The sequence below is a fragment of the Corvus kubaryi genome, unplaced genomic scaffold (genome assembly GCF_017639235.1).
Source record: "Corvus kubaryi isolate FWS band 111438036 unplaced genomic scaffold, C.kubaryi_AGA036_p1.0 136, whole genome shotgun sequence".
Lineage (NCBI taxonomy): Eukaryota > Metazoa > Chordata > Aves > Passeriformes > Corvidae > Corvus > Corvus kubaryi.
In genome coordinates, this window is record NW_024580670.1 from 10,255,798 (window position 1) to 10,327,886 (window position 72,089).

Below are 72,089 nucleotides of genomic sequence, written 5' to 3' on the forward strand. Positions count from 1 at the left end.
TAATCTTGTATTTTGTTATACATAAAAAGCACTAAAAAATAAAATATTAGTGATGATGTGTGCTGAAACCAATCTTTTTTTTTCCTTTAGAAAGAAGAAAACAACCATGTAGGGAAAAGCGTGCCCAAACTCTACTCATGAACTCATCTTATCTTTAGAACTTTCTGAATTTTGAAACGTATTACTTGCTCAATGTCTGACAAATACATCTGGCTTTCCTACCATGCTGGAAGAAAGTAACTCAAGGCTCAACAATCTTCTGCAATATTTAGGAGCAATCTATGCTTGCTATCAGATGCCACTAGGATGGATTGCAAAGATAGTTTAATCCTTGATTACAAGTACAGACTCTTGGAATACTGGAGCAATGCACAGATGGTGTGATACTAAACACGACAGCTCTGCCCTACTCATGGTATTTCGTGAGCAGCAGAAGGACCTCAGGAAAAGTGCCAAGCCATAAAATCCCATCCCAAAAGCATTAACTACTTATTTGTGCTTGATATTATAAAAGGGATTGAAGGCAGCAATGTAAACCTGTGTCTGTGGGAAAGACACAAGGGGAAGTTTGTGGGCTGTTTTTCCTGGGAAGGACCCCAAACTGGAGCAGGGGCACGGTGTGGGGAAGAGCACTGGAGATGAAGTGTTACAGGCTGACCACAACCCTCCATTCCCCATCTCCCTGTGCCCCTGGGGAGGAGGTGGAAGAGTTGGGAGTGAAGCTGAGCCAGGGAAGAAGGTTGGTCCAGTTTTTATTCCTCACTGTCTTACTCCACTATTGATTTGCAATAAGCTAAATTATTTTTTCCCACATTGAATCTGTTTTTCCCATGACAGTAACTGGTGAGTGGTGTCTCTGTCCTCATCTCCACCCAAAAGCTTTGGCTTTGTGTTCTCTTTCCCTGTCCGGAGGAGGTAGAATGAGAGAGCAGCTTGGTGGGCAGCTGATGCCATCCAAGGTTAACCCACCTCACCTTGCTTAAAGAATTTGCACAGGGAAGTCCAGGAATTCAGCTTCTCACAGGCCGCCAACAAGATGTGACACAAGTGCAGGCCCTCAGCCAGAAACAGCTCCGTGTCAAACAGATCCTCTTGGTGACATTGCCCTTAACACATCTCACTTCAGAACTCTCAAATGCTGTGCAAACACCAGCTAATCCTCTCACTCACGCAATATAAGCTTCTCCTCAGAGATGTTAAGTAACCAACTCGGTCACACCACAGATGCAAAACAAAGCAAAGCTTTAACCTCTGCTGTCACAGCCCACATTAGCAAACCCGAGTACAAGGCACAAACACATTTACAGAGTCTGCATTTCCTGCTGATTGAGGTCAGGATCAGCAAGATGAACTTCAGCCCCTGTAGACTGCAAGATAAATTAAATGTGAACATCTCAACAGCAGAATCTCAGGCTTCCTAATTTAGAAACTCAGCTCCTTTAATAAGAGGGAGAGACAAACCAGAGCCTGAAGGGAAGGGGCTGTTTAATGATGCTTCATCCAACGTGGGAGGCAGCTGGACTGGTTCCCAAGCTTTTTTCCTCCACCTCCCTGGCCCAGCAGAGACCTTGAATGTTATGGAGATGCCAAGCTGGCAATCAAGGAGCACTTTTCATCACCTTCGAGAGGAATAATCCTTTTCAAGTTTGTCCCTCAGCTGGGAGGAGGAAGGGATTGGCAAAGGTCAATAAAATTAACATTCAAGAGCAATAGAAATGCAATTGGGCTGTAATTGAAAGCCTGGAAAGTGCCAGAGGAAAGGGAAGAGAATTAAGGCAGTTTTGTAAGGGGGTGTTTGCTCCAGGGAAAGTGTGGGGCCTCTTATTTTGGGGAAAGAGAGTAGGCAGATCTCATATCCCACAAGGGAGGCAATAATCATGTCAAGGGGGACAGATGAGTAGAGAAACAGAATGAATCAAGCTGAGGGAAGTTCTTCCTGCAAAGGGATGGAACTGTGCATAGTAAAGTCCACTTCCCAGTCTGCTCACTGGACTCACTACCTACACCCAGAAAAGATGGCACGGAAGATGCAGACGCGCCTGGCAACAAACCTGCCTGATACAGCCCCAGCAAAGCACTTTTACCACAGGCTGGCATAGGCTCTACCACAATTTTTCATGCTGCTTGAGGCAAGAGAAGAAAAGGTGAGTGAAAAATCCCAGATGAAACCAATCCTTCCCCTTCCATCAGTTTTTTCCTCTTGTGCCCAACCTGTGCCAGTGTGGGCCCCCTGCCCCCCCAATACACATTTCCAGCCCCTTCACTTCCACTCCATCACAGCTGCCACAGCCCAGACCCCATCCCTGCTCCAAATTGCCTTCGCCCACACACCATGCAAGCCCCAAGTCAGAGCACGTCCAAGGGAAGGTTACATAAAGAAGTCAGTGCCAGGTTTCCAAGAGTCACATTTTTACAAGGCAAAGTGGTGGTGAGCCCTGCCAGCATCTACCCACAAGCATCAGCCTCTGTGAAAAGCAAACAGTAACAGCGGAGCAAGTGCTACTTCAAGGGAGTTTCTGGTCCAGGCTCCCGGGTTCACTGGGGTCTCAGTCCACTCCTTACAGCTTAGGTGCACCTGCAGCTGGCAGACACCACCAGGGCAAATCCATCCCAGCAGGAAACTGGGCAGGGTGTAGTGGGAAAGGGAGACAAACCAAATTCCTCACAGGCCGTGGTACACACAGAAGCCCCCAACTCTTGTATTTCAGAAAAGAGTGCAGTAGTAATTTTTAACCAAGTTAACTAAAGAAATAACACTTCTGCTCTCTCAGTGGTCAAAACCACAAAGCTGCTAAATGGTGGCAAATCTTACAAATTAAATCTTCCAGAAAGTCTTTTTTTAAAGACAACTTTTACCATGTAGGAACTAGAAGTTTTTAGATTTTCACCACTATAACGTTTGGATTACACATTGCAATTAACGTACACATTGCAAGAGCAAAAATTATTTCAAGAAAAGCTAGTAAAAAATACTATAGGTCAAAAAACCTTCAAACTTGGCTATCTCTACCTGAACCTCTAGGTAAGAGTCACTTTTTTCTTCCCGATCCAGATCCATCTGCTGCAGATGATTTTACAGCTTCCCCTTGCAGAGCAAGCACCACAAAGCACATGACATTCAATAGATCCATTACTATTTTTAGTTAAAATGCTTGATCCTTCCTTCCTCTGTTGTTCCCAACTCTTCTAAGGCACATCCAGGAATTTTTCCCTTGCCAATATTCAGGGAAGGCTTGACAAGCACAGGATTTAAACATGTACTTTTAACTCCTGTTTAGAGCTAAGGAAAAAAACCAACCCTATTTTTTCAATTTTCTTCCAGTATGAGATGTGCTGAGAAAAGGTAAACACTTTGAGTCTTTGTCAAAAGCAGCTCCAAGGGGAATTGTGAGAATCAGCTTTAAACAGTTCAGTTACCCAGGAAAAATCTTTTGTGTGTTATTCTCACATTTCAAGGCTTATTCCAGATTATTCAGATCCCCTTTTGTTTCTGACTTGCCCCCACAGCTCTTGCACAGGCCAACTTCAGCTGCTTGCATTACTCAAGACAAATTACAGTGCACAAGATATAATTAAAACTTATGCTATGTGGAAAGCCATCTACTAATTTGATGATTAAGTGTCTTCCATGTTTACAATAACTATAATCATAACCACTTCTGGACCTGAAATGGATACATTTCACCAATAAGTTAAAACACTACACAGCTTTGCTGTTCATTCAGTGTTTCAAGAGCTCCAGTCCAGATACAGAGTGCCATAATTATCAGTGATCTAGACAAGTAGCTAAGCACAGATTCAGTCACATTTGAGCATTTTCAACTACAGCTTATAAAAGGTTCCTGGTATTAGAGCATGAATAAAATACCAGAGTGTTTTAAGAACACAGAACAGCTCTTCAGAATTTATTGAACATTTATGACAACAGAAATGTAAACACCAATTTGCCTTTAATGCCACTGCTGGAGTGTCCTTACTACCCAAACTCAGGGTATTTATCTGGTTGTTACAGGTTCCACTTCTCAGGTTTTACCACCTTCTCTAACACCTACTGTCCAGCTCAAAATTTTGGCTTTGATCTATGTCTTGCAGTCACAGCACATTTTATTTTACATGTAAGCCTACTAAAACACAAGTGACATGTTCACTTCCTCCAGCTATTAGCTACCTACTGTGTATTTTAACTGGAGACTTTTAACTGTGTAAAAGTTCTTGGTGCCACCAGCTCTATGTATCACCTAGAGCTGACAGCTGGGGCAAGCTTGACTTAAGGAACATCTGCAATTAGGACACTGTTACAGATATGCAAGTGGTAATTATTGATCAATTAACATGAACCTGCACATCAAATCTCAACTTGAAATAAAACTCAATTAGTGCTTACTAATAGCAAATTCAGGAATTAGCACTCATTGACTCAGCTTCCTCCTTCACTTCCTCTCCAACCAGGTTAACTTTGCTGTTCCCAGACAGTTTGTTGTTATTTCTATGGGACCAGAACTAGTAACTCCTCAGAGCTCTGCAGCAAAGCAGCACCTGCAGCTCAGGAAGCATCTCCACTGCCAAGTGAAAGTATTTTGCAGTGCTACTGGCCACCGAACAAAACCCCAAAGTCACCAAGTTATCAAACTTGAACACCAGCAAGATTTGCTGCTAACACTAACTAGAGTCTACTGAGCATCTTTGCACAGTGTTGCAGTTAAACAATGCAACTTTAAGGTATTCCAGATCTTCTGGAATATACAGAAATGGTGTAAAACTGTTCTTTCAGTTTGAACTCACCTAAGTTCAATTCTGCATACCCAAACAGAAGCATGTTTAACTTCTTGAGCAAGCCCCCAGGCATGACAAGACAACTTGTTTCTCCATTTAAAAGATTACAACATGCACAAGTCCATAGAGGTTTTAGTACTGCATGGGATAAACAACGTAATTGAAGCCCAATAAAATCTCAGGCAACATAAACCACGAGGTCAGACACCAGAGAGTGTTGTATGCATTGTTTATTGAACTTCAAATTGCATGGTAAGTCACAGATTAAATAGTTAAAAACTGGTTACTATCGTACAATGTTCAGAACAGTCTTTCAAAACAGCTCTTTGGACAAAACTAAGAGCCAGATTCAAGCACAATTCCCCCAGGACAGAATGCCAGGGGTGGAGGAGAGCTTCAAACTACTGACAGTACACAACACTACACAAAGCACAGCAGGTCATTGCTCTGGGCTGCCACATGATTCAGAGCAGCTCTGTATAACACTTTCCACCTCCATGGGCAGGCACCTACTGTGTTAGTGGGACAGAGTCTGCTTCTCCAAGACTTCAGCATTCCACATAACAGCACAGACATAATTCTGGGTTCTGTGAGGTTTTAAACTACAGAGCTGAAACCAGATTTAAGCAAACTGACATGGTCTTGCACTTACGCTCTTCAGCCTTGACACACAAGACACCTACAACTCAAATTTTTATTTTAAAGATATGATGTCACCTGACGTCAAACAACTGTGAATGTGAACAACAGTGGTGTCTTAGGCTACGCTGAAGTTTTAGACTGCTTGGGATGGGAGACTAGTGCTTGAACTGCACCGCTCAACACTGCATCCTATTTATGCCATCTTGCCTCAATTGAGCATACAATTAAGTATAACAAAATGCATCAAAAAGATAAATCAGTCAAATGTAAACTGTTGGCAAGAATCACTCAATTATAATATTTGTCTTCTATTTCACGCATTTGTACAAGACACTGGAACTAGAAGCATTAGCTTTAATTTGTGCAATTTAAGAATTTCCTTCAGGAGGAGTTCAGTCATCTGACTAGACAAGAAGCTCCCAGCCTTGCCTGGCAGCCATCAGTCGTAGCTCACCTCACGAGAAGGTTCCGAGCTGCAACGTCAAAAAAGCACCGCAGTGCTGATTCCAAGCAAAGTCAGGATTTACAGTCCGAGATTTCCCTGCTGCATTACTGTTCCCATGTGCAACACAACTCACACTGAGGAAGCCTCTTGAAGGCACCACTCCCAGCTGCAGCACATACAGTGGTACTGATGCAAACGTTTTACTTTGCTGCAAAGCAGTTGGATGGATTAGAGCTTCCACAGGACCAAGAGTGCGCAACATGGAAACATGTAAAACAGCAGGTTTAACCTCAGCAGCCCTTCTGAGTGATGTCCTGTCCAGAAGATTTGGTAATATCCATTGTAGTGAACACCTGTAAGAGACCAAAAGAAGAGCTTATTTACCATTGCCTGCATCATCATCTGGCTGCTGATCTCCTCTTGGTAAAACCACCTTCAAGAGCAGGTTTTCAATCAGGCTGTGCCTTCCCCACTTCTTACCTCTGCACAAGTAGGATGGATACCAATTGTTTCATCAAGTAATTCTTTGGTGAGACCACATTTGATTGCAGCAGCAAAACCTTGGGTAACTTCACCAGCATTAGGCCCAAGAATATGCAGTCCTATCACACGATTCTGCAGAACAGATGAGAGAAAAACACAAGTCAGTACCAGGAAAGGTTTGACAAAAGCTCTAGTGTGTAACTCCCACTACACTAAAAATGTTATGCAAGCAGGTCAACAGCAGAGTCTTTAAGAAAAAATTAACTACTCCAAATAAAGTAGGTCTGCAGTTCTTTCCATTTCAAGAATACTCTCAGCATATCCATTCCAGCTTGCTACTTACATTGTCCTGTTTATTGCAGATAATCTTTGCATAACAGGTATTGTTATCTCTGCCTGGCACTGTCCATTCAAGTGGCCAAAATAAGCTGTGATAAACCTGTGAGAAAACAAGAAAAAGAGCATTAGAGTTTCATTAATTAATTCAGCCAGGCATAATTCTACTTTTTAGTATCTTTACAAATAGGTGGTTCGACATTTAACCCACTATATTCTTGTCTATAAGAAACTAGACAAGAGTAATTTTTGTTCCACTTAGCCCAGAGAGTCCATCCTCCAAAAGTCAGCAGAGGAAGACTTGACTCAAACCATGTAGCTCTGATTTAAATACTTGATAAAAACAGCAACAGCTACAATATACAGTGGTTGCAAATCGAACTTTGAGAAAGAGAAGTGCAAAATTAATATCCAGTTACTGTAAGTTTAAACCTATTATGCAAAACAGTTAACAGCAGATGCTCAATAATGTCAAGTGATTTTAAAAGATGTAAGGAATTAAGCACAAGGCATGCAAACAGCTTTAATGTAACTCCTCAGAGATGTGCAGGAGCCAGAAACTACCATAAAATGGGCAAGTTATGCCCAATATTCCTATAGACATATGGTAAGATCAGCAAAAAATCAATTCACTATTCAAGTACAGTGAACCAGCAGGAAACAGTTCATCCCAGGAGTTTGGTACACTTCAGCAAGAAGCCTTTAAATCATCACAACAAAAACCACCCCTACAGTTCTGCAACCCAAGTCTGGCCTCCTGAAGTCAAATGCTTCCTTCTCAGCCACCTGCAAATAGTTATGCATAATTGTCATGGCATTAAGTCCAGTCCTGGGTTTCTGTGAGTGCAGTACCTTGCTGGCCAGATGAAAACACAGCCACAACAGCTCTACCCATCTAAATTCTAATCTTGTTAACACTATGCCTTGAATATAAAGCAGCAAGGCCCAAGAAAAACACCCTCAAGCTACAAATTAATTGACTCTTGGGTGTTCTTACCTCCAAGTTTTGCTTTCCATATTCCTCTATGGCTCTTTCTTCAGGAAACCCACAGCTGCCATACTCTAAAGGGGTAAACACTGTTGTTGGTACATTGATATAGTCACACTAAAAATAACAAAAAAAATAATATTTAGACTATGCAAGTTCTATATAGTACATAACAGAAAAAGTTATATTAGCACTTTTTTCTTTTTTACTAAACACTTGCAGAGCTCACAGACAAGTGGATAAATTAATTCATGTTACTGCAATTTTGAGGCAAAAAGCTTAGAAATAAGTTGAAGTTGCATGCTTATAGCTTTACCTTTCTGGAACTACCCCCATAGAGCCTTTGGGCCAGCAGTCTCCCTGCCTGAATGGCAACTGGAGTAAGTTCAAGCTTTCCATCCAAGATATCCCCAATAGCATAAACGTAAGGCACATTGGTTTGTTCTTCATCATTTACAGGGACTTTCCCATTCCTTTAAAACAAACAGAAGACCACAGAATTCAGCATCACAACTTCCCTCAGATCTCTGCAAAAAGCAGAGGGGAGAAGCTCTATTCTAACTACTGAGCTCATTTCATTAAATATACTTATGCCTTTTTTACTTTAACTGCAAACTCTTCAGAGCATCAATCAGCTCCAACTCTTACAAAGGGCTGAAGTCTGTACTCAGTGGGCCAGTTCTGACATGAACAACAGTGCCTGGCTGATGACAGTCAAGCTATCCAACATCTTTGGACTCACAATCTTTCACCTGATTATTATACAGCTCTGTGCTTTAAGCACAATGACCAACTAGTAGGTATTAACTCAGAATAGTTATTTTACAAAGTACATACTAAAGAAATTAAATTAATGGACAACTGCACTCAAATCCAGCACAAAAAGAAGGTTTCAAAGGTTCACATAATTGCCATATATAAGAAGGAGAATTAAAAAAAAAATTAGAAAAACATCAGTATCATGAGGTATTTTTAAAGAGGTTAAAAAAAAATCCTTGCATTCAGTGGTTTAAGGGAGTTCAGCAATACTCACTTCTCATTGATTTTGACACCGATTGTCTGTAAACCAATATTCCTGGTACATGCATCACGACCAATGGCTAACAATACCTAAAAAACCCCAAAAATTAAATGCAGTAACTTTATGCAAGAGAAGTATATCACAAGATTTCCCTTGGTCTTTCAGTGAAAACACTAAAGCACATGAATAAAATGACTTCCAAATTTTTTTCCAAAAATTTGAAAGAGCCACCAACAGCTCAGTCTCCTCCATGTGCAATTTGTTTTAGAGATGCAACAAACAGAAAAACAAAGCAAAAATAGAAGCAACAACACTGTTTATATAAACTAAATTCCAGGCACATAAAGTTTCACCCATATTGCTGACAGGGTTCAACTAAAGACAAATACTGAATTTTCACTTTTTTTTTTCTGCCAGTAGTTTGCGTGAACAACTTTTTAAGCAGGATTTCCCTTCAAGTTGTTCAAGTATTTTAATACTTTTCATGTGCATCTATAGTCAGTTATTTCAAATCCAAAAATGCTTACAGTGTTATATTCTTCTTCAAGGATCTCTGGTCCCTCAGTAGACTTTGCTGTCACTTTCAGTCTTCCTGGCATTCCTTGCTCCAGCTGCTCAACCTGTGCAAATTTTTGTAAGCTTAGAATGACCTGAAGCAGCAGAGCTCACCTCCATTGTCATTCAAGCCTTGACCTGCTAATCTATCATTCAACAGTAAAAAAAGCTCAGTCTCATAAAACATTTATTTCTGCACAGAGCCAAAGCCTTCCCAGACAACAGCTGCATTTTACAAGTGCTGTGTAAAGTAACGTGTTAAGAGAAGAAAGCTGAAGGAAGCACTTGCCTGAACAGGTACAAACTTCCTGATGAACTTCACACCGTGTGTTTCCATGTGGGCACCGACTTTTTCTGCCATTTCTTGGTCAAAGCCCCGCAGAAGAATGGAACGCACCATCACTGTGACATCCAGACCCAGGCCAGCCAGGAACCCTGCACACTCCAGAGCCACGTAGGAAGCACCCACAACCAGAGTCTTGCCAGGGCAGTAAGGCAGGGAGAAGAGGTCATCACTGAAAAGAGAAGAAGTGTTAAGTTACAAGGTTCTTCCAACACAAGCTTGTTTGTCTTGGCAAACACTAGAGCAGACAAGTTCAGTCTATTGCGCCTTTTCATCCCACCTTGTAATGCAGAATTCTTTATCTCCAGGGATACCCAGATATCTTGGCCTTTCTCCTGTTGCCAGGACAAAAGTCTCTGCTGTGTGATAGGTTACTTGTCCTTTTCTGTTAGTTGCCTGTTGATGAAGACACAGTTAAGAGAGACATTTTCATATGCTGTAAGAAAAATTATGTAATTCTCCTTAATTATTGTAGAGACGCTTAAAAATCAAGAATATGCATTTTTAAACAAGAATTAATGCATTCAGAGATGCCACACAGGTCACTGAAGAACAACAGGTTTAAACAACAGACTATCAGGCTTTTCTCACGTTAGAGCATTTAAAATCACTTACTCTTTGGATCCTGCCCATTTTAACTACTAATTTGGATCGGATTATTTTTAACAACTTGACTTCCAAGTTCTAAAAAGCCACAACAAATTAAGACAACCCCCTTATTCCCCCAATAAAAGGCCAACACAATGCTAGGGACAGAATAACATCAATTACTCCTCAGGCTAATGTAAAAATTTAAAAAAAAAAAAAAAAGGTAACAAGTTACATAATTTCAGAGACATGAGACGGCCTAAGACCCAACCTTAAGTGAATTCTAACTAATTTGACCTCTAGAGACCCTTCGTCTTTGGAAATTTCATCTTGCCAATGGATCTCTCCCAAAATCTGACCTTCATTCTTGCTTTTTATTAATTTTTCAACAAAAATGAAGGGAAACTTTCTCCCAATCAAGTCAACAGGTAATTCAGGTTGGAAGGGACCTCAGGAGGTCACCTAGTCCAGCCTCCTGCTGTAAGTCCCTCTGTTCTACTTCATTTATTGACTAAGGACACTTAAGTGGATGCCCCGCATGCCTGAACACTTGAACAGGTGTGTACCACCTGAGGTAAATTGAATTTACTACTATCTTTCAGTGCTGGTCTCTTGGTTTAAAACACAAGTAGTTCAGCCTTGATGTTGAAAACAGACAATTACACTCACTGAATGCAATAGCTGCCTTCAACATGCACTTCTAGGTTAACCTTGCTACAGTATGATCACTTACAGCAAGATTGCCAGAACAAGCTTTGTCTTGCAAAACTGACACTTTAATTTGTATGCTGATACAGCACGAGGTTCTAGCCATGCTCTTATGCAAGTGCTTAGTCTAAATTTAATTTCAATTGTTTTTATGCTTCAGTATGAAGATTTTCCAAGTTGCAAAATCATACAGCTAGAGTTTCCTTTCTTTGCCCCCTCCTCACTCAGGTTGCTGAAGTCAGTCATGAAGGTAGAAACCGAGACCACCTTCCTCTATTCTCGCAAGACACAGGTTTACACATATCCACATCACTCTTACATAACTAGGTTTGCAAACATCGTGGCAGGTACTAAAGTAAAATAATTCTTTAAATCAATAACTTCACAAATGAGTTTTTAACTTCAGTTGACCTAACTTTGCAATGTTAAGATGAAGCCTTTTTGGTGTTGAATTTTATAAGGCAGTTCTAAAACATGAGTTTTCCCTCCCAACTAAGTATTTTAAATGCAGAGCATACCTTAATTTTGTGTGGTTCCACGAATTCTCCGTAAGAGTTGAGGTATGTCACAGACTTCTCTCTCAAGGACACTCGATAGCCCCAGTTTAATGAACCAATGTAGTTCTGAATTGCTTCTACCATGATCTCCCAGTTGTGTTTAACTGAAACAAGACAATTTCATATTTAAGGAAATAAAAGTGCAATGTACCTCTCAAGAAAAACTTAACTTATTCATTGTACATCATGCTAAGAAAACATTATCAGTAATGAAGATACATATTAAGGTCTTGTTCTACTATGTTAATACTTATGTGACTTGTTGCTATCTGAAATAAGCCCATTCTAGAAGTTCTGTCATTTATTTCATATAATATAGGGAACAAAACACAATTAACTTTCAATCCCAAAGGTGTCTGTGACTCAAGAAGGAGGACACCTTCTGATTCATCTATGAAAAGTACTGAACTCTGCATCTAATTTATTAAGTCCAAAGTACAAGAACAGTCTTGAGCTCAGCGTCTCATCTGTACAGTCTTGGTCTGTTCTCTGTTCTTACCGACCTTGTTCTTCATACTGCCACCCATACTTCCTTGAATCTTGGAGTGCCTGACCCAGAAGTGCTGCTTGATGCATCAGCTTCTTAGGGATGCAACCTACATTTACACACGTGCCACCAAGTCCTAAGATGGAAAGAACCACATTACTGCTCCCATGAACAGAATTTATGCTTTTCCTATCATGTACTTTGTATAATCATATATACTCATATCACTCCGTGAGGTTTGCTACAGTCACACAAGTGACATGAAATTTCTGTTGCAAATGACATTTAAAAGTACAATGAACACACTAAGCTTGTATTCGGTCTAAGAGGTTATTAGACTCACTGACCCAAGACAGGTACAGCATGTCAAACATAGACCCAGGTTACTTACTTCACAAGGCTTCAGATTTTAGTCAGGTTGTCAAGTAAGCAAGGCAAAAAGCCCAGAGTTCCTACAATTTAGTACCACCTATTATGTGGAATTTGAAATATGCCTGTTTTTGAAAGACTATCTAAAAGAGCACATTCATTCCTCGACTCAATAGAAATTTCACTCAAGCTCCTTACTCATTCTCAGCTGCCAACATCACTAATGAGGTCAGCCAGCAGCTGTCCCTAATTAGGGAAAGGTGAGACATACACAGCCATGTGGTCACTGTTCTAACAGGAGCCTACCAGTTGTCTACAAAATAGAACTAAAAGGCAAAATAACCCCACAAACATAAGAATGTGAACATGCACACACACACACTACCCAGACATGATTTGAAAGTGATCAAAGCTAGAAAAACATTTGACAAAGAACAACGCCCCAAACAGAAATAACCATCTAGAAAAACAGCAGGCAAGCCAGGAACACAACTTTGCTGTTATCTGTGTACCAGAATTAAAGGAATTTGGCCTCAATTCCTAAGAACACAAATCCATAATATGTAACATCTCAGTATGTATCACTGGTACTCACTCAAACATCATCAAATCCAAGACAACAAAAGCTTACCCCATGAGGTTCCAAGAGGCGTTGGAACAACATAATCTAATACCATTACTTTCTTTCCCAAGGCAGCAGCTTCCTATAAAAGATGGAGAAGACCAGTCAGCATTACTGAACCAAGCAAGCCTGTCCACTCATTTATGGTCATGATACACTTAGCACTAATAGAAGGCTTCTTTACTACCTTCATTAGTTAGTCATTATCATACACGGCTCTTCTATCTCCTTCACTAGACAAAAACTGAAATCCCTCAAGAATCCCTGGCTTTCTTTCAAACTTTGAATGGCTGCTTTCATGTTCAATGCTTCATCCAGATCATCCTATGCTGTCAAAAGCCATGATCTGAAAAAGGTATGAGATAGGCTCAGCAGCCTATGATTCTCTTCTACTTCAGCTAAAGAAATACTTATGCTGTTAGCTCTCCTTTTCTTTCAGAAGGACAGAACTCACTTGGCATGTTCATGGATGGAAAGAAAGGTGACAAACTGGAGACAGTTCAATGTGGCACCAGCATGATGTTCAGGGGGCTGGAGCACACACCCTATGACAAGGCCAAGGGAATTTGACATGTTCAGCCTGGAGAAAAACTGAATTTGAAGGGGTCCCAAGAGCAACTTTCCAATACCTATGAGAAGTACATTAAGATGACTGTGCCAGGCTCTTCGCACTGGCCAAGTAGCAAAGGGACAAAAGACAGTGGCTGTAGGTTGAAACAACAGACTCAGTCTGCATATAAAGAACTTTCACACCATGAGGACAATCCAACAGGTTTCCCAGAAAGGCTGTGGCATCTCCACCCCCCGCTCATTTCAAGAGCCAAATGAATGAGTTCCTGCATAATCTTGTGTGACCTCACAGCTGACCTTGCTTGGAGCAGGAGCTTACATTAGATATTCTTCTAATGTCCATTCCAACCCAAATAAGCCTATTCCTCTATCCAAGGAATTACCAGGTACACATTGTTTGAACTTTCAAGCACTTCAATTAAATCTCTTTAAGAACTCCTGCACAGCAACTGGCTCAAACAAGGTTTAGCTGGTTGTCTTGTGTTTTGCAAATACCACTGAACAATTTGGCAATTAGCACCAAGTTTACAACTGATGTCCCAGAAGGTACTGTGAGAAAAGATCTGAACATGCTGAAAATACACAATTGGTCAACTGAAGAATTCCACTGTCAGCTTCTCCTGCCTGCTTTATACTTTCTAATGAAGGTTGCATGCTTGGCTGTATCGTTCAGCAATTGTCAAGGCTGTCAAGAACAACTTCACCCTGCCCAAAATATAAACTGACAGTTTAGGATATCTGTCTGGTATCCTGACATCCCATCTGAGAGAGGGGAAACATGTGTCCAAATCCCTTGGATAGCAGAGAAAACTGAATTCAGACCTTAGGTCCTGAGGCACTCTGAACAACAGCTAATTGTGTAAGGGCCACACAACTTCAGTTTCCCTTTCTGAGAAAGCAGCTAAAAAGGGAACTAAAGAGTGAACCAGCTCCTTGAAGGGAGCTGCTGCAAGCACTTAATTTTAGATGACTGGTGATCCTGAATCCTCAACTGTCAAAAGGCTTCAAGAGTAGCCCTTTTCTAGATTACTGTTTGGAAGTGCCTGTGTATTACATATGCAGAAGAGATAGTTAAAAAACATTTGGTTCCACCTTCAGCAAGAAAACTAAAACCTATTATTAGGATCAAGATCTGAATAGACATTGTCTTGAAACTGGTCCTTTAAACCATTATCTCCTGAGTGAGAACATTACTAGACCACTACTGGTTCATTAACTAACAAGTTGAACAGTAATACTCATCAAAATATAGACTGTTTTATACCAACATAATTAACAGACAGATTAAGTTTTGAAGAACTTTTATGTACAACTTGTCCTTTAATGCCATTTTCACATCATACCTTAGAACAGGCAAGTCCACCTGAGCCACCACCAATAATAATGAGATCATATTCATAGGGTTCTGTAATTTGGTTGTCCCCAAGGAGTTTCTGCAGTGATCCATCCTGATAAGCCTAGGAGAGAAAAAGAAAAAAATAATCAAATCAGCACACATGTTTCTGAGCAAACAACTGGTAACACTGCCTCCTCTGACCTACATCACCCAGTCTACTGTGTTACACAAAATTTAACTATGATCAAACAGCAAATTCACTCAGTCTTGTCTACTTCCAGCTGATTTTAAAAGTCAAGTTACCTGATATGTTGCATCACAGCCCCCAACGTGAGTTCCATTCACAAATACATTAGGTACTGTCCTCTGATTAGTCAGCTCTGCCAACACTTGCTGAATACTGGCTCCGTCATCTAAGAACAAAAGAAATGTGTACATTATAAACAGATTTCAGGAAGAGAGCTTTTAGAACAACCTGAAGTATTAAAGGTTTGCACTGTGATACAATGCAGGCCTGCCAAGACAACAATTCTATTATAAACATTCCATTTGCAGTTTCCTGGACATAAGCAAGTCTTCAGAAACTACTTCTCAAAGGAGCAGGCTGAAACACAGGACTTAAATTGGTGTTTCAAGCCACAATTCTACAGAATGGAATAAAACTGAAGTAGTAAGAGTTTAATTCTTGTATTTCATGGATTTTTATGTGTCTCTGACAGTGTCACACTTGGTACTAAACAAAAATTCTTTTCCAACTATCACAGAAGATCATACAGACACCTTTTCTTTCATAAGAACTATCTTATTTTGGAGTATGTTCTGTGCACAGGCACATAATTTTGTCCAGCAGCTTTGTATTATGAGACTATGGGTAAGGGAAGTATGAACATGCTTTTCTACTTACCCTAAAGCTACCTTCCTACTTTTTCTACCTACCACACTGTCAGAAACTTCCTAGTTTTAAAATTATCATTGCTTGACCTGACCTGTAATCTGAATCATCAGCACCTACACACAAGCTCAGTTTGGATCTCTCAGCAGTAAATGTGGGAATGGGATTCTACAATAATCACTTTGATTAAGATCTTTTTATTCCAAGGTTGTATCTATTTAGCATCAGTAATCGGAGCAACTGCAAGGGAAATACATTATTAATTAGAAGTAACTCCAGAAAAAATAAGGCTACGTGTTGTACTTTACATATCTTGGGCTATAATTAATTCACAGTATGACAACTGGAATAAAAAGTAAAAATAACTAAGAAGAGACAAATAAATATCTGTATTTCTCCCAAACATTGCTTAGGCAAAAAAAAAAAACTTCAAAAAGGCATTAGACCTTTAAAAAAAGCATTGGAAACTTATGTTTTATACAGAAAAAAAATTAATAACAGACACTCAACAGCTTAACAAAAGTGCATTTAACAGTTTACTAAGAACCATGTAAGAAACTATTCGTTCCTAAAACTACATTAAAAGCAACATGCATTACATCCATAGACAGATAAGGCACTGCACATGTCCTAAAACTAAGGCAGCTTGAACTTTAAGAAAAAAAACAACTTGAAACTAGCAGCAGCCAAGTTACTGGAATTTACCCTTCCTTCCAGTGACTCAGCACCTTTCCCAAAGAAGGTCACCCATATACCAAGTCAAACATTAACGATTCATCTGAAGCCACAAGAGAACCAGGAGTAGGAAAAAATATCACAGGCTTTTCCCCCAGAAGTCATAGCTCCTCGGAGAGAAATCAGGTCTCACATTCTCTATCAGCTGATGATGTTTACAGAGAGTCAAAGACTTCAGTTACACTAAAAATACATCCTGTATTAAAATCCACATTGAAGCCTAATTGCTTTTATCTCTGCATATATAAAAATGTATTTTACTTCTTTCACATATCCCCCCAATTAGTTTAAGACAGCTTAAGGAATCATGCAGAGTCACTAATTTTTAGTTACATGAAGCAGCAGCACGTGACACATTTTTTTTCTCCTACTCACCAGTTACATCCAGTTCCAGAGCATAGTATTCCACACGCATGGAGTGGAAGAGTTCCTTCACCTGCAAAGGAACAGACACCATGGCAGTGCAAAAGTTTCTCAGCTCAGGGTAAAACTTCACTGATGGACACACACAGGTAACCTCTACGCTCAGCTACTGTGCTCTGAGGCACAGGCTCTACATATTTAGTAGTTTGGCACTTTTATGTTTTGCATGTTCCTCACTTAAAGCCAGGGCATTTAACTTTCCAATACAAGTTCCACCACCTTAAGAGAAAGTTTCTAGATACAATTTGCTCAGCTGCTGACTTCTCCACGCCTGACATACCAAAAGCCATGGAAGTGACTGCCGTATAAAAAAGCGAAGAGATATAAAGCAGCAGCAAGACTCTTTGGTGATATTAAAAAAAAAAAACAAACTAAAAGAAAAAGGGAGTAGAGGATAACATGCAAACCAAAACACTGTCAAGGAAATGAAAAAAAAAGGAGACTGTAAAAAGCTGCAGAAGGAAGTAACACTTTCCAAATGTATTCAGCACTCAGCTGGGTGTTTTCCTAACCTCAGTTCTGGATGGACAGAGTGTACCATTACCTGATTCAAATCAGGCAGCCTTTTAGTAACAAGATTTTTACAGTAACATTTTTTGTTAAACTGGCATGTGAAAACAGCTCTAGCAATAACCACTGAATGCCTGTGGAATGGACCCACTTGCCATCATGGAGTCTGAACATTTTTCAACCAGCTTTCTGATGAACGCCAAGTTTATTGCCAGAGCTTCACTAAGAGTATGTTGAGTCACATCTAGTAAGTCTTAAGATGTCTAACACACAAGGAATAAAATGTTTTTAATATTGCTGTGATTCACACTGTTACTATGCTGAAGACTGAGTATTCCAGTGTTTTCTGATAAAGTTTCAGCTTCATGCAGATAAACAGGAAGATTTTGTATTCTGTACCAACTACAAATTAAGTTTCTTACCACATCATAAATCAACCGCAATGCACAAAAAAAGCTCTGCTTCTGTAACTGATTATATTGGTTCTATAGTTATAGGATAATGGAAGTTCTAAGGGACCTTTTCAGGCCATCTGCATGAACCTCCCGCTCAAAGCAGAGCCAAATGTGAAGGCTGACCACATTGCTCAAGCACTGTCCTCTCATTCTGAACACAAGGACAGAGATGCCTCCCTGGGCTGGCTCAACATTTGACCACCCTCACAGTAAAGAACTTCCATTTTATCCCACTGCAGTGCCTGTCATTGCACCTTATGTTTGTTGATACTTGTCCTTTCACTCTGCAACTCAAAGAACAGTCTGGTTGTCTTCCCGCTTGTCAGCTGAAGGTAGCAACTAAAACCCCTGCTTAGCCTTATCAAGGCTCAACAAACAGAGCTCCTCCTTCAAACATCCAGTGTGTGTGACACTCCAGTCCTTTAACCATCTAGATGACCCTTGAAAATTTTTGTCCTAAGCTCACCACTACCTTCAGGCTTGCTTCCTGGAATGATTATGGCTACAGGCAGAATGAAAGGGAAACAGCAGTGGAACCCCTCCAGACCTCCTGCTCTGCATCTGCATCCCAAGCTAAATGCCATGCAAGATCTAAAAAGCAAAGCTGAAAGTGATTGCTGCCAGTAAGTGTTAAGAATGCGGAGGCAAGTCACAAAATTAGCTGCTTGGCTGCTGGTTTAGTTTGCAGCAAAGCAGCAGAGTAACAGGCAAGTGTTCATTAGTTTGTTTTCTTTTTTAAAAAACTTTGCCAGACCATTGCAACAGCAGCTGGCAGGAGGGAGAACAGGACAGAACATTACTAAATCAAGAAAGATTACACTCAAGAAAGGACAAATTTAAGGCATTTAGGCCACCTTTATTCTCTACTGAAGATACTGAGTAGAGAGAAAATATATCAGACAAATGTCAGCATCGTAATTAGAACTAACTATTGCAGTTTATACTTATGAACAAATCAGACTTGTGTTGTGCTAATGAAACTGAAAAAAGGAACATAGCAAGCACATGAGCAGTTACAAAATCTCCAATACAGGCATGAGATAACAGATTACTTCGGTTTGGAAAAGGAAATGATTAGGAGGAGTAGAAAGATAATACACTAATCATGAGTAACATCTAGATAAGGTGAACAGGAAATGATTTCTCAGAAATACTCACTGGAGCACTCAGCAATAACTGCACTTACCAGAAAACAATTTTGAAATGAAAAGGAAGTAGACCTCCCTAGGGAACACAACCAGAGAACTTACTGCTACTTGGCATCGTAAAAGCCAAAATTAAAATGAGATCAAAGGAGTTATTAGAGCAACTAACGAAAAAGAAGATCCACTGAAAACTTTTCACTCAATATAGCTAATACAAACTCAGGTAAAGGAATTCCTGTGTCACACACACAGCACTGGAAACTTCAGCAGCCCACTGGGAAATTTTCTTCCCTGTAAGAAGTTTTGGCTCAAAGCCAAAACTGTTATTTCTCCGAATGTCTGGGATGGGATACAAGGTTGCAGGGTTACTGATATAACCATTTACTTCCCTTCTCACCAATGCAATGGCCTCAGTTACCTACTAAACTCTTTCAGTTTTAACAAAAAGTGATAGACTAGAAACACTTCCAAATATTATTAAACAACAGATAATTCCTCTGAAACCAAGAAATTGGTCTAACTTTAGAAAACTCTTCCCAGAGATGCTGTCTGTTACTAGGGTAGCTAAGCAGGTTTGAAATAAGCTTCATACCATAAAATTATAATGGTACCTCCTAGGTCTGCTTTTCCAAGTATCAGCTAACATTCTATAACAACTACAGCTGAATTGGCCAGAATCCCCTGAGGACAGAGAATGTAATCTGTAATAGCATAAAATATAACCAAAGTAACCAGTAAATTCTATGCAATCACAGCTGTTATTCTTGAAATTTCAACACATCACAGTCTTCAGCCTTGCCATTTTTTCATGCTAAAAAATCTATGTTTTCTTTAAGCATTTCTACCTTACTTATTATTTTTTCTGGGTGCTAAGAAATTGAAGGAACAGCCAAGTTAAGTTATGACACGGAAGTAATTCTACCACCACCCCCTCTCCACCACTGCCCTGTTAAAGCAGTTGAACAACAAATTGCATTTGCAGAAGAACAACAGCACAATTGCCAAGTCATGCTATTAGCTAACCTAAATACAATCACCTACTCAATTCACTTAGGGAATTTATTTGCAGTTCTGTTTCTGAAGAAAAGTGCAATTTTAATTTTCTTCTAGCATGGCTACCTCCACTTGAAATAGAGAATTCTTTCCACCCCCAAATTAGGTCCTTTCAGAGCACGAGCACATCTTTAGTTTTTCAATTAATCCTACCAAAAGCACATTGCTAACAACCATCCACAGTAAAAGACAACACAATGCACACTATTCATATCTGTCTGAGAGCTCAGAACTATGTGATTACAGGCTAAGCACCCAAGCTGTAACTACACTTTCAAATTATATGCACTTCATTAATTCTATAGACTAGATCAGCTAGCAAGAATACTGCATTACTCATTGTTTTCCCAGTCCTTTCACTAATTTCTAAGTCTTTGGTAGGAGGGGTTGTTAATACCCTTAGTGTTATAGATATTTCTCTGTTTTATCACTTGATGTCTCATGTGATGCTTCCTTCTTCCATAAACTTTCTTCTTCTAATTCTCTGTCTGCAATCTATACCCTTTTCTTCACATTTACTTTGTTATATTATCTTTCTGTTCTGTTCCAAGAGGGAAAATAAGCCAAGGAAACCTGCCTACCAGGGCAGTCAGCTCTTCTTCCCCCAGCCCTGTTTATCACCTGTTCCTTCATAAAAATTCATGCAGGGTTTTTCAACTCCCCCTCCTAGAAGGGGCCATGAGAGAGGGCACTCCTCCTCCCTGTATTCATTCTTCCCCTTTGCAGGACAATAAAGATAATATTTCTCATATCTGATTGCTTCCCTGAAGCAAGCAATACTGCCTAATGGAGAAGCTATGAACAAATGCAGGAAAGAACAATCTGGAATTTAATTACTGGACTACAACCAAGTCTTTTTCCCCCCCTCAAGCTTCTTGTCTTAGTCTAGAGCCTCTGCAACACCACAAACAGATGAAGGAAAAAGGAACAAGGTTTAAAAAGTTACCGTGCCATTGGGTGATCCCAAACCCACTGAACTGAGTGCCATGAGCATCAACACTTGCAATCACGATCACTAAAAGCACACAGGGCAATACTGACAGGCACAACTAAGTATTTCTCAGTGGGCAACACTGAAGTCCTCAAGAAATGATTTCTCCTCAGCACACTGATAATACTTTTGTCAACTAGACTAGACTGGAGCAAGACTCCAACTCTTCATTTACTGAAGCTTCCAGTAAGTTGTTAAGTAAGTTTTAGAAGGATTTGAGCTACCTACTATGCTCTACTGTCTGCCAAAAGCTTCTTAGACATATGGCATTGGTTTGGTCTATCCCCCCAATCACAGAAGCTTCCTTTCTCAAAACCTCAGTTAAGCTGCAAGTGAGGATATACTAAGTTTTCTACAAGGGAGTCATAATATCTCTTCCCTCCACAGAGTTCCCAGAACTAAACCTAACGTAGAAGTGGGAGTGAGGCTTCTGAGTATTTTCCTGGTTATCAGTTCTAGTGAGGAACACCAGGACTTGATCCAGCAGTTCCAATTACGTTCTTCCACCACGGCCATGTCTAATATGGTAGTGTGAGATTTAAATAAAATGTCATAACATAATTTTTGTAAACATCGAAGAAACCCAAGGCCTACAAAGCCCCAGACTCTGTGTGGACTATGACCAGTGTGTTGGTATCATAAAACTCTAATGAAGGTCCTAAGTTTTTTTAATGACTTTGGCTAACTAGTTATAGCCACCCTATGACCCTGATGCACAATCAAGGCTAAAAGATATTTTTCTCTAAACATCACAACTAACCAAAAGTGCTTTTCTCTTCTTTTAAACACACACTGCAACCAGGATTTAGAACTTACGCAGCTGCTATAGAGTCAACCTTCCTCAAACTTATAAAGAGCAGAAAACTTAACCTATTCCCCCCCGCGGAGATCAGCTTTGTCCAAGCTGAACACCAGTGTGGTACCCAGCTTTCCAGGGAGAAAGGAACACAGCCAGCACCCTGAGCTCCGAGCAGTTGTAGAGCTGAGGAACAAGCACACTGCGCAGAACTCTCCACACATCCATCTCCCAGCGCGGTCAAAGGTAAAGAACTACCACGAACACCACGGATATTCGTCTACTTTCAAGCCTGGTAAGTGGTTTTCCAGGGCTGGCACGTGGTGCTGGAGCGGGATGGATACAGCGCCGCTTCTGCACGCTCCAAACCCCATAGGTGCCGCCGCCGGCAGCAGCCACCGCATCCCCACACCGCCTGCCCTCAGCCCCGCTTCCCTGCGCCCTGCCCGGGCCGAGCGGGCGCCCTCGGGGCACAGGTCCCGTATATCCCTCGGGGGGAGGGCCCGCGGGGGACCGCGCCGAGCGGGCTCCCACCGCCACCGCCGCTGCCTCACCTTGTTGCAGTAGGGGCAGTAGCTCTTGCTGAAGATCATGACGCGGTGGGAGGCGATGAGGGTCCGCACGCGGAGCTTCAGCCCGTCCCAGTCCGGGAGCCGGGTCTGTCCCGGCGGCGGCGCCATGGCTGGACCGGCGCCTTCCCCGCGGCGGCCGCGCTGACCCTCAGCCGCGCCCGCCCCTTCCGCAGCCGGCAGCGTGACGGCCCGGGCCGACCTATTCGTAGGGAGCGGGGGGGGACAACATGCCAAGAAGGGCTCTCCGCCGTGCATTTCAGCCACAAGCACTACGAATCGCTGCAAAATAACAAAAACTCTTTTATTCCATATGAGAAAGTGTTACTATTCGCCTAAAGGCTACGTAGAGAAGGATAAAATGGCGTTGTTTAAGCCTCTATCCCCTCTGCGAGGGGGCGTGCAGTGAGCCAACAGGAGGGCGGCGAGAGCGCGCATGAGCGGCGAGAGGGCGGTGCCGGGCGGGGCGCGGGGCCGTGCCGGGCGGGGCCGCCTCAGCGCCCGCTCGGCCGGGGCTGGAGGGGGCGGTCAGTGCTGGGCAGGGCAGCCGGGGCGGGGGGTGGCGTGGGGGTCGTTCTTTGCCCCCTCACGGACCGCCCAGCCCCGAGCCGGCAGCGATTGCCCCATGCCGCGGCCTGGAACAATCGGCGTGTCCCGGGGCGGCCGGGTTTGACCTGCCTGGCTGCCCTCTTAAGTTAAGGCGAACTATGGGGGGAAAGCTGCTTCCTCCACCTGCCTTCCCCTGCCCCTTGGGTCTCCTGCACAGGGAGGAGAACGGGCACAGGTGGAGCGTCTCTTATAATAAAACGGATTATTAGCCAAGAGAGCAGAAAAAGTTTCATTTTCTTACACGTTGCGAGGTTACAGGAAGGGCATGGTGGAGCATCTGATACTGCTTGTTACATACATCTCTGATGAGATGGACTAGTCTCTCCCCAAGAACCGCAGTAATTGCCAGGGCTGAAGGGTGGAAGGGGCCGCTGTCCTGGGCAGAGCTGTGGGCAGAGCCCGAGTGAGGGCACGGGGCAGGAGCAGCCCCGCCTGGTCACTGCCCTGTGTCCGAGGGCTTTGGCTGGGCACTGGAGGTGGCGTGCCAAGGCCCCGAGAGCTCGGGCACAGGGCTTTGGCTGGGCACTGGAGGTGGTGTGCCAAGGCCCCGAGAGCTCGGTCATCTCCCCGCAGAGCAACCCGGTGTGTGCCGATTGCAGCAATAGCTTTCTGTGAGCAATCATAAGGGGTTGTCCTGGTTTAAGAACTTCACTAAATCAAACCCTGCCAGCTTCTGAATGACAGGAGTTATTTTCTGTAGGTGAGGAAGGCACAGAGTGATTTCATGAGATTCAATAAGAAGTTTCTAACAACGCAGGTAATGAAGTCCATTGCTGCCTCCCCCACCTGCCACAGACCAGTCCTACTGCTATTTACTAATGCTAAAAATAACCACATGTACTAGCTGTAATGCCACCAGTGGTGGCCTGGTGGGAGACAACTGAATTAACTTGCTTAATTCCTTTTTGGATCACGTGAATCTATGGTGTTCACTGCCCAGTGAGCTTAAAAAAATGTGTATTGCATTTGTTTAAATGTTGGCAATGAAGGAGTTCTAGACTAAGACTTTCTACTCTCCCCACAGAGAAAAACAAATTTAAGTTTTGCAGCCTTTTATATCGGTATCAGTGTGGAGGAAAGTGGATACGTATGTGCAGCTACTGAGCTTTGACATAACATGCATGGGTCAGAACTACCCACTGTACTTTTTTTCATAGTCCAGCCAAAACTGCTTGTTTGGTTCCTAGCTTTGGCTAATTGTTCTCTCTCCTTCTCAGACTCCTTTCACCTTGTGAGAAACAGTGCTGCCTTTAGTATTGTTACAGGAATTAGTATCACAGGCTCAAAGGTTTGTGCCACTGTCAGAAGGTTGGTAGGTTTTCATATTAAACTTGATCTGTTTTCTCCAATATAAACATCCATCAGCTCCAGAAAGGTCAGAGAAAGGAATAAATATTCAAAAGATCTTTTTTCTGTTGGCATGCACAGCTCTGATGGCAATGTGCCATCAGATTCTTGTAGGAATAAATGTCCAAGGCAAATTAAGTCAGTCGAGGGTTTATTTTCCCGTCTGCACGCTCTGCTGTTGGTTGTTATTACCACTGTTGCCTTAGAGCAAGAATGGGGTAATGGTTTTAAACTAAAGGAGGGTAGTCTCAAATTAGATATAAAGAAGAATTTTGTTACAATGAGGGTGGTGAAAACTGGACCAGGTTGCCCAGAGAAGTGGTAGATGCCCCATCCCTGAAAACATTCCAGTCCTGGCTGGACAGGCCTCTGATCAACATGACCTAGCTAAAGATGTCCCTGCTCATTGCAGGGGGTTGGAGTAGATGACTTTAAAGGTCCCTTCCAACCTAAACCATTCTGTAATTATATGATTCTATGGAGAATGGATGAGGGGGACAATGTTGATTTACAACACAAAGGGGTGGTCTGGAAGCACTATGATGGCAGTATTTAGCTTAGCTTTGCTTTCAGTCAGTGTAGATGGTTGACAGAAAAGGAAAGGTTTGAACTCTGGAGAAAAGGAGAGAAATGATTGCTCAGTTCTAGAGATTAAGGGACTGCCACATTAGTGTCCTGTCTGTGTACCCCAATAATGGCTCTGATTATTGTTAACAGACAAGGCCCTGAATCTGTCTTCTGTTCTGAGAGTTTTTTTCTCCCACAGAGTACCAGATCATACTCAGCTCTCATCATCTTACTCTTCAGGTATGCTGGGGATAGATGTAAGAGGTTCTACAGCTTTTTGGGCAACTATTCCACTCACTAAGAGATTATGTCAAAACATTTGAAACAGCAGAAGTGTAACATTTATAAATGAAGTGGTTTGCAAGAAGAGATTTTGAAGAAGGGGCAAGTGGCTTCTGGAAAGGATCAGGAAATTGTTTCAAGGATAGGAGTACGAGAGACTTGTTTAATAAAGGTTTAAACATGCTTGCTTGAACTGTGGCTCCCTGCAGGCCAGTCAGCAGCTGTACAAAGTGCTTACAGGATGATGGTAAGCTTCCCCACCTTCCACATGAAAGGTCTTGCTCTGCTTTCTCTAATATAAACTGTCTCATTAAGACAGTGCTCTTCTAGGCATTACTCAGCTTAGTCTGAGGATTAGTAATAAACCAACCACATAAAATAATTCTTAATAATGTAGCATTGTGTGCTATGGGAAGGCATTGAGGTAGAAACTGGTAGGGGAGGCATATGAATAGAATAGAGTAGAATAGAATAGAATAGAATAGAATAGAATAGAATAGAATAGAATGTGTGCAATTTCCTCAGTACTTGCACAGGACTAGAGGGCTCTTGGCATTGTAAAGGTCTGATCTCATATTTGAAAGAGTAAAGCTACACACCATTCTGAAAAACATGGAGTAAGACAATCTCTGCCATAAAATAAATGCTCCAAAAGACAAGTCCATGCAGATAGAAGATGTTGGAAGCATTTCTAAATGAAGTTGTTTGCAAGAAGGTATTTGGAGGAAAGAGCAAATGGCTCGTAGAAAAGAACCAGGGAAGTGTGTTAAACATAACTGTGAAAATCTTTAGCCATTCTTTCGTCTAAAACCAAATTAATTTGTCACCTGGGCTTGCTCCCGTTCCTTGGATGCAGTCAAATAGCTGTGAGCTTTGGTGCTGCTGAAGACAGTCAATTTAACAGTGAAGAATAACCAGAGAGTTCCCTCCAGCCATATCCCTTTGTTCCCTGACACAGCCTCATGTCACAGGACAGGAAAAGAAAGAGCATGACCTATCTCCATCTTTATATTCCATTAAGGATCTCTCTATGAAGTGGTATCCTCTAAGGTTGCTCCCTCCATCTATTATATATCCAGAATGCATAACACAGATAAGAAAGAGAAGAGAATGTATCTTAAAGACCAAGAAGGTGACAAAAGGCCTAAACTGTGGCCTCAGTCTTTCTCACATTATTCCAGTGCCTTCACTGGTCTTCTGGGAACTTAGCCTATCTGCATCAGAAGAGGAATAAGGGTGCTGCATTTTAGAACTGTATTTCCTGTTTTGGAGAAGGAGCTCCAGATCTCCCCAAAGCCTTCATGGGTAGAAGGAAGAACAGAAATGCTGGTTATTTAGTCAGAAAAAAGTAACAAGTGTCTCTCATTGGATTACTGTAGAAATTGGTCATAAGCCAGGAGACAGCCAAAGTCCTTAGCCACGAGCATGGCTACGCCCTTTGTCAACACCAACAATGGAGAGTCAGTGGAGCCTGAGCCATGCTGGAGGCTGTTGACAACCTGATTTGTTTGCCAGCCTTTTGGGTGACATGTGGATGGCCTGCAGCTCAGACTTTATGAATTAGTGTTCATGGCAAATGATATCAAAAGTCTTCTGGCACATTCTCAAATTCTGGCACCATTAAGTACATTAAGTCAGCTTGTTGGAGTGCTGATGGTGCACATAATTCAGAGCGTGTAATAACCCTGGGCTCCAGGCTGAGATAACGAGAGTCTCTCAGATCACACAAGACTTTGGCCAGGGAGCAAGGGGGAAGAGCTTAGGGAGAAATCTAAAGAAAGGAGAAAATAAGCTCTTCAGCTGCGTAGCAGCACTCTCCAGGAAGGGCCATGCAGAGCAATAACTTCTGTTAGCAGTGATACAAATAAAATACAGAGAGCATACACACAGTGGAGGGCAATCACATCTTCATTGTTGTAAAAATTCAACATTTCACCCAGAAAAGCTTGTCTGGACAGTAGCAGAGTGTTGGAACAGGGCCTGGATGTTAGCAGCTAGTGAGAAGTCAAGGGGGGGAGCTCACGACCCACCAGGAATAATTTTTCTTCAAGATCTCGAATAAATAGCGAGAAGCTGTTGTGCTCCTTTTTAAAAGGCATCAGAAACAAGGCAGTTAAAAGGAAATAATCAAAGTGGTGGAGTTGGGACCTGCATCTGCTAATGATGTACACATGTAATTTTTGCATGCAAAACTCATGCTTGTGAAGTTGTAAAAGACAGAGTGGGTGCTTCAAGTTCACTTTTGTGGTTTTGCAAACCATCTGCTAGTTTGTGCCTGCAAGTGAGAGATGACTGTGTATCTGCTTTCCTGCAAATGTGATATTGGTAGTCCCCCGTTTCAAAATTTGGCTCTGGTGGTCTTCTGAATGTGTCTCATCTAATCTTACCTGTCATACTTTCAGTCTAAAATGTATGGTTATTGTCCCTTGAACAGTGTTTTAGTTTTTAAACAGTATCATTATTATGAAGTCCCGAGGTGAGCATGAGACTTTCTGAACATGCCATAATTAGATTGCCAACACTAACTTAGGCTCAAAGAACGTGTCCTCCTATAGGCATAGGGCACAGGGTTTGCTGATGATGTTCCATCATCAACAGGATGTTATTTTACAATAAATAGTACTACAGAGAGTCCCAGGTGCCGATTCTTCCTCAGGTGGCTGCAGTGTGAGGGAAAGCAGTGAGGAGGCTCCAAGGATTTGTGCAGACCAGGATCTCCCTTTGCCCAGTTGAGGCATTAGTGAAGTGAGAGAGACTCGGGCTGGATCTAAACCTGTGGAATAATGGCCTCCACAGTTCAGTTGTGTTAAGTGCTGCAAGCCAGAAGATTTTCTAGAGCTGACAGAAAACGTGCTGGTGCTCAGCTGCTTTACAGGATGAGCCCTTTATTCATCTGCTTTAGTGAACGGCATGGTGTCCATCTGCCGTGCACTGAAGTCACCTTTCCTTTCTGGGATCCTTATGAAGGCTTTTTAAAAGAAAAAGGAAAAGAAGAGAAATGCAGAGGATAAAAACGTCCTTAATCTTTCAGAAGTATGGGAACTTGGCTGTACTTCTAAGCAAAACCAGTTCCTTTAAGTAGTCATATGCTGCACATTTCCCAGAAGAGTATTTTAATGAAGGTTGTTTTGTAGTTTGGGTTTTTTTAATTCTAATCAGTTTTAGCAAGACAACTCTTGCACTTCCAATGCAGGGATCTTGACTGGGGTCTACTCCCTTTTGCAATCTTCTCTTCCAGTGAAATTCCTAGTGTCCTGATCTGTCCACTGTGTGGTTCTCCAGAGAGAGATGGTCAAAAGTATCACAGGTTAGTATTTCAGAACAGGGAATATTCGAATATTTCCTACAGTTTCTTTAGCTAGAGCAATTTATTTTATCCTGCAGCTGCATGGGAATGCTTGGCAGGAAGGTCAGATAATAAATTCAAAAGCGCAGATTTCTACATTGCCTTTTGTCATAGATTTATTATCAAGTGGGTCTCTTAAAGTCTATTTACATGCTTTTTCCTTTAGTAATTAAATACTGTGCTGAAGAGAGATTCTCCCAGCTTTTCACCCTTGGGGTAGCTATGTCAGAGAGATCTTTCTGTATATCCAGATTCCCACCCAGTTTGTAGTCTTGCCCTCAGTTTTGTCTTCCATTCTGTGGACAAGCGGGCTGGACATCTTTGAATCTTTGGAGTTGAGAACTCTGCATTTTGGTTCACACATGTTCTGCTCTCTGCTGATCACAATAATGTTGCTGACTCCATTTGTCAAAAGAAGCCATTCTTCTACAATTTTTGCTGCTTCAGTGGAATTAGCTGATTTTCATAGTAACTGGTGCTAAAAAGCTGTTGGCTGAATTTCTGGCTCCTTTCAAGGTTTCACATCTGCTCAGTAAGGTGGTTCCTTCAGTAAAAACAGGCCCGCCCAAGAAGCTCACAATATTTTTCTGCTTCTGGGTGGTGATCTCAAGGAACAATCTTCCTTGTGGTTATTTGGTGCTTCCAGGCCTGGCTAGGACCCAGGAAGGTGCAGGAGGCACAGGAGAAGGCATTGTGCAAAGGGGAAGACTTAACAGACTTGGTGTTTTCTAAAGGTTTAGACATGGATGAAGCTCAAATTTCAGGGAAGGTTCAAATAAACCTGTATTCGTACTACAAATAGATTTCTTGACCTTGCTAAACAACAGCACATCTCAGGCACAAACAGACTGCTGTCAAATCTCATGATTTTAAAAGTCTCTCAATTTTTGTGTTTTGCTAGAAAGAGTGATGGGGAGAGAACCTTTTCCATCTCTTTAAGCTCTTTGTACAAACAGTAGTTTGAAAACATGGGTCTGACAATCTTGAGTATCAGGCCAACTGTGCAATGAACTCAGCATTTCTTAATGGTATGGTTTCAGAGCCAGCTGATTTTTTTAGGCTTTGGTGGCAAGACTCAACCCTCAGGTCTTTAGAGATTGTCATCCCGTTGACTCTTCATACAGTTTTCTGGCGGACCCTATTCTTCTACCAGGTTAACCCAGAAATCAGAATGAAATGTTCACAAACACTGGTGTTTGGGTCTGTGACAGGATCTCAACATAGTCTTACAGAGTAACTGAAATGTTTTTGTTCTCCATCTGCAGCACTAGCAAGGTGCTGCTTTAAAATCCTAATGCCTGTGCATTCCCTCAATCCCCATGTTCAGAGGTGCCTTACATTGCCAAGACAATATGCACAGTATGCCTAGCTAATTTTAAATTATTGACTTTGTAATTGGTGAATCTGTGAACGAAAGCCTTAGTACTGTTCAGTGAAGGCCTAAACTCCAAACCAAGACAAATGAAGTTATTGATTTTAATTAACTGAGCCTGAAGTGATAGTAGCTCAAAGTAAGAATTGCTGAAGTGTTTGTCCTTCTCTTCTGTGGTAATCCACAAAGATCCCTGTCCCTGGAATATCAGCTGCTAGCACAGCTGTCAAAATCAAGAGTAAGATGACAGAAATGACTTCTTCCCAGCCCATCCTCTCCTGAGAGGGTGCTGTTGGCAGCCAGCTCCATCTGGTGTGGGTTATCCAGCATCAGGACTGTGAAGGCAGTGTGGGCTTTGGTCTTGCCTCTTGCATGTCCTTGGCTTGTTCACAGAGCTCTTGCAAGTGTTTGGAGGATGTGGTGGATGGGGTTGAGGGTGGTGGGAGGAGCAAAGCAATGAGGTTATAGAATCTAGTTATATAGCTTAAATCACTGGGTTTGGAGTTCTGCTTGGAGAGTAGGACCAGCCAGGCTAAGGCAGGGAGCTGCTAGCACTGCTGCATTCCCTGCCTGATTTTTCAGTTGCTTTCTCTGTCCCTCATATGGAATTAATTTTGTTATTTTGACTTTTCTCTGGCTAAAGTGTTTTATGTAGTACTTTGGATGTTACTGAGTCATTGATAAGTACTAACAAACCATCTGCTTATCTCAATTTGAGCCAGAGGATAGGCTGCAAAGCGTAGCTGGGTTGGTTTTTTTTTCCTTGTTTCATTCTTTTTTTCTCCTTTTAATATGTCAGAGAAAACTGCAGCAGAGGGCACTGTGTGGTTAGGTTTCAGGGGAACACTTATTGAATTGCACTGGGTGGCTGGGAGCAGCCTCCTCCTGAATGCCTGTACAACTAAATAACAGAATATTAAAAGCACTCCTTCTGAACATGAGGGTTTTAGGGTTTAGAAAGCAGGCTTTTTTATATTGTAAGGACTCGGCTGTTTTAATTTTTAGAGCACCTGGGAAGTGCTGGCATCAGGATCTTTTTCTATTCTGTGCAGGATTTGAAAGACAGCCTCATTAAAGGAGCAGCATAGAACACAGATGACATCGAGTAGGCAGGCTACCTATAATAATGTCATGTTTTGTCATTTATAATAGATAGTTCTTCCAAACCTTTGGGATTCCCACAGCACTTGGCAAATTAAATATTTGAACGTTGTTAAAGGGAAGCCTGTTCAAAGAGACCGGGCAGCTGTGAAGTGGGACATGGATGCCACTGTAGGAAGGGGTGGAGTGCTGAAATTCCATTTAAGGGAAGTCCCCATTCACACAAAGCATGTCATGGGACATTTTAAAGTGTCTCTTCAATAAATATGGCCTTGTTTGAGTCACAATTGGAGAGAACTGGGTACGGTAAATAACACGCAGTGTTTTCAGAGCACTGCCACAGGGCTCATCACACAGCAAGCTGTGTGCAACCCCCCTTACCTTCAGCTGACAGTAGGGAGGTGGATCTGACATGTCTGGAAATGAAATCCATGCTTTAAAGAGTCTGTGTTTGCTCAGACTGGAGCCTGGCAGTGCAAAGCCATCTCCCCATGCCAGCCTTTGCTGTCAAGATAATGTTGAAGATAATGTTAAGTTAATTATTTCTGGATCCTCAGGTCAGTGGTGAAAGTTGCTCTGGCAGACAGGGACACTGCTGGGATAAATACTGTACAGCGCTGAGCTCCCTCTGGGGCAGGGCTTTGGGGCCACAGACTGCACCAATTCACAGCAAAGCATAAACTCACAAAAGAGGCTCATGGTTCTTCTTGTGCTTGAAGTTAAGTATGTGCTTAGAAACAGAGTAATAGGTTATATTTATTTAATTTGTAAAGCTGGATTTCTGGAAGAGGGAAAGATACCAAGGAGAAGGATGGACTGCTCTGACACCATCCTGTCAAGGGACTGCCAGTGTGGCAGGACATGCTAAGGGTGAGGAGCAGATGGAGCTCTAGAGAATGCAGCTTGATCCCATGAGAGCAAGAAGTTCAGTCTGTCTTGTTCTGGGTGAAAATCAGGATGTCTTACTTCAGCATAAGTTTATGACTTTCCTATAGGTTATTAAAGAAAGTGGTAAGTAAAGAAGCAGCTATAAAACTGAACAGCATTAAAATCTCCAAAAATTAGAAGAGGAATAAAAGGAATGAGCAGAAAGCCTTCCACTCTCTCCATCACATAAATGATGTTCGTATTCTAGTAATGGTGACAGGAGGTGGTCAGGTGGCATTATTTAGCTGAATGGCCTGCGTCTCCATGTGTGCTCAGATAAAGTTCAAAATGACCTTTAAAAAAATCCATTTTTAAAGATTCTTTTTACTTCAGAAAGGTCCAACTTTAGTAGCTTAAATTTAATTTTGTTCTTGAGGGAATCAGCTGTGGGGAGGGAAGGCAGCGCCAGAGATACTCACAGTAAACTAATAGCAGGTAAAATGTCATTTTAAAAGAGTGAGTGGAAAGCATTTGCCATTGCAAAGGGGAAATTAATGAATTCTTTTCCCCTAATTCCTTTCCTCAGGTTTGATTTCTGATGTATTTTGTGACTGCCACTGCCTCTGCTTATGTTAACATGAACCGATTAGCTGGCTCATTGGTTAGACTGAACCCAGGGTCACAACACAGGGACTCTGTAGTGGCCAGCTGCACACACAGGCACAGGCACGGGGACACAAGTGTCTGCAGCTCTAGGAACACACAGCTCACAGGACAACCCCCACTGCTCCTTGGTAAGCACAGACTGTGCTTTTTTTCCTGTAAATCTCCAGCACCAGAAGGATAAATTGAGTGCAAGCACTTTCACAGCTGTACCCTGTAAGGAACAGCAGTGACATGTTGTACATGGACAGGGACTTCATCACTTCTTAAGAAGCAGTTGCACTCCTTAGTTCCCACACTACAGAAATCTGTCTTCAGGTCAGTAGTGATGCTGGGCCAAGGAGAGATTGCTGGAAACTCCTGTCAGGACTGACTGGATGAGGTGTTCCAGCACTGGACTGTTACACAGGAGTGGAGCCACCTCTCGGATCCTGAGGTGGCCTTTGCTTTAGTGGAAATTTCATTTTGAGCTCCTTTCAGTGTTTGCTATTCTTATGTAGAAAATAGATAGAAGTTGTGCCAATATTCCCCAGTAAGAATTTCAAAATGCACCATTGCAGCAGCTGGTAAGCAAGAAAGGGGGTGGGCAAATGTGTTTTAAAATCAACAGAAAAAAAAAGTGCCATCTCAGTCATTGGAATGAACAACAAAATCTTCTACACTTATCATTGTTGTCCATAGAAAAACATCCTTTCTTCATCTCATACTTCCTCTTTCTGCCTGGAAGATCCTGTCTGGATGCTGGGGACAGCTCAACACCTTCATTCTCTGAGTTTGAAGTCCACAACACATGGACTTCCTGTCTGAGAATTCCTAATGTCAAGCAAAGAACTGTTGCAGAGCTTCCCAGGACACTTATCTTCTTGCACTTAAAGTGCCTCTTGAAGTGAAGCTGGATTTAGCTGTGCTGATAGCAGTGGTTTGGTTTGTCCTTTGGTTAAGCTGCTGACAAGCGAATTCACACCACTTCATCTTCCCTGGAGATCCCAGGCCTCTCCTGGGCTTGTTTAGAGGAACAAAAGAGGTTGGGCTGGGGTTGGACAGTCCAGAGTGCCCATGTGTAAAACCAACATGGACTGGCCAATATGGGAGGGTCGTGCAAGGCTGGCTGGGTCTGTTGCTGCCCTGGCATGGAGGGATAAGCAGCTCCTTGTGGACTGGGGACTCCATGGTGCATTGGCTGAATTTTTGCACCTGTGTAGCCCCTGTGTGCCTGGATGTCACTGCAGGGTGCTGCCAGGGCCCGGCTGTGTTGGCAAGGCAGCAGCCTGCCCCCTGTTCCCACCCTGGTGTGTCCCACAGATAATGTCCAGCAGGAGATCCAATTAGAAGCTTGACTGGCTAACCAGAAACAGCAGCTGGAAGCTGAAGTTGGTGTGCCTGCTGTGGGTAAAATAGAAAACTCTACCTGCAAATCCATCTGTTGGAAATTACTGTGTCTTGATTCTTTATTGCTGAAGAATAGCCTATCTGCTTCCAGGCCTCTGATGCAATGACTCATTCACAGGAGTCCAGTAACTCTTTGTTTTTTCTCTTTCTGCCACCAAACACAGTAGATCTCCTCCAACAGCAGTTTGTGTTGGAGCTAATTCTCTGCTGAGCCGTTATCATGGAAAGCAAGAAATTCAAATATAAACCCATTGGCCTTCCCCTGCAGGAAGAGCTTGGACCTCGATGTACTGCCTTCCTGGGAACATCTGCAAGCTCAACCTTTTTTTGGTACAAGGTAGCTGAGTGTCTGGGCTGTCTGGATGACCCCAGGCAGATAGTCAAAGATGACTTTAAAGGCTGGATAATGTATTTCACAACGGTATAATCCTGCAGTAGCCTGAGGGTTTAGAGTTGTTTTGTACTGTTTTTGATGTAGGGCTTATTTTATGAAGAGATGTTGCTTTCTTAACTAGCACTGCAGTACCTTAGGAGCTGTTCTGCAGAGGACCCACTTGCTTTAGGCTCTCTGCATAAAACCCAGCACTTTTGGGGGGGCTGTGTTCAGACACGTGCATGACATGCACTGCCACTGCCACATGGAAAAAGATCTTTATCTTCCAATGTCAGATTTATGTATATGTGCAAACACGCGCTCGTACGTGCAGAGAGGGAACTGCATGTCCTCACAGGTATGTGTCTATACAGAGATGTGCAGAAACAAAGTCATACATGCAGTTCAGTTGAGGCCACTTTAAATTATTTGTTCATGCAGTAGTTGTGCATGTTTTACTGTCTGCATCCTGACTCTTCTCAGATCCCTCACAAGTGTTGATTTCACCTTAGCCCCAGAATACATGAACTAGTGATGAAAACTAGAGAAAAAATATGGGGTCATAATGTAAAAGAACATTGTAGGAGTCCATTTTGAAGTATTTTCCTCACCCTTTCCCCCCAACCCCTTCTACTCTAGCCATAAAAGGTGCTCCTGCTGTTTTTCTTCTCCAACATCTTTCCTTACAAACTTTAATAAGTAATCAAGTGTGATCAATTCCTGCTACTACTCTCCTGCTCCTGCATTTGCTCTTCTAGTGCAGAGCGATTGTGTAAAAAAGACCTCCTGGGGATCCTGCACTGATTTATTCTCAGCTGATCTGAAACTTCAGCCATTTTCCTTCCAACATTGTCCCTGGCAGAGCCTGTACAGGGAAAAGAAAGATGCTCTGAATGCAGCCTCTGGTGTGTGATCTGGATCTGAAGCCTCAGACAGTCTCTCTGGTGCCAAGAGTGCAGCAGGGCAGATGTGGCTCGGCTTCAGGCAGAGAAATGAGAGAGAGGCTCAAAGTGGGCATTTAAACGTTCTCTTTTTTGCATCTATTTGGAAGCCACGAGTAAAAAGCCACCATATGTTTTTCTGACATCAGGACTCACAAGGGAGGTGGTATGAAATAAGGAGGGAGTTAGGAAGGTGAAGCTCTCTTCACTCCCCTTCAGCACTGGAGTTTCACCAGTGCAGTATGAGAGACAGAGCACAAGGGGTATCAAATAACCATCTAAACCAGATCCCTGGTGTTGGCTAGTAATGGGGGATGGTGGTAGAGTCTGGAAAAAGAAAATAAGAAAGAGGCCAAATGGATAGAGTGGAGCTTTTCCCCAGAAGCTGGCAAGCTGCAGTTCAAGGGACAATCTTGGAACCCAGCATATGTTCTAGTGAAGGAATTTTGCAAACATGCTGGGTTTGCTGCCCCAGGGGGAAGATGGAACTCAGCAAAGAGGTCTCAGGGCAGAAGCACACACAGCCCTAGAGGGGCCAGAGCAGCGGTTCAGACTTTGATCCTCCTGGAGCTGCAAGCACAAATGCAAATAATTTGCAGTGAAGTCTGCCAGTCACTCAGAATTAGCCCAGCTGCACCATCCTCGCTCTTTCTGCATTTAGAGAAATGAAACTCAGGGGCTGCGCATGTATGCTCATGGTGCCAGTGTTGACCTTCTTTCTAGCTGAGAAAGATGAAAGAAGGGAGGGTTTGGATGCAATCAAAAAGCACCAGAACTCTGGCAACTCTGACAACAGTGACAATGCTCCCCCTGCCAAATCAAAGGGGTTTGGGTTAAAACCTTGACGTTAGGGCTCTGTAAGATACACAGGATCACAAGATATGTGAGGTTAACAGAAAGTTAAAGCCCCAAGTATCAGAATGCCTGTGTTTTCAGCACATCTGTGTTTTCAGTTTGGATTAAGTGCTCTGGCACCCTTTGATACAAGAGTCACCTTACAGCCTGCCTGTAGCTGTAACCAACAGAGGCTGCTTCCTTTTGCTCCCTCTTCCCTTTTGTGCACAGCCCATTGCATCACTGGAGCAGGATGAGGATAGGGAAACCGTCTGACCCCGGTGTGCACACTTGGTGCATCTGGGAGTATACAATCTGCTTCTCCCCTCAAGCAATTATAAGTGATAACTATTTTGCTATTCAAGGACCGTGATTTCAACGCTCGAGGGCGTAATGCACCGGGGAGGCAGCTGAGGCTTTCATGCCGGTGCTGTATCAAACTGCACAGTTTCCAGGAAGATGAATATCCGTAACCAAGTAGCACAGCAGAGCCCAAAGCCTGTTCAAAAGAATTCTTTTTGATGATCTGGTTTTATTACTTTCAATGAACTGAAGTCTCCAAGGTACCAGTGAATAAGGGATGCTGTAAAGCCGCATCTTGTATACATGTTTCAAGCTGCGTCTGCTGGTGCTGAAAAGGATGAAAGAGAAACTGCTTAGCAATGACCCAAGGGCCCAAACCCAGCTCAAGCTTCCATGGGGTGTTTGCTGAGACAAAAAGAAGATCTTAACCATTTGCACTGGGACATGACAACTGGGACACAGCCTACATCATTTGCTGGCCCCACTGGGAAAACTAATCCATTTCCAGGACAGAGCATGTGGCATGTGTTATGTGTTTCACAAAAGGTCTTTGCCAGCTGGAAATGAAAAATATGAAATGTCAAATCAGGAACAGGTAGACGTGAATTATGGGGCTCTGTGCTATCTGGAAAATCTGGGGGATTTATTGTGAGACACTGTAGTGGTCAGAAGCCCTCTAGGGAAATGCAGTGCTTAACTTCACTGGTCTTGTTTTGTCTGTACAGAATCTGTGGATTCGAGTATAAAACACAGCTTGGACCATGAGTACCCGGACCCGTCTGGGAATGTGGTTCAGCATAACCCCCACCACACGTGTGAAGGGAGGCAAAAATGAGTGAAGCTTGATGGAAATCAGCAGGAGCACCCAGTCATGGTTTCCTCTTTGAGCACCATCTTGCCATTTCTGTGACAACACCAAGAAGAAGTTTTGTAGGTGTAGGCTGGAGCTCAGCTTCTAAATGGACAGACTCTGAACTGTGCAGAAACGTGGAGTGTTTGGAAGTACTCTTCAGTAAAGGTGGTCAGCTAGTGCCCATTCTTCCTAAGCTCTGCATAGACCATTATAACAATATTAGCCCATGCACTGCCTCTCACTGCTTTTGCTTTGGAATTCAAATCATGTGTGTGTTTTATAAAAGGCTCTCTAGTGTGAGCTTCAGAAATACATATGCACACTCCAACTCTGTGGGTTTTCTCTTTCCTGCCTGGTGCACAACTTACTCATCGTAACATGATAAATGAATGGGGTTGTGTAACCCTCTTTATAGTTTACAGATTTTATAGTGCTTTGCCACCTTATGTTATAAATTCATGAAGCAGTTGTAGTGTGTAACAGGTTTTTCTGTTTGTTTATTTAGTTATTTGCTAATTCTTACAGCTGTATATAGATGTATGGATGTGTGTAATGTATATAGATATTTGTCTGCTGGACTGAAGCTTAGGAGAAAAGTTCAGCTGCATCTGGAGAGCACTTGAGGAGCAGAAAACAAGAAGGATAAAAGTATTGCCTTGATATCTGGTGAGAAGTGAGGAGATTGAATAGACAGTCACTTCACAGGGAAAATTCACATTTCATGGTCTGCAACATTTTGGGGCAATTTCTGCTAAAGTCAGCTGTATTGTACAGTCAAGGAAATACAGAATATAAAATTGTATTATGAAAAGCTTGGGGAATCTTCATGTGATCTGCAGCTTGCAGGCAGAGAACAGAAGTGGTGAGCCAAGGAACAAGGAAAAACAGAGCTTTGAATAAACTTCTGGGATTTCTGATAGGCATTGTTATAGGATCCTATAGGAGTGGAAGTTGGGAGAAGGACCTAAAAGAAATGTCTGATGGGGAGAGTATCTGGATTCCCATGTATAGATGTGAAATCTTCTTTTGCTTCAAGCTGCAGTGCAATTTTCTTCCCTAAAACCCCCATATAACCCAGTGAACTTCCATGTGGTGCAATCACAGGAGGAACAAGCCCATCTGGCCTTTTGGGGGGGTTGTGCTGTGCAGGGACTGTTTGCAAACCAGGCTTTCTTCTTGCCAGTTATTCTGTTCCTCTCCCATCTCTCATGTGCCTTCCCAGCAGGTACTGTTTGGTTAGGCCTATCTGTTTGATTCAGCAGTTGTGAATAGGGAATTATATTCATAGAGTACCCAGACAGGTTGATTAAATTTTCCCGTGTTTTCTGGTGGGAAATCAAGCTGGTATTTTAGTGGAAATCCCCAGACATTGAGACAACTTGCAGTCAAGGCCAGACAGGAGTACACATAACTGCCTATACATCTATATCCGTGTAAGGATGCACTGTTTGCACATGCACCGACACATGCATGGGTGTATATATGTGAGATCATGTGTATTTACTCTGTGCCTGGCCAGTTTCAGAATCTTTCTGAGCAATTCCATTAGCATTCCTGTGTGTCTCACTCTTCAATGGAGTTGGACAGGACGTGTTTGCACTTTATTTAAGAGACACTGTAAAAACAAAAGGATCTTAATCATCACTAACCATGGTAGCTGCAAATTAAATATCTGAGCTCTTGGAAGCTCATTCATCATAAATATCCTAAGTGTCTCTAGGAGGGGACTTAAGGAATCATTTCCAGTTCACCTGAGGGAGACTATTAGGAGGACATATATAGTGTAAGTAAACTAGAAAAACACCCATAATGATGGATCTGGTACTTCTAGTAAAAATAGTTCCTAGTTTTTGGATGTTTTATTTTACTTATATATCTTTCCCATTTAGAAAACAGCTTTAAGACAGGACCCATGCTGTAAAGCCATAACTTCCAAATTTAGGAATGCAGGAGGGAACCAGGGAAACTACACAGGAAGGGGTCAAACAGCATGGAGGATAGAGGTTGTCATAAAATAACATCAATAATTTTCAATATCCTTTCTCTGGCCTCACCAGATGAACCATGGGACCCTTTTGTCTGATAGAAATTACAATGTAGCTGATGATTCAGAGAAAGAAGACTAGCTTAATTAGTAGTTCCATTAAGCCAATTTTCTAATAGCTCAGAGTGAAGAAAAATTCTTTCTTTGCTCTCCTAGAAGGGTAAATTATGATGAGTATTTTCCCATCAGGCTGGTTTTTTTACCTACTGTTGTTACATTTGTGTGTGTATTCTGGAATGAAGCTAAACCTAAACTCTGGATCCAATACTACTGAATTTTGGCAGATGGAAGATTTATACACTGTCTTGGAGTATAACCTTGGCTTCCCCATTGTGCTGACAGGCTGAAGAGACCTCTCTGTAGGTCTAATACAAACCATGCTTCATCAGAATTGTGTGATTTCCAGCCCTTGATATTACATCAGACTTGCCAGGTACTCAGCCCCTCCTGGAAGTCAGACCACTTCATGGGGCTCCTGAGCAAGGCTTTGAGGGCTTGCTTCACCTTCTGCTTTTGAAATGGAGAAATGCAGAATTTCTTATTTGCCTGCATAAGGATTTAATTGAGAAGAATGTTCCCAGTAAGCTGCAGACATACAGGCTGTGGATATTAACTTCATCAGGACGATGCACATGTGCATGAACTACACCCAATGCACAGTTAAACTTTTATCTTCAGAGGGGCTGAGGTTTACATGCTGTTCTGCAGCATGGTGTTAGGAAATGGACAGCAACAGTTGGGAATTTTTAAAAAGAAACATGCAGGACTGCTTTAGCCATCTGGAGAAGCAACCTTGATATTATGCAAATGCTTTGCAAGGCTTTTTTGGTAGGCAGTTGGGGAAGAGATGGAGGAGCTTGAGCTCCGAAAGCTAACATAGCAGCTCACTGGCTTGCACTTCACCCAAAATGATAGCAAATCACTTGTTTGCTCTAGAAAGGGTCACCATCTCCCAGATATTTTTGTTCAGAGATGTTATCCACCAGCAGTGATGCAGCACCCACTCTGTACCAGGGGAAGCTGGTGTTGAGGTCCAGGGTGAGTGTGTGCATGTGAGTGCAGCTGAGTGCTGGAAGAGGGGAGAGAGGAGGGGACTCACTCTTAAAGAAGCTTAGAGAAAAAGGAGATTAAAAACAAAAATTACTCTCTCCATCCTTTCTCTGTGAATCAGTTGAGAAAGATTAAACAATTCATTGAATCGTTGCCAATACAATGAAGCATTTACCAGCACAGCCCCGAAGAGATCCTCAGAATAACAGTGGCGATTCCTCAGCTCAGATAGGACTTGAAAGGCTCAGGGCTATGCTGAAAAGTGTCTTGAAGGCAAGATCTGAGTTGTGCTTTTGCCCGAGGAGTGCTGGTGTGCACACCTTGTCCTTCATTACTCCTTAAATGAGTGTTTGCAGAGCTGCAGGATTTCACAACTGCCTTCTGCTTGGGATGTAATCTGATGGGGAGAGCTGGGGGGCCACAGCTGTTCTGTGATTGGTGAGATAATGGCTGTGATGTTGATCTGTGCTGTGGTGTACAGCAGAGACTGATCTGGAACCAGCCCCACTGGTGGTTGTGTTGGGTCTCTGGGCTGTGCTAAGGAATTTAGCAAGACAGAATCTGTTTATGCAGGTATCTCTAGGCTTGTTTACACCCAGGCTTTGTGGAGCCATCTCACCAGCCTGCTTGGCTCTGTCTCCATTTGTTCACTGAAGGAAGGCAGGACTTTGCCTTCACCCATCTGCTCCAAAGGTATTCACACTCCCTGTCTCTAGACAGACTTTGTTCTAAGGACATCACATGGCACTGCTCCTTCTCATTGTTCTGTTCCCCATTTTGCTTCAGTCAGATCTGGATTTCAAGACCAAATCTTGGAAGTGAGAATGCAATAGAAATGGACATTATATGTGAGCAAATTTTAGATCTACAGGCACCAATTGTAATTAATCTAGCCTAAGGTCCTGTTTGAGCCATAGAATTTCATTCAGTAATTCCTGAAGAATTCCTTTGATTCCTTTGATGTTATTTGACTTCCCCTTTGGCAAGTCGTGGTCTCCTGTAAGGTTCAGTCTCACAATTACCTGAACTCCCACTGTTAAGTATGGAACAGTCCTGACTCCCATGGAGTCTGTTGAAATCAGCTCTGGGCAAGATCAAGCCACGAGTCTATTCTGCCTCCTCCCCTCCGCCTCCCCTGCACATCCAGTTTTGTTGCTTGTTACCTTGTCAGATCCTGCCTTTCAGAGGCCCTAGGTCCTGCATTTGTGCTGCTCTGTCTCCCCATTTTCCAACCCCTCTGAGGTGAGCCTGTGTTAAAATAGCAGATCCTGTACCACAAAATGTCTCATGCCAAGAACACCAAATGCCATCGTCAGATGAGATGAAGCTGACACTGGTAGTATGTGCAAATCCAGCCAGAGACCCACATCCCAAAGTGCCATGTAAGTCCACATGTTGACATGTGCAGGCACGTGCCCTCGCTGCAGGATTTTAACAGAGTCAGAGAAGGTGGCTGCCAGGCATTGACTTCTGGATCTGATTTACAAGGAAAATTTGCACCGCAGTGGCATAACCTTTTCACTGCCTTTGCTCTGAGAAGAAAAATGAATTGTTTCAGACAACTCAGGACATGTTTCCAGGACCACAAGTGATAAACTGAGACACAAGTGGCCATCAGCAGAACCACAGTTTCTGCCCGTGCAGCTGCTCTTAAACCCTCCCCAGCGGCAAGAGAAAATGGCATTGCTTCAGCTCTCAGGTTTGTGTCATGAACAGAAAGGATCAGGTTGGGCCAGAAGAGTGATGTGGAACTTAGGAATCTTGGTTTCCCATCAAGGCTGCTGAGGCGATGCCATGTGTGGCTATGGGCATTTGCAGCTCAGTAGTCAAACTGCTGCAAAACACGTGGACTTTGAGTCTGGTAGGGCATAGCCATGGGGGAGGTTTATTCTATTTATTCTACCCCATCCTCTGCAGACAGACATGGTCAGGGGCTGGCCACATCTACCCCTGGGTCCATGAGTCCTTGGAAGGCTTCTCAAGCTTCCTGCCTCCTTCACTGTGCCAGGGTAGAGTAGCTCCTATCCTAATAAAGATTAGGAAGGCAAACAGCCCCATGCTGTACCAGGCAGCATCAGTGGGCTCAGACCTCCTTCCTGTCCCTGGAGAGATCTGTGCTATTTATCTTGTTCTGAATCTCTGTCTTAATATCTGCAGCTTCTTGTTTCAAATGATTAGTGATCTGATGAATGGCATTAACAGTGATTACCAGAAACTCTGCAGAGAAAGAAGCACTGCCTGTGTATACACCATCTGAACTGGGGCTGTCAGTAAGTAGACTCAAGAGAGATTTATTCTGCATCACTCCCAGCCCTAAAAGAATGATGCTAAACTCTATCCCTGCTTTATGAAGCCTCTTATGGCACCCCACTGCTAGATTCAACAAACCGTTTTGCATATATTTACTCTCTTCCTAGCCCATAAAAGCTGGGTTTCCTTTATTAACTACAGTTTACTGCCACTCTCAGCAGAAGCAAATAATGGAAATGAAACTGCACTCATTCTGAAGACCCCAGTACACTTCCAGATGTTGTTCACATTGGCAGTGTCTTGTCAAACTGTAATTGCGTGTATTGTGATTATAAAATGGTTAATAAACACGAATCTGACAGATATTATCACTTCCTCCACCCTATATTACCACTGCAATGCATGAATGCTTCGGAGGCTCCTATTGTTTCTATATCCCTGACTCATCTAAAGCCTCAGTGCCAATAAGTGCTGAGCACCCAACAGTGGTCCTCTCCTCCCTGTAGGAGCTAGGAATGCCTGGAGGAAAAACTGGGAACACTTCTTAGGAGTCTGGTTAGAGTAGAGGAGAAGGAGCAAGCATCAGAGCAGGCTTGTCATGCCAATGCCATGACGGTCACTGTGGCTGTGCACATTACTCTCTTCATCTTGGGCTGTTGCAGGCTGGGCTGTAATGAACTTCCCGTGAGTTTAAGTGGTCACACTAAAGGTATTTTCAGGCTTTACCTCTCCATAGATGCAAACACTAATTCAGATCATAATAATGTGCTCAACGTCATGGGCAACTGACTGTAGAAAGAATGTCAGGAAGATGATATTTGCTTAGTGCTTTGGTGGCCACTTGACCTCATACATCCTCTTATTATTTGGGTGTTAGATCAGGGCTACAAACATTTGTGGCTGCACCTTTCCATAGCAGCCAAAATTACTTTGGATGGCTGATAGGCAGGATGCAATTCTGAAGACTTGCAAGTGGCACCTCTCCCCCAGCCTGCTGGAGGAGACCTCATGAAAAATGGTGTCTGGAAGGTAGAACAGAGCCAGCCTACTCAGTGTCTTATACAAGCTTAAATGGCCTCACTGAGCTCTTCTTTCACAGAGCAGAGTGAGGACTCAGTTCAGTCTCCTGTGCTGAATAAAACAATATTCACCTCCACCTAATATTGTGATGGGTCATGTGAGGTGGCTTTCAGTGTTCTCACGGCCCCAAAGAACTACTAAGGAGTTTTCTGTTTCCTTAAGCAGCCTTCTAAACTTAATGAAGTTTGCTGGTTGCTGGTTGCTCTTTTTCCAAACAGCCTTGAGGGCACAAATGTGGGTCATGTTTGTCCCTTTGGTTGGAAGTGTGTGTTGCTCTGCTTGAAAGCACAGCACACAGTTGTTGGCAGCACTCTGAGTAAATCCAGCTGCACCGTTTAGCAATTTAATTATAATCTCTGCGCCTATGGCACCTTTCATCCAAGAATCACAGAGCTCTTTACAAGCATTAGTTCATTTTCGAAGGTAATCTGGTGAAGTAGCTAAAAATCCTGTCCATTTTCTAAATATGTGTAGGGGGAGGAAGATGGAAAAGGACGTGAAGACTCAGGGGGATAAAAGGTACAAGTTTCGTCCACTCACATGATCATTTTTGACTCCAAATGCTGAGGTGAGTTTTTTAGCTAGATTGCACACCCCAGTGCAGGTGTAGGCTTGATAGGGATCCCCCACCTCACTGTGCTCCACCACTGCAATTTTTGGCCAAGTTGAGGATCCAGTTGTGTGGGCATTTTCACACATGAAACCGCTCCACTGGAAAAATCATGACCCGGCCAGCCTGAGACAATTATCAAAAGCTGTTAGCAGAGCTGGGACAAGAATCTGTGTATCTCACCTCTTACCAGCCTGTCTTTGCACCTCTCCTTCGTGTTCTGAGTGAAGGCTCCCGAGGGGAGTCCTGCCATGTTGTTGCGTGACTTGTCTTGGTGCCAGTGGCTCTAATGCATATTTGAAACTAGTTTGGCACCTCAGAGAAGGAAATCAAAGCAGATCTTTGCACTGCATCTACTGTACCATGTGTGTGGTCACTCTGATGATGAGTTCCGACAGCATAATCTTATTAAAGTTCATTCTTGACAAACGATATAGATATGGATACAGGGGGAAAATCACATAGTGTTAGCAGTGACAAGGTAACCTTTATCAGGGTACAGTCCCTATTAATTGCTGAAAAATTCCTCCTTTAGAGAGGTTCATTGGACTCACAGTTGGCTCTGCCTCCACTTGCTTTTGTTCCAGTTTAACTTCAACGTTATAATTAATTTGCTCTCCTTGCCTTCCCTTGAGGCCATTTCCTCTGTCAGTCCACAAAGCATTTCTCGGCAATATTTCAGGAGCAGCTCATAGGCTTGATAAACCTATCTAGCTCTGGATCCCAAAATCTGGGCCTGTTTCCTCTCCTTCTGTGCTCTTGGCCTCAAGAAACAAAATGGGTTTTGTGATTTAGTGTCTGATTTCTGTGCTGAGGCAAGGATGATGCAATCACTACCATTTGTTTTTGTGGTAGCATCAGTTTGTACAAATGCATCCCTGATGATTCATAGGCAATTGCGGTTGGTAGGTACCAGGATGTATGCACTGAATGGGTTTTTAGTAATGTATTCACTAGAAATTAAGCTGAAACTTAGCAGCTCATTTTCCAGATGCCACTGATGCAACTGTCAGACAGGAACAACTCCCAGTGCCTGCTTGCCTGAGCCAGAATTGAACTGGAGATTTGCAAGTAAAAAGCTTTGGCTTACAATTTCAATCACCAGTAGAAATTTTTTTGGCATTCAGCTTTACCAAAAGTGCTGAAAATCTACTGTCCCTAAATCAGGTCACCTTAACTTTTCTCAGATTGGACACCCATAAGCAGAGCCACTGGAAATCACCAGCAGGTTGAGGAAATATTTATTTTTGTTGCCAGCTATGAAACACTTGAGGATGCCATGTCTCCTGCTTTTCTGAATACAGTGAAGCTGGCTGGTCCCAATGGGGAGCCTGTCCCCTAAACACCTTACAGGCATTCAATGGGAAAAAGTCTATGCCCTGAACAGCAAAAGCCCAAAGCACACTTAGACAGTCTCAGGGTTGGAGGGGAAAGCACAGAGTGATAAAAGGTAAAGACTTCTAAGGCAGCCATCTGCATTTAGGAGCCAGTGCCCGAACTGAGAAGTGTGTCCCACTGAAAATCAGAGACATTGAAGCTGTCCTGATGGTTTGGTGAATTTGCTCGAGGTCGCCCAGGGCATACGGAGTAGAGGTAGGAGCCATGTCCAGAACTCAGAATTTCTTGGCAAAAACTTAAACCACTCTCTTCCTTCTCCACAACATCCCTATCCACACAAGCTCAAATGGAGAGGACACAGTAAATGTGCTCAGGCAACATATCTTCTTTTTTCCTTTCTGATTTTTTTCCTGTCTGCAGAGAAGATAATATTAATTACTCTGTATTCTGGAAAGAGATAAATAAATAAATAGATGGAAATCCAGAGGAGAAAAAAATCTGTGAATTGAAAACTGATGATTTATGAGGCACCACCTGAGGAAAATTCTCCATCTCTTTTATGCTTGGCTATTCCAGTGCTGCATTCTCAGTCTGGGAGAAGAATCCTAATATGCAGATGAGGCTGTGATAATGATTTTGTGCTGCCTGGATTACAGAATCGTATTTTTGATGCAGATGTATTTAAGACATCTTAGCAGGGCTCTGAGTTCCCTGCATAATTTGATGAGCAATAAGTAAGACACAGGTATGCCATGCAAGCAGCAAAATGTTAAAAGGTTATAGAACTGTATTACATCCAGTCATGTGAGAAAGCAAATTAACAGTGCTGTTCTTCCAAAGAGACATGGGCTGTAGAGGGAAGATCATCAAGTTGATCTCACTGGGAGAGTTAAAAAAAAAGAAAAAGAATAAAAAAGACACTTGCTTATTTTATGGGCTTGCCAGCTCTGGCTGGTGGGCTGCAGGGGCTCAGCTGTTCTTCCAGCTGAGTTTGAGTTTACTTTCAATCTTTTTTATATCTATATTTATTTAAATAACATGAGAAAAATATATTTATTCATGCAGTGACATTTCCTGTGCTACTTTGAGATATCAGTAAAAGAGTCTTGGCACCAAAATCAGTCACTTTGGAATATTCTCCCATTAGTTTGCTCTGTCAGTAAAATGGGAAGCATGACTCTCCAGCTCACAATTCCTACTGACATTCAATCAAAACATCTGACCTAACATTTTAGAACTGACACCCAAATTACAGGGCATTTTCTGAATAGCTAACCATCTTTTTTTTTTTTCTTTTTCTCCCCTTCTCTACCTCTTTCCCTCTCTCTTCCCTGTCCCCTTTCTTCCTTTAATGCGATGTGTGATTGTTCCTTGTCAGGCTGGAGCACGTTCCCATCCCGTTAAGTGTCAGCGTGCTGCTATCGGCTTGCAGCAAATTGTGCTTTCCTTGGGCTCTGGCTGATGGGATGAATGGCAGCCCGGAGATAGCCCTGTCCTTCACAAAGCAGAAAGGCCCAGAGTTCCCACAATTGCTTTTCCCTGCAAGCCCATTATGGTAGCAGGTCAAGGGAGTCAGAGAGTTGCAGGGGAGAGAGAAGAGAATTAGAAATAGTGCTCTGGAAAACTTGGCAATATCCCGGTTTTAATCAGATGGAAGCAGCAGAGTGAGGGCATAACAAAAAATCACTGAGAAAAAAACTCTTTCTCTCTCTGCAAAGCATTTGTGTTACCTGAACCTAATGTGGTTTTGCAATGCTGAAGTTCAAGGCTTTAAGCTGAGGATGAAGCCACAGCTTCATCTCCTCCTGCCATCACAGACAGAAAGGTGATGTTCAGTAGCAGCTTTTGTGTCCATATGTGCTTGTCACTGAAGAGAAACCCAAACCATACTAAAAATGAGACCTAGACCTGGATTTCATGCAGGCTGCTGTATTAAAGCATATTAAAGGTGGGTGGTAATTGCATTACATGCTGCATTACACAAAGCTGTTGGTGAAATCTGAACACAGACCCCAGTTTTCCTTCCAGATGTCTGACTTGGCTGATGCACTGAGAAAGGGAGGCAAGTGGCATTTTGGATGGGTCTCCTATCACCTGCCCCACTGAACATGAAAAAGCCATGGGTCTCTGCTTCAGGAACTGCCTGAACACCTGTGTCACCCTCAGTGTTCCCAGGTCAGGATGGGGCAGAGCTGCACATCATTGCCCTGTTACACACAGGGAATATGTCAGGACTGTGTGTCCAGTGGCTACTCCCAGCTGCTCCTTTGCTGCTCCAGGTACCTCAGCCCAGCCCTGGGCTCTGCCCCTGCCCCAGCCTTGTGTGGAGGAAATGGGGACACTGCTCCAGCAGCAAAGAGCACTACCTGAGATCATTGCTGGCCATTGCTCCAGAGAGTGGCTGGTCTCTGTTAAACCCTGCCAAGGATGCTACAAGGCTTTCCTGGAGAGCTCTGAAGCAACAAGCACTTTTTTGCCCTCCTGCCACCTCAAACAGCAATAGCAGCTGTTACCAAGCCAACAGTAAAGCAAACAAAGCTCTTATGCTGGGGCTTGGAGATGCTGCTAATGATATTCACTTGCTGTGGCTCAAAAGTGCTGGCAGGAGATCATGGAGCAGTCAGGTATCCAGACCTGGAAACACCGGATGAGTGTCCTCTGTCTGTTCACAAATTCTTCACCTGCATGCGCTGGAGGTTTTATGAGGAGAGCCTAAACGTAGTAACAAAGTAAGAAAGAAGAGGTGCTTTCCAGGGGCCCCATCCAGCTTCCATCTCCGTTGCCATGCTGGGAGTTGCACCGGGCTCTGAGCAAACCGACGGTTTCTCCTCACTGCCTGGGCTGGCGGCATATGGCTTTCCAAACGTGTTTGGTTTAAAGGTTTGAGCTGGGATCCAGCTTCTAACTTCCAGCAGGCCCCCATCACTGTGCTTCATCTGCCTGCCAGAATGATGGGCCAAATGCAGTTCCTGTGTGCTCTGAATATGTGTTCCTGTAGCACGGGCAATATTGCGAAGCTAGGCCCAATTACCCACATCTCCCAGAACTTATATGCTGGCATGGAAATATGGTGGCACTTCAGCCCTGCTGGGTTCCAGGTTTTCTTCAGTGACTCAGTCCTTGTTCTGCTGCTCCTCCTGGGAACCAAGTGTTGCCAAGACACAGGCTGTAACTGTCCAGAAAATAAGCTTTCTGTATACCTCTGTTAAGGAGTTGGGTTTTTTTACTGATTTTTGGTAACACCTCCAGCCTTCTCAATGCAAATGAGTGGCAATAAAACAGAGCAAAGAAGATGCTTTTCCAATGGCAGTCATATTCCTGGCCTTACTTTTTCCTCATCTGACAGTTTTTGTCCTTCTAGGCTATGGCATTTTTGGAGTACAGATGTCTCTGTACCAGACCTACCACCCTATAGACTAATGTTAATTCTTTCAATTCCTTTCTTATCCCAAGCAGTGATCATCCACTCTCAAGCATTTTGTAATGCTACCTTAGCAAATGTTTCTGCAGCAAATTTCTGTCCGCTAAAGGGCTCTTCTGTCCAGGGCAGAAAGGTAGAGCTGGGAACTAATGGCCAGGAGTTGAAGGCAAATAAATTTAAAGGAGACATAAGGAAATAAGGTTCGCAGCAGTGAGGCTGATTAAGCACTAGTCCAAAGAAAGTGGTAGAATCCTTATATACACCTGGCCTTAAAGCAAGCCTGGAAGCACTTTCTGGAAGATCTGTTTCAGCAGACACAGGTTGTTACACTCGCAGGGGGACATTGGGTAAAATGTAATGGCCTGAAATAAACAGGAGGTCGTCCGAGCTGTGCTAATGGCCCTTCCTGGCCCTGAGCTCTATGACTCAGTGAATAGCACGCATATAAAAATATACTCTCTAAAGCAAGCTACTTAAATACATGCCTGACTCTAAGTGTGGAAGTATTCCAGTTCTGTTCTGGGGGACTTGCCTACTAAATCAAGACTCATGTCCTGCAGGCTTGATCTGATACACCTTGAAGTCAGCAGGGATCTTATCCCTGACCACTTCAGGCTGCAGATAAGGCTGTCAGAAAGACACAAATGGGTTAGTACAACTCCTGGAAATGTGTTTCATGCTGAAAGCACTTTGCACTTGTATGCGCTCTGTCTGATGAAGGATCTCAAAGCACTTTGCAAACATTAATTCACTACTTAATTAAACTTAAAACACAAAGCAGATGAGCTTTGTGTCTTTCTTCAAGCACCATTTATCAAAGGAACAGGTTGCTCTTGTCACGCTGATAACAGCGAGCAACTTTCCCGCTTGCATTGTGTTTCTAAATCCAGTTTAAGTTGTTTTCCTTCAATATGAATAATTTTTGAACCATTTTTGAAAGAAAAATGCAATCCAAGCACACTTACTTATTTTGTTAGTGGTGCTGGAAATTAGAGTACAAATGCTTTATCTGCATTACAAATACCATTACAAAGTGCTGTGGTGCTTTAATCTATCTTCTAGATTTTTTTTTTTATTATTATTCATGCTTGAAGTGCTTCATCTTAATGCTCACAGTAGTTACCATAGGTACACACAGCAGCACCAACCCCACTAGAGGGTTTTCTGTGTTTTGTTTTCTTTTTCTTGATGCCCTATTATTTGGATGACATTAAAGTATAAACAAGCCAACAGATGTGCCCACAACCTGGTAGCTCTCTTGGTGGAAAGGAAATACTTGATTGCAGGAAGAGGGGTTTTGTGTGTGTGTTAATATTGGGATAATGTCCTGAGTGCTACTTGACGATGGTGTTATCAGAAAGTAGATTGGAAAATATTGCCTAAAAATCACACGGGAGACAGTGCATAGCTGCAGGGAAAGACCTGATGGTGCTGGATTTATGTTTGGGTTGGCTTTACTAATGTTCCAGCCCCTATTCTGAAGCACAGTTATGCTTGTCTCCCTCTGGCTGTTAAAAGCTAAAGGGTGATGGATCGGAGGCTGCAGCATGAGGGGAATTACTGGAGCTTCAGTTCCTTCAAAATGCACCATCTGTTTAGCAGCCAGGGCAACTCTAAGACAGGACACCTCTCATTTCCAAGGCTGAACCCTTATATTTGGTCCTTCCTACAAATGGAGAGAAACCTGACAGATGTGGTATGTTTTTATCTAAGGACAGTGATTCTCTATGAAGAATAACACCCTGTGTGGATGTCCCATCTCCTCTGCTCATTACTTGCTAAAATTCAGTACAGGGTCAACCTGAGATGTGATGGCCTCAGGGACAGAGCTGCTGGAGAAGTGACCATACAAAACAGGCTGCACCTGTGACAAAGCAGAGTGATTTTCCTGTATTGCTGCATTTTGGGGATGAAAGGTCACCTGCTATAAAGCAGTGGTTTCATTCAAGCAGCAGCAACTAAGGCCCTTGGCAGCAGGTGAGGGTCCACAGCAACCAATTTTATTCCTTGATTGCTCAGAAGGGGCTCAATCCTTTCCTGGATCATTTGATAGCTGGGTGAATCGTGATTTACGAATATTCCTATCAAAATCCCCCAAGCCAGCTTCTTTTATCTGATTTCCCTCTCCTCCTCTTTTTAAAGCAAAATCTCATCAATCAAGCTATTACGAGGAAATGTTAGTATTTTAAGTGCATTTGCTATGTATGGACAGAGTCAGCACACACATCCAAGCACATAAAAATTTGATAATCCACATTTCAAAAAGAGATATCAAAAGGCATAATTTAATATGTTCTCATTGAAAAAATAATGAACTGCACATTCCTTGGTACTGTATATTCAACAATCCTAATTACTGAAGCTATTTACATTAGGAAGATGATTCGCATAACCTGAAGGGTTAGAAGGTGGTGATGCGGGTGGGCTGTGTTTTTGTTGCATTTCGATTTCCAGTGAAAACCAAGTCTTCTGATTCCTGGGAACCTGATGCACCAACCTCCAGGACCACCACTAAACTACAGACTGAACCATGGAAATGGTCCTTCATAATCAGTCTTAAGATGGAGAACGATTGAATTGGGCTATTGTATTGGAAAATACCTGGCAGAACCAAAGCCTCTGGGATTTCTTGACTGGTTGTGCTTATATGTGGTTGCTGGAGCCTACAAGCCTGGCAGCTTTTTTCTCCATCTTTTCACACCTGTGGAAGGAGGAGTAGAGTTGTGGTAGTTTGGTGAACACCCCATAAATTTCAGATGGGTTTGTGGACAGATATCCTGCAGAGGCAGAATTGCGAGTGCTTGTGTGGGACAACCCGCAGCAGGGCTTTGCCTTTGGTTTGTGTTGTAGGACAGGTAAGAGCAAAGAGATATGAAATTATTTCATAACCTGTGTTCCAGGCTGACCTGCTCCATCACTGAGATGTTGAGCTGTGGAAATTGAGTGTTTAGCCCGTAAATATTTGTGACTCTCCCATCCTGCCTGTGTTCATGGATGAACACAGGAAGATAGTAGCACTTTCACATTAGAGTTTGGTGGACAATCACTTTGTAGTGGGAGGGCATGTACCTCTGAGGGAATGTGCTGAAATGTATGCAAATGTAAGCAAATGTATGCAAATTTGAAATATACTTCCCTCCACCTTCTTTTGCAGAGGATATTAGCAGGTATGCAAAGATCTAAAATTATCCAATTGAGAGGAATGCTGTAAAAGAGTCAGGAGGGGCAGGTACCCCAAAATTTGGAAATTCAGTAGATATGGATGTTCACTGAACTATCTCTTCCCACGCATCCCTAATAAGGAGATTAATCATTTCTCCCTCCTACTGCAGGAAAACCTAAAATCATAAACATCTAATTGTGCTGGTGTAAGTGAATTCGTATGAAAACTGTTGGTCTGCTGCTGAATTGGAAGGAGTTGCCAAACCTAAAGGCAGAGTTCCTTTCACTTGCTTTTTTTCCCCTGTAATTTGGAAATTCAGTGACAGAAGGATGATTTTCAAGCAACTACTATCTGGATTGCTGAAACACAGACATCCAGAATTTGACATTTTGAACAAAACAATACTTGATCCAGACAAGTAATACAGCAACTATGTGATTGCAGTGTTGGGTTCTTCTTCCTCCTGTAAGAGATATTTTTCCTCTCTGCTCTCAACAGCAAACCAGAATGTTCTGCACCCTCATAATTATACAGTGGTGGATTGGGTGATTCCATCTATGTGTTGGGAATAAGATGTCTTCATTTCTTTATGCCATCCAAAAAAATAAAAACCCTAACAATCCAAATACTTATCCATGAAAAGAAACATTTGCAGAGATGGAGCTTGGGTCTGAGGTGAGCAAACTTCTACTTAAACCTTGAATGCATCCAGGTCTGTCTATTGGTGAGATTGGGAGCATTTTGTATTTATGGTCCTGCATCTCCATCATGCTGCTTTCACTGTGTGTGCCTGGACCGCTCTGGGAGTCTGGATGTGGATTAAAGATGGGTGATTCTCTGCTGCACTTTGCATTTGCTTAGGTGATTCTCCAGCCTTTGCCCAAACTATTGAACTCTCCACAGTTTTCTGAGCACAACTGGCAATCTCACAGGCACAGACACCCTTAGAATCATAGGATCATTTAGGTTGCAAAAGACCTCTGAGATCTGTCCAACTATTACCCCTGCACTGCCGAGTCCACCAGCCAGAGCTACGGGATGGCCCCGGGATCACATCGGTGCTGAGCTCCAGGCAAACACATGGGCGGGAGAGCAGCAGGTTAAAAGGAATCAACCTCTGATTCCACTCCAAGCCTCAGATTTGGCTGAAGCTCCGGGAGGCTCGGAGAACCATTTGCCTTTTGAACCAAACGGTGGCCCCTCTTCCTCCTCCCGGCTCGAAGAATCGCCACCCTGTAGATGCCGAGAGGAGAGGAATGCCCTGGCGGGCGTCTGAAACCATGGATCTGCCATCCCTTGCTCCTTGCGAGCCCTGGCGGTCCGGGAGGAGCCCGGGGAGAGGTGACCACAGGGTGTCACTCGCACCCCGCGAGTGAAGCGTCCCCGGCGCTCCCCGAGCCCCAGCCGGGGCACGGCGGGGGGAAAGGGCGTGCGAAAGGCTCCGAGTTACACTCCGGAACAAGAAAATAGAAACCTTGGTGCTGCTCGTCGGGAATCGCCATCTATTTGCACATCTCTTTTGATAGCCAGGATGCAGCCGAAGTTTCCAATCCGTCTGTTCCTTCTCTTTCTAGAGAAAGTCTCCCAGGGAATGGATTATCATGGTCCAGTGCAGACACAAGCAGGTCTAAAGAGGGATGTCTGGGAGTATGAAGGAGAGGGGGATCAAATAAATAGAGGTCTGTAATAACCTGCACTATTAATGTTTGCACATTTCAAACTGTCTTTAGGGTTTGTTTCCAAATTTCTTTTAATGGGATTTATTTTTCTTAGATTCACAGGATTTTTCTCTTTTGGACCAGGTTCTTGGAACATTTGGTTTTAAGAACAATTCTTATTAAGATCTATCTAGCAGTCTATCTGTCACAGACATTTTCTGCGTATACAATCGCACTGACAAGTGTCTAAGATTTTCCAGGCTAGAAAGCCTTCCATTTGGAGTTGGCAGCTTGGGGCATGTGAGCCAGGTGGCCTCAGGAAAGCCGATTCAGCACGTGGCTTCTGCCGCTGCCTGCAGGACTTGGCCAGCAGCAGGCTTTGTGTCCTGCTGAGGCTACGACGATTTCCAACGAGCTTTGCTTCTTGACCTGGGAAAAAGAGATTGGGCAAGCAATGGAGGCACTGAGCTTTCCCCTTCTTGATGCTTTTGCTGTATGAATCACATCTTGTCTGCCTCAGGCATAATCCCTCCTGCTGGGTCTGTAATTTGCCCATTTGTGTCAATTTACAGGTTAAAAAGAAGGGTCCCAGTCCTGCTGCTGCTGGATCTCCAGACAGCTTGGGTGGAACTTTCCACCTGGATATTCACAGTGTTTTGGGATATGGGTAAAGGACATTTTCTTCTTGGTATGCAGATCACCAGGGTTCATTGTAAGAGTGCTTGGCCTAGTTACCTCGTTTCCCTTTTTCTCCTGTGAGTTCTCTAAGTGTAAAGAGCCTTATCTTCACCTGGAAAGACTCAGCATGATTGTCTGAAAAGAAAAAAAGGAGGCGGAGAGGACTCCTCCCCCTCCCCCTCTCCCTCTAATATCTTAGCTGGCTCATCAGCAAATTTGCAGTGAATTTCTTCTCCTGGTCTTATGCAAACTCCTGTTGGGGGAAAAAACCCATAGATTTGAAGAAAATGAAAATACCTGCTCTTTAAAAGTAATGGCTGTCCAGATATTCAAAGATATTCAAAGATACAACCTTTGAATTAATCTTCTTGTAGGTTCCTCTTCACGACCCTTCGTGAATGGCCACAAGAAGCTCAGTCTGTGCCAAACACTGAGGAAGTGACACAAATAATTCCTTAGTGCTCTGCACACCCCACAGCTGTAACACTGTGATCTGTTGGCTATTTCGGCATCTCGGGAATGGAGCAGAGGAAGCCAACAGATGCATTGCCTTTGTATGGGTCTGTTCTGTGCCATGCCTCCTTCAGCTGCTCTGGATGATTTGCCACTAGGGATAGAGGTGCCATTTAGTTTTGTTTGCTTAGAGGGAGTCCCACGTGTGCATCCAGCGCAGAGATACCTTCAACCTCGGGAGCAAAGACTCCTGTCCTTGGTGACTCTCTGCCCCTTTCTCTTGTGTCTCTAGGTCCTCCTGACCCCTCAGAGTGGGAGATCAGGTCTGTTTGGAGCATATGGAGTCATTCCACATCACTAAGTAAGCCTGGAAATGAGAGTTGGCAGTGGCTGTTATCTATTACCACTCGACAGAGGGTTGGCTGCCTGTCAGATTTGTCTCTAGAGTCTTCTTCCACAGGCACGTGTGTCCCTATTGCAAAATTCACCATCCCAAATGACATCAACTGTGCCTTCTCTGCAGGAGCTGAATTAGCCCTAGAGACTCTCTCATCCGTCAAAAGCTGGAGTCAAGTCATGCTAGGAAAACAGCAGGACAAGGAAATTGTGCTTCCTAAGTCCCATTTGTTTTATGGATAGGTCAAGACCTCCAATCACCAGGGTCATCAATCCAATTAGAGAGCGTACTTAACGAAACCCTGTGAACGCTCATTATCAGCAAGTGCTGCAATGTGTGCCACAGGAGAAGGGCAACAACACAGACACAGAGGCAGCCCAGTGATGCTGACCTGTTCAAAGGACTTTTCCATGGGCATGGTTTCTGTGGCTGCCCCTGCAGCCTCCCAGCCATTGTCAGTAAATCAGAAGAAAGTGAAATTTGTGAGTTTAATTGTGCCTGCAGTTAATGCAGAGAAAATGGAAGCTGTGGGCTGCTGCAAGGCTACTTCTTTTGGTGAGATTAATTTCAGTGACCTTCACCTGGTCACTGAAACTCCAGACATCCTTCTAAAATGTCTGGCTCTCTCACTTCTCCACTGGCCTGAGATCAAGTTTCAGCTCTCACTGAAGCTGGTTTCTCCTTCAACACAGATGTCTTTGTGGACATCCTGCTGATCTCCTCCACCCTAGACTGAGGGGCTCCAACTTCCCGTTGGCAGAGACCATCAATCTGGAAGTGTCCACTGAGTCGTTCAGACTGCCAGCCCAACCATCCTGGCTGTCCTGAAGCATCGTTTGCCTCAGCTGCCGTACAGCTTCCCAAGTGGGCACCTGCTTTTGAAAGACTTTATCTCCCCTTGATATTTCTAAACATGATGCTTTGCCCTGCTAAGCAAACAGCTAGAAACCAAAATGGAAACAAGGGAAAATATGACACCCTCTGTTAATAAATGCAAAGCGATGGAAAACAATTTTGCCAACTAGGCAACTCAAATTAGACTTCTCTCTCAGAGGAATATGGTCGATTTGTAGCTCTTATTACAGTGTAATGCTATTTCCCTAAAAGTTTGTGTGTGCATTTTAATGAATTCATAAAACCCGGACTGTAAAAGCCCCATGGGGGAAACCTGGCAGCTCTTTAATTCAGCATTAAAGCTCAACTGATGTCAATTGAATTGATTTCTGCGCATAGAAATTGCATTCGTTGAATGAAAACTTTAGCCCTTGCCATTCCCTCTTTTAGAGCTCACTGTAACACAATTGGCTCCTTGAGTCAGGTTCAATTACATGTTGAAAGTTTATAATCTGGTGGGCTAAATGGAGGCTGTGAAATCAAGAGAGAAAACCCAGCTAACCTGATTAAACCTTATACCACAGCCATCCTGGGGCAGTGAATCCTTGCTGGAGCACAGGGGCCCAGCTCCCGTCGGAGTAAGCAATGATTGCAGCTCAGGACTTTATTCTGGTAACAACCACAGCAACCTCAGTGTCTCTAATGGGAGTTCAGAGCTCTGACTTAATTTTAAACTTCTCCTCTTTTAGCCTCATGAGAGACTTGAATCGAAACAGGAATTGTGAAGGGGAGGGAAAGATCCAGTGGTTTCGGTGGGTTTGGATTCTCTTCTAGTGCCAGACACATCTGTGTTAGAGTATGACCCTATTTGCAGTTGTGTTTCCATATGGGTTTTACATCCCTTGGTTTTTGCTATTAGCCTGGGGAAACTCCAGTAATTCCCCAAATTTTGACCTAAACACAGTCAAAGCTAGGAAAGTTTTACTTGTTGGAAAGTTTTAGTTGTTTCCACAAACTCCAGTCTGTGGGAGGAGTTGCTGACTCCTGCAGGTATTTCAGCAATCTGCAACAGATCCCATATTTTGGATTTTATTTCTAGAACTGCTCCCAGTTCTCCTATGAACACGATAGAAATCTGATGAAAGCAGCCTTCGTTTGCACTGTTCTGTTGAGGGTCAGATTAGTGTTAGCTGTTCTCTTTGCTTTTCCAGTGTTTTGAGTACTTCTAATGCTTTTTCACTGCTCCCAGAGCCAAAAGCATATGAAAAAAAAAAATTGTGTGATCTTCCCATTATTAAAAACCAATCAAATGGCCTTTTTCTGTGTTTCAGCCTTCAGTAGAGGATAGACTTGTTCAAACCATTAGCTTATCTGGCGCCAGCATCACCGTAAATTCTATGGCACGGAGCCACCTTCCAAAATCCCTTTCAGTTTGATTGGGTGATATGCAAAGAATTACTCCCTAGTAACAACAGTGAGTGTTGGTATGGTGTATTCCAGCCAACAGCTGCAAGGTTTCCTACAGCCACAGATCCTCACACACCCATCTGAGACAAGTGTTATAATCCTGTTTTATGGATGGAGAAAGTGAGCAATAGAGATGTTCAGTAACTTGGGACAATCTGGCTGACTTTCTGACTGCCAGCCCTGAGCTGTGGTCTCCACCTCAGTTCCTCTGTGGGGTGTGTGAGACATGCCTGAGCCCCAGAGTCCAAAGTTTTGGATGAAACAGCTTTCCTTATTCTGACATCTCAACCTGCCATTTGAACCTATGTCCCCACTGGCAGCCCCTTATCCAGCCCAGGGCTGCCTGTGGTCACTGTAATAATGTCAGACTAGAGAAACTTCAATCCTTTAGTGAAAGAACACTGCGGGTCTCTGCTTTTATTTGGTCTGCAGATCTAAAGGAAAAACCTCATCCCCTTCACGACTGCTGAAGGTAGCTCAAGGACAAGATGCTTCACTACATCTGAGTTAAAAAGACCTTTTAAGTGGCATTTGCACTTTGTGGTGCACAAGGAAGGCCTTTAGGGTACTGGGCTATGTGCCATGACCAGCTAGTCACAGGGTAGGCTCAAAACACCCAGAACAGTGGGAGTCTCCACTGGTCCTGGGCACGGATGGGATCTTTTTCCATCATTCACAAGCTGGTCTCCCATTTGCAGTCCACAAGGTCTTTTCGAATCCTTCTTTGGGAAAAAAAAAACAACCCAAGCCTGTCCTGTTCAGTGAAGCCATAAGAACTGAGCTAATTACAGAGGAACATGCAATTTTATTAGAGCATTTCAGTGTACACTGTGTCTTTCACAGTGGGACAGAGACTGTCAAACACATGGAAGGGGCCCAAGAAATGGTCACAGATGATAATTAGCATAAATGATACAGAACCAAAAAAACCCAGACTCTAGGAGCTTTGAAAAGCAACCAATAATTTTGGGCTCAGCATCACACAAGGGCATAAAATTCCAGAGTCCTGAGCAGCCTCTCTGGAAACACAACAGACTAATACAGTAGGAAACTTTCCTTGACCTTCCACTTCTGTTTTCCTTTTCTTATTTTTAGCTTCCTTAGTCTAGTGCCATGTCCTACAGATTCACCAAGCAGAATTTAGCAGGATTGCCCCTGCCTATTATTGACTTTTTCTGTGCATGCTTTCTTACACCATGAAAACTATAGAGCCTGGTAGATCTCCGCAGGCTTAGATAAGTAAGCAGAGTACTGGGAGTGATGGCTATCCAGGCATACAGAGGGGTTCATTTCTCTGTTGCCATAAGTTTAAGTGGGAGCACACATTCAAAAACAATGTCCCTGAATCCCTCTGACCTTCTACTCCCAAAAGACACAGCTGCCCTTGCAAGCTTTTGGGGAAAAAAAAAAAAGGAGCGGCAAAGCAAAAAAAGAATCTCATGTTCGACTTCAAAATGAATCCCCATTTTCCTAACCAAATACCAGGGAGAAATCATCCTCAGCATAGCCCATGTGCTTATCATTTTACAGCCACAACATACTTTGCTTTGTTGGCTTTCCCAAGCAACATGGCTGAGATGCAAATTGTGGGAAAGAAGGGAAAAAAGTCCTTCTGCTGTTCCCTTCTCCCTTCATTCAAATTTTTTTTGCTGTATCATCAACTTTAGGCATCCAGCAAAAATAGCCGTGAAATATGGAAATGTCTTGTTCATAGCACAGTGATTTTTAAAGGCTTCTGCTGTGCAAATGCAGCTGAGATAGGCTTCTATAGTCTCTTGTCATCTTCCACTGTAACAGCGCTTCCTCGCTATTTCACTGAATAAGCAGATACAACGGGAAACTATTCACCAAACTAAAACAACATCAAAAGCCCATTAAAGTTCTGATTTAAACTCTCCAAAAAGCATGGCAATTCTCAGCAAAATAGCAGGCACCCAGAATCTGTTTGCAGCTAGCCATCACCCTTAACACTATCCAACTGTGCCTGCATATTGGATGGCTGGCAGTCGGCTGCAAGTTTTTTCAATGCTAGTGGGTTTAAACCAAACTCTTCACAGCCTTTTCTGTGCTGCTCCTTCTCGAACACCCTGAAGCACTCCCCTGTTCCCCCTTTCTTTTCCTGTCTGTTTGGCAGTATATGGACAGAGCAGAAGGCTCAGACCATTCGCTTTCAAGAGCACAGGTCTCCTCAGTTTGCAATGTCAGAAGGGGCCCTGTGCAGGCAGCATCAGCTCCCCTCTCTGTATTGCTCTGCCCTGTGCAGACCAAGGATGAGACCCTTCTTTACAACCCATTTACTGCTTGCTCTCTCAAGCTAGTGCTAGTTCTAGTGGGTGCTGTGACCAAGCCCTCACTGTGTAATCTCTCCTCCTCATCCCAACGCCAGCTTTGCTCAGACTCTTATTTATCACTTTGAAGTACCTTTTGCCCCTTCAAGCTGAATGAGACTAAGGATAACACATGCATCTGCAGGCAAATTAATACCAGGGAAGTAAGGTGTGGCTATAAATTAATTAAACCTCATTAAGCCCCAAGTAGATGTGGCCATTCACAATTCAAGTGGCAATATCAGGTGCTGGTAAAACAGCTGAAGACACTTTTAATGTTTAATGAGAAAAGCCAAATAGATAGTTAGTGCAGCATTGTAATTTTCCTGGAGGAACTTTCTCTGCTGGTAGAGTACTGTAGCTGGTTCTCTAAATGTGCCCAGCTTTGATGCTGCTCTGCCCCTGGAACCAGCATGCCTGATGCTCTCAGCCAGTTTGGTGACCTCAACTGGCACAAAAGCATTTCTTTTGATTTTTCTTTCTGGTGACTTGCTTTTCTTAACCAGTTCACTGAGTGTCTGCGCAAGGACAGGCTTTTGAACACAGAAAGGGCAGGACTATGACAGGGTTTACTGCACCCTGTTCTCCCCAGGTGGCCAGCTGGGCAGGGAGCAGGGCAGTTTTAGGTCAGCCTCTGCCTGAAGAGCTGTTCCCGGGGTCCTAACTGAGCCTAATGGGCCTCTGGGCACTTTACAGATTCTATCAAGGCACTTAACCAACTCGAACTAAAAATCAAGAAACTGTATTACCAAGGCTAACGTGTTATTGATCATTGTAGGCTACCAAATGCAACTGTCAAATCAAAGTCAAATCAGAAAGCAAATCTCAGTATGAGACTGAAGCTATATTAGGCAAATCATCAACTATGCAGCAGAAATAACCTGTCCTTATAAACCCCTGAAAGAATCTGAGAAACTGCCTCTACATGGAGTTTAGAAATGGGAAACTGGACTTTATGCCTGGCTGTGTCCACTGATATTCCCCTGTCCCTTGCTAGGACTGAAAATACATGGGCTTTAAATCCAGGAAATTTTGAATCTGAACCAAGGACAGATAACAAAGACCAAATAAGCTTTATTTCCATCTGCTATCCCAAAGCAGAAAGAAAGCTGTATTTTTGAGTCCAGCAGGAACACAAGAAAAGCTTGCATGATTTCAGGATCTCCCACTTGGAACAAGAAATGAGAAGCCTGGGAGGTAGTTAGCTGTGTCTCCATTCCTCTTGTGCATCCTCTGTACTACAGTTTGACATCTCCAAATATCCTTGCTGTCTGCAGAGACAGCAGGCTATTTTGTGCTTCATTCACTGTAGGCTGTCAAAAAGGAGAAATCCCTGCCCTGCAGGCTCTGTCCTGGAGGATTTTATTTTGCAAATCCAGTATCTGTCTCCTCTCTGCAGATCTCCTGCAGGGTTCAGTGCCTCTCTCCTCTTCCTTTGCCTATCGCTGTTCACCTGCTGGCAGGGGATTTCTGGCTGCCTGTATCCCCATCTCACAAGGACAGGAGAGCCTTATGTACTCGGCTCTTTTAATAGGCCTGCATCCATCATCACTCATCCCTGCAGAAAATGCTTGGGAAGAGCATTAGTGTTTTCACAGCCTTTGTTGTACTGACCTGCCTTTGCAAAGCCTAGGAAAGGTGGGACAGGAAAGAGAAGGAAAAACTGCTCTGAGGACGTCCCGTCCCTCTGCCAGTGTTTGTTCTATGAGAAATCCTGTCCTGCATGAGGAGTGCACTGGTATTGTAAATCCTTATAAACGCCTGATAAAAGAATCAACCTGTCATATAAATGAAAGTCTCCATATGCTAGATACGGAAATGCAATCTGAAATCCTTTCACAGAGAAGCTGATAAATAGCGGGAATTCAGAGTGTCAGCAGAGATAGGGCTCCAATCACCTTGTTCCCTTTAATCTGATCACCAGGACAGTCATAGTAAGGAAGGTCACAGGGCACGGAGACATGCTGTCTCTGGGGTGAGAGGGCAGTGGTGACACAGGCATTCTGTCCTGCTGACTACAGATCCTGGCTCTGTGCGGCATTGGAAAACACCACAGTACAAACACAAGATACATTTCACCTGGCTGAAATCGGTTTGCAAGTGCCCAGTGACCTTTACACTACAAGGAGACCCTTGTCACACGCCTGTGGCCACAGCACTTATGTGCAATGTTTGGTACAACATTACTGAGGTGTTTGAACACACAGAGAAAGGCTGGGACAGGAGAGCTGGAGCTGCACCTTTTCCACCTCATGCCACATCTCTCAGGCAACGTTTTGCATCCCGTGCAATCGAGGATAAAGTGAAATGCTTGCTATTAAGACGTTTGGCAGCTGGCGTCACAAAAGATGAGGCCTAATTTGCAGCTTGGTCCTTGTCCAACTCCCCTGAACTCTGCTGGATCAGTGGTGAACGTCCCCGTGCCCTGCCTGGGACAGCTCCCATCTGAGGGACACACCCACAGCCCTGGTTTGATCCTGCCTGGTGAACACTCAGGGTGCCTCTGCTGCTGGAACAGGAGGGAAGCAAATGAACACAGAAGGGGGACCACATTAAAACTATGCTTGGGATATGAATGAGTAAGAATTGGGATGTTTTTGCTTGGGTAGAAAGCAAAGGACTTGAGAACAAACTTTCATTGTGAGAAGCATAACTCTTAGTAGTTGATTTCTTTTAGAGTTTATTATACGTGCAATGTGCAAGGGCCATTATGGACAAATGTTTCAGCTGAATTTAGTTTTGCTTTTAGCATTTATTGTGTTTCGACCCCTCAGGAGTCATGTCCTTTCTCTCTTGGCTGATGTGCCTTGTGAGTCCAGCCAGCTCCCCTTCTGCTTATCTTTCATTTTTGTATGTGTCATTTTGAAACTCAGTTTCCCATCTCTCTTCCTGCCTTTCTCCTTACTGTGGTCCCTCTGCCTTCCCAGGGGCCTTCTGGTACCAGCACCACATTGCCCAAGCAAGTAATGGCATCAACCTGCAGGGCTGAAGGAGAACTTGTGTTGTTCATCTGTGCTCACTCTGTTAATGCAGGGTCAGCTTTACTTATGCCTTTCCTACAAACATCTGACAGAATTTAAAATTTTCCCACAACAGAGACTCAGCAGGAATTGAAGGTCACCTCCTCCAATACTTAAACACCTGCAGGTTTATGGAAATGGTGTCCAGTGGGCACAGCTACATATGATTGGGCATCTTTGGACCATGTCTTTCATCTTCTTCCCCAGGCCTTGCATCTCTCTGATTTGACATTTTCACTTTAGCAGAAGAGTTCCTCAGGACAGCAGCCCCATGTGACATTGGGGGCAGTGTCACAGACTTCATGTCCTCATGGGTTCTGAGGAGGACAAAAATCCCATTTCCTGGTAGATTTTGAAATTGTGCCAGATAGAGCAAATCCAGGAGATGTCAGAGTTCTCTGCAGTGGAAATTAAAAAAGTAATACCCTTTCAGGTAGTTCAAAGCAGTTCGCTTTTAACAAACAGAGATGTCATGCCTCAATTTTCCTTGATTTTGTGTCGTATTTATAGCACATAATATAATGAAAAAAATAAATGGAAAGTAATTTCAAAATGAAAACCAAAAATGTTTCACTTTCAAAATGCTGAAACAGGGCATTTCATCCACTTCAAAACTATGCTTTAAATCTCTTTTTTTTCTGAAGCTAAGAAATGCATTGAAAACAATCCTCATCTGCAGAACTTTTCAGTTGCAACAAAGTGACATTTTTCACTGGAATTTTCTTTAAAAAGATCCAAGGATCTTAAACATTAATTTGTTGTTAGGCCTCAGAGCACTTCTGAGAGGTAGTTAAGTGTTATGATCCTCATTTTGCAGAAAGAGAATCTGACTCATAAAGAAACGTAAAATGCAATTGAGTTCCCACTTACTTCAGTGGAAGAATTGATGTCCCCAAGGTCAGAGAGAAAGTCAATAGCAGAGCTGGAGGAAAAAAACCCGGAGTTTTGAAACCAGTGCCTTTTCTGCACCCGCCAGACAGCCCTCCCATGCAGAGTGATCAAAACCCAAAGTCAGCAATGCCCGCTCTACTAAAACCTATCCTCAAGCTGGAAGGCAGATTGGAAACCACCCCAATCTAGGGAAGAACCTGAGACCTTCCTTCTCAGAGGTGTTTGGAGCCATGATTCAGCTGCTGTGGGTTGGATCCCATTTGGTGCTCAGCTTCCACAGGAGGTGGACTGAGCCCTTGGAGCTCTTGTGGTTTGACTTGTGGTTGTTGGTTTCTGCACTAGACAAGCTTCTCTTCCCTGCTCATGCTTCAGGAAGAAGGAAAAGAACAAAGCTGTCCCATTTTATTGCAATGGTGAATAACTCTTTTCTGAATTAACTTTATAATTTATAGAGCTAAAGTACAAGAATGTACCTGGGGTTGAAAAACAATATATTAGTGTGCACAGCTGCTGCACACAAGGTTTTAAGATATCACCAGCCCCTACATGCTACTGTGCCTTACAGACACAGCTATTAAATCTCTTCCCACCCTGGACTGATGCATCTTGTGTGTGGTGACACAAATCCACCAACCCTTCCTGTGCCTCCACCTTTTCCTCCACAGGGACCCCACCTTGCAAACCCCTAGTGCTGGTTTCCCTGCCAGCAAGTCACTGTGCTTGCTGCTTTCCCTGCCAAAGGAGGGAGGTGGGCTTGCAGATAGCAGGGTCCTGGAGAGGCAGTGCAGGGTAGGGCTTCAGGAGAGAGACACAGGGAGGAAGGAAAAGATTTTGTTTGCCCTGGCTGTGATTGTATGTTTCCCTGACAGCCCTGCACCATCCTCTCCACGCTCTGCTGTGCAGACAGCATTCAGGTGGCAGCTCAGCCCTCCTGCACATACCTGCTCCTGCTCTGAAACTGGTCACGGGTTGCTGCAGCGAAGACACGTTCTGTGCTCTCCCTCCCCCCACCCACATCATTTGGATTCACATAATCAAGCGTCTTGCAGCTGAAATTGCTCATAGAAAAATAATTTTAAATTGGTTCATTAATGCTCATTTGCGCAGAATTCTTAAATATGATAAGAACATGAGAGCGAAAGAGAAAGGATCTGAGTGAGAGTAGGAGGATGTTGAAAGCAACTTTCCTGTAATTGTAAAATCTTGTGTCTAAATATGTTTAGATAATGTGAAAAGTCAATTTAGGAAGCTAGGATACATAGAACCACAGCAAGGGAGGAGATATCTGAGAGTGCAGACGTCCCATGCTTAAACTTTGTAGTTTCCCTGGATGGTACAGGATTCTGCTTTGGTGCAAAACTGAAGTATCACCACAACAGTCAGAAGCTGCAGCTTGCAGTTGGAGAAATGGGACGAGAATGGTGCTTTTCATAAATAAGCTCGTCATTCACACCCCCATCTCTTTTTGGCAAAGAAGAGGGCAAAATAACAGGTAGTGACCGCTCAAATTGTGCTGAATTACACAAGCTGAGGCTCTTTGTATCATGTAAGGTCAGTGGATCTGTGCTGTTGCATATCAGCAAAGGATCTGGCCCTGGAAATGCATGAGCAGAGAGGTGTCAGCCACTGTGGCAGCTGAGAGATGAGCTGCTATGGCAAGAGTCCATCCCATCCAGTTGTTCTCTTATTCTACATCAAAATTTACCAGCAATTCTGTGACTGCAGAACACTGTCCCTTATGGAGACTATAGACTCCTAGGAAAGAGTAAAACTGCTGAAACACATCTAATTGTCCAGTATCTTAACAAAGAGGTGCTCTGGCAATTACTTCCTGAGTTAGCCACTGATCAACTTACACCGTGAAGCATGAGGATTGATAGCTCCTGTAATTTTATTTAATAAAGATCAATTTAAATAGTCTGCCTTAAAAACAAAAGGAAGGTTAATGAAGGTAGAGTCTTAAATTATATAGATCACAGCTCTGATTTTCATGCTAACAGAAAACAGATCAATGGAAACTGTGCAGTATAATTGGAAATGTAAGAAAACTGAAAACAGCCATACTGTGGAAAAGGTAATAAATACTGCTGGCAGACTGGAACGGGGGCTATCAGAGGAGGCTAATACTGAACACAAAAAGATGAACAAAAGTCTCGCCAGGGAAGAGGCAGGAGAGGTCAGACTGCAATTCAATCAATGGGCAGCGTGGGCTCTTCTGTATTACTTTGCCAAGTCCTATCAGGAGCTGTAGTGCACCAGAGTCTAGATCAGACCTGATTCACCATTCAAGTAGTGAACCTCTGAAAATAAGCACACATCCATCTTCCCAGAACATCAGAGTTAGGCTGGGGAACTCTCTCACGCCCGACAAAATTGTGTTCCCAGGACTGAAAGCTCCAGCGCTGCAGCAGAGGCTGGGGAGGAGAGGCAGAGCAGCACCTTCAGGGTGAGGAGAGGCAGAGCAGCACCTTCAGGGTGAGGAGAAGGAGAGCAGCACCTTCAGGGTGAGGAGAGGCAGAGCAGCACCTTCAGGGTGAGGAAGAGAGCAGCACCCTCAGGAGTGAGAAGAGGCCAAGCGGCACCCTCAGGAGTGAGGAGCTGCATAGGGCTGTGCTCCCACTTGCAGCAGTGTCTGAGGCTGGCAGTGCAGGAGGCAGTGCTGCAGGTTAATGTCCCTCCTTGGTGACTGCTCAGACATGTAAACTGCTTTGGTGATGAGGGGGAATGCGGGTGTCAGGACGGTCCAGAGCTCACCAGCCACTGCTGGGTTTTGGCACGCCATGACCACAACGGCGCCTGGCTGCTGGGGAAATATGCCTGCGTGCAGCTAATGGTGTGCCTCATTAGCAATGTGCAGAACCATTGATCAGACTCTCACACTCAGGCACAGGAGCCACACGTGTGTTTGGGGCTGTGCTAGGTTTCTCCCTCTTGAAGGACGTGCCCTTAACAGTTTAAGCTATCCTGCCCTGAAAAGCAGAGGAATGGTGCTGGGTAATTACTAATCAAATGAGCCTTCTGTGTGTCTGATAAACTGGGGAAAGCTTATTTTTCTGGCTTGTAGAGAAATCTCATACTGAATTGGACTATAATATTCATTACAAGTGGTCTTTGGAGAGCTTGGAGAAGTCCTTTAAAGTCTCATCAAAGCAATCCACAATATAGAGATGATTGTCCCATCTTTGTATTAGCACACACCTAAATAAATGCCTTCATAAAATGAGAAATTATCTTTATCAAGGGGATCACTGGAGTGCCAGGCACTAGGGTGTTTCTACCTTTTTATTTTTTTTGTGATGGAGAGATAAATCAGCATGGGCGAACTTCAAAAGGTTAATGGCTTAGAAGAGCATAGTGTGTGGTATGGCTATCTCCCTGGCCTCAAGGCAGGAAATATCATGGGATCAAACCCTCCTATTAGTATTTCAGCATAGACAACCCACACCTGACTGTGTGAAAATCAAGCAGACTCTTAATGCTCAATCATGTACTTTCTGATCACGGCAATCAGTCACAGATCAAGTTTAGACATAGTATTTGGGTTTGTTCTAATTTTATCTGGAGTAGATGCTCAAGAGTTCCTCTGTTTCACACATATACCAACAGCCTCATTCTTTACTCTTTACCACTCAACTCCAGGGATGGGTTCCCACTGCAGACATGAAGGGCTGTCTTTTTCTCAGTCTCTTTACTGTCTCTGATGTGTGTAACATGAAAAACTCAGTTGTCACCACTCCACAAACCCCAAATATCTTTTGTGTGTTAGCCATCCACAATATACCCCACTGCCCTTGCATGAGAGGTAGCCAAAACTTGAAATAAATTTCAATGTATGCTAGTTACATCACTCTACTGCAGCTGCAGAAATACTGCTTCATCTTTTTACTGGTTATGGATGTTGATAAAGAATGCAGATGTTTCCAAAGTACTGAGACAAGCTCAAAACACAGCTGCCTTTGGATCTTGACTCTGCCATCACTTGCTGTTCAAGGACTGTCCAGACTTCAGTTCTGGGATGTAAACTTCCTCAGAACATCCTGCTCTTTTATTTCAAGGAAAAAGAAATTCACATCTGAGGTAAGGGAGATTTTGTCTTTTTCCTCCCTGCTTGTTCTGATTAAATCTCATTAGGTGCTTTTCTGCCTCTTGTTTTAATTTTAAAAGTCATAATCCCCCAAACTGTATGCAAGCAGCCTAGAAATGCCTCCTCAGCCTGGCTGCCTTTACTACCAGGGGAGACAAATGAGCACCTGCAGAGTAGAGTCAACACCTAGAATTACAGAAAACCGGTGGAAAAGCCAGAAAGCGGGGGAATTATCTTCTGCTTGCTTTAGTCAGTAACAGAGGGCTCTGCATTGTATCACCTTCACTTAGAGTACTCTTGTTCCTATCTGTTGGCTGTTTTCCCACTGCTAGGCAGCTGGGTAAGTTTTTCAGGAAACAAAACTTAAGCATTTAAACACAGGAGGACTTTGCCTTGTTCTACGTGTTTCATCTAAAAGTTATGTGTCTGTACCTAATCTTGACATAATCACAGTCCTTCAGTCAACAGAGAACACCTCAAAGTGCTACTCCTTTCTAAGAGGGTACCCAAGAAGGACAACATGAATATCCTTAAACAAAAAAATTAAATGCACATTCACAGATACACATAAATATATATATTCCTGTAGATATGAGGGATTTTACCACTTTTCCTGGCAGAACCATACAGTCAACTTGAGCTTGGTAGGCTCAACTCCTCTCAGGGCTGAATAAATCAATGGCAATAAGTGCATTAAAGTGAAAAGAGTTATTCCGGTGCTAGGCAGTGCAAAAGCAGTGCAAGCCAACTCGTTCTAATACATCTCTGTCTGCTGTCCAGGCAGTATATCTTCTTATATGTGTGAATCCTAATGGCTTTAATCATTTCTGACTTCCAGCACTGCACACTTCAGCAGTGGGGGAGTGGGGTACAGGGAATTCAGGATTTGGGCTGCCAGCCAGAAGGATGTCCCACTCCTCAGCCAGTGCGCACCTCTGTTTATTCTGGCATGCTGCAGCCACTTGTGCCCTCTCAGAGCATCTGAAAAGATTCCTATCATATTTACTCGGTGTTAATTCTTTCCCAATACCAGCAGATGGTCAAGTACCACTCTCTAGCCCTCTCTTTTCTACTTCTGTATGTTTCTGATTGTTGGCACAACTTCTCCAGAATATGTCTTGGAAACTTTCAGCATTTAACTTTCTCAGCCTGTCACCTGGTTTTGTCCCTTCAGAGCCTTAAAAGGAGATGATTGCTTGAGGGGCAGAGCTACATATATCATCCAGAGTGTATCATGGTTAGGTGGATGTAGCGGAAAAAAATGTATCTGTGTGGAGGAGGGCTGTCTTTCAACACATCCATTTGCCAGGAAAAAAAATATGGCAGTTGGGCTTCTGAAAAAAAAGGAGGAGGAGGAAAAGAAGCTAATTAGCTGTGTAAGTCATCTCTGAAAAAGTAGATAGAGAAATAAAGCAGTTAATGCTCAGATGCAATTTAAATCCCAAGGCTGCTTCCTTGCTCTTACATGTATGTGTTTAATAATGCACAAGTTCCTCACTTTCTGTGTTCTTGTGCTACACCCCAAACTCCGGGGGAGTCAGAGGACACAGCATCTCACCTGAGACCTTGCAGTGGCCCCAGAAAACTCCACAGGAACAACCCTGAATCTTGTTAGAAAAGCCCAGCAGAACAGAGAAACACCAAGCTTTCAAATTAGGGCATCTGTGTCCCTCTCTAATCCACATGTCCCTCTCCGCACTGACAAATATTTGATTACCTAACTAATTTGCAGGGGTAGTCCATCCTGCAATATGCTTTTCCATCGCATTTCCCTCTATTAATAATCAGCTGGCCTGGGAGATCATTTGCTGTTTGCAGCGCGGAGATAAGTGCATATTCTGGACAAACAGCTTGTTAAGAACGACTTTTAGGTCTGGCCTCGTTGCTAGGAAACTGGAAAAGCTACTGGAAAGCTGCTTGAATGTGGCGGAGTGTATTGCTGGCAATCAGTGTCACTTGCCCTCAGTGGTAGCCTGCAGCCTTTAAAAATACTGAAACATAGCCCAGTGCCATCACATTAGTATGAGGTGTTGGGAGGCCATGCAGTTAATTAAGTGGCCCATGTTTGCATGTTTGGAGCTCAGGACCCAGTAAATACCATCATTTAAAAGGCACTGGAGGAATGTTTAAGACAAAATAAGTTATATGTGTTGCTGGCCTGGCTCATTAAAAGTCAAGGCTGATCAAGGTGTGAATTTGCAGCAGGGTGGTAGAAATCTCTCATGCACTTTTGCAATACTGGCACAGCCCCTCAGTGTCACATCCTGTTTGGATTTGGTTCCTAGTCGGAGCCCGGGAAGTTGTTTTGGCAGCTCTCCTCACCTGGAGTCACTGTATTCCCCATTTATGCGTCTCCAGGTCCTTCCCTATAGGATGCATATATACCTTAATCTTCTTACTGTATGTCCTCTTAAGCTCAGTAAATCCCCAGAGTAATTCCAGTTGCCAAGAGACACGTTCTGGTGTGGCACTTGGAGTGTGTGAGAACATGGGGATGAAAACTTCCATGTACCATGGAGGGCATTGAAGGAAACTGTGAGCACAGCGAGCAGCATCCCCAGACATGAGTCCTTAGGACAGCCTGGAGGATGTGTACACCATGGATCCCACACCCCTGAGCCCAGCAGAGCCCTCGAGGTAGGAGCTGATGCAGCAGAGGAGGCAAAGCCCTTGACACCATCTGAACCATCAGGTATTGGTCGGGGTTTTGTGCGAGAGCACCTTTTGTCCTCTACACCAGGTTGCTTCCCTGCAAAGTGAGCAAAGGGACCTTTCATTGCAACTTTTCCATGTCTGTGGAAACCTTCCTTGCCTGGAATTTACGTTATGGCTATTTTTTCTTGCCGTTGTTTAGTACCTCAAACTCTCCAGGACTTTCTCTTCACAGAAGCTGTCAGGTGGCTCTGAAGTGGTGCTCATTTCTTTGCTAACCAAGAGAGAAGTACAACTGAGAATAGAAGCCCACAGTTTCCACATGGAAGATCAGCATTTTTTCAGACTAGTTACAATAGTGCCAATAACACTGTTTCAGAGATTCAATTGGTTTATGATGGAGACTGGAGTGACCAAAGATTTCTTTCCAGTGACAATACCATAATTTGTGATTTAATTAGACAGTGATTTTTTAGCCATTCTTACTTTGGGGATCCTGACTACTTTTCAAGCAGAGGTCTTCGGATTCTTCCTCCCCACCCCAAGATACATAAACTGTAGCTCAACACTCCAGAACTAAAGGATCACTCCATAAAACCCACCCAAAACTGATGACAACCTTTCTGAGGGTGGAAAACACTGTATACATCAGCAGATAAAACTTCATATGGATTCTTCCCCCGCCTGCAAGGGGTGAAGGCATTGCACCCACCCAGGCTGCTTCTGTTCCCTCTGTGGCTTCTGCCAGAAAACTTGGAACTCGGTGTCATGAGCTCCCCTCCCTTGAATGAAATTAAGGCTTTATTGCTGGGGAAATGAAAACAAAACACAGGTGCCACACAGTAAAAGGAGATATGAGGAGGAAAAATGTGGGATTCAAGGGTGCAATAAAAGTGTTTACAGTTGTGCTGTCTGCTCTTAGGACTGAACATTGACAAAGACATAACACAGGAGGAGGCAGGAGAGATTAAGATGATACCAAATACTTGAAGTGATCCAACGTCACCACTGAGGGGGCCTCAGTTGTGGTTAAGCAGAACGAGGGATGTAAATCCATGTGGTTTGTTTACTCAGAATCAAGCTCATGCAACTGTAATAGACCTCTCTGTCTTCTCCAAGCTTTGCCTAGAAAAACTCTCTCTCTCAAGGTCAAATTTATCCTTATAGAAGTTATGCATGAAGGGAAACTGCAGATGCCCTGAAGGACTTCACTTTTTTTTTTTTTTTTGCGGTCCTCTAGAAAATTCATGTAAAAAGATGTCATTACTTCAGGGCACAAAGTGCCCCCTGTGCACAGCTCCTTCTCCCAGTGCTTTGTCATCTAAGAGGCCACTGCCTCCTTAACCCTGTGCTGATACTGTGGAAGGAGAATACTAGGTGTGTAATTTCATCAGAGGTCTCACCTCAGCTATATAAACACCCTACTTGAAACT

General features: G+C 43.4%; 1 protein-coding gene across 1 annotated transcript; it reads right to left on the bottom strand.

The window, feature by feature from the left end:
* Nucleotides 1-4,985: 4,985 nt before the first annotated feature.
* TXNRD3 (thioredoxin reductase 3) lies at nucleotides 4,986-22,777 on the bottom strand. Its single transcript, XM_042016823.1, has 16 exons — nucleotides 22,378-22,777; nucleotides 16,826-16,886; nucleotides 15,127-15,236; nucleotides 14,831-14,944; nucleotides 12,927-12,999; nucleotides 11,943-12,062; nucleotides 11,401-11,543; nucleotides 9,867-9,982; nucleotides 9,533-9,758; nucleotides 9,216-9,308; nucleotides 8,701-8,777; nucleotides 7,984-8,140; nucleotides 7,677-7,784; nucleotides 6,687-6,782; nucleotides 6,341-6,475; nucleotides 4,986-6,213 (listed from the first exon to the last, which is right to left on the bottom strand). Exons 1-16 carry the CDS (start codon nucleotides 22,648-22,650, stop codon nucleotides 6,151-6,153), a joined length of 1,965 nt encoding a protein of 654 aa, XP_041872757.1. The 5' UTR covers nucleotides 22,651-22,777; the 3' UTR covers nucleotides 4,986-6,150.
* Nucleotides 22,778-72,089: the final 49,312 nt, after the last annotated feature.

Coding starts and splice junctions, on each gene's coding strand:
- TXNRD3 (XM_042016823.1), bottom strand. CDS start 22,650: ATGCACGGCGGAGAGCCCTTCTTGGCATGTTGTCCCCCCCCGCTCCCT. Junction 15,237..16,825: donor TCTGGAACTGGATGTAACTG/GTGAGTAGGAGA, acceptor TTTTGTTCTTAG/ATGACGGAGCCAGTATTCAG. Junction 9,309..9,532: donor GGAAGTTTGTACCTGTTCAG/GCAAGTGCTTCC, acceptor AAATTTGCACAG/GTTGAGCAGCTGGAGCAAGG.